This window comes from Diplotaxodon limnothrissa, linkage group LG13, assembly GCF_057381915.1.
Source record: "Diplotaxodon limnothrissa isolate DT_005_m linkage group LG13, D_limnothrissa_male_GT1.1, whole genome shotgun sequence".
NCBI lineage: Eukaryota > Metazoa > Chordata > Actinopteri > Cichliformes > Cichlidae > Diplotaxodon > Diplotaxodon limnothrissa.
The window spans coordinates 15,097,487-15,151,932 of NC_140608.1; the positions used below are offsets into that span (position 1 = coordinate 15,097,487).

The following is a 54,446-nucleotide window of genomic DNA, read 5'->3' on the forward strand; positions in this document are numbered from 1 at the left end:
TATATAGTTAAATAATCAGTTACATTAACGTATTCCTGATTTGTGGCTTTGATTTCAACACTTGACACACTTGAATGATGTCTGTCATTGATACATTTCTGATGTAGTATGGACCAGGATGGACAATTTCCTTGTTTCCTTGTGTCACAGTAAGAATTTCTTTGGACTGATGAAGCTAAACTTTAATTTCAAAAAATGTCGGGGTTTTTTGTTTTTTGAGTCCAATAAGTTAGTCAAGTGACTCGGTATTGTAAATAATATAAATCAGCCAGTTTTCTTGTTCTTAAAAGTGTGACAGAGTAAAATTCATGCGGTCTGCTAGGTCACAAGCTCACAGTATGTCTTTTTTTTTAATTTTCTAGTATCTGTGTTTCGGAGGTAAAGAGGCCAGTAATGACCACAACGACCAACTCTTCAGTTCTTAAAGGTATTGCACATCTTGGTGTTATTGCAATTAGAGCAGGGCGATATGGCCAAAAATATTTATCACGATATATATTTGAAAATTTGCGATAACGATATAACTGACGATATAATTGATGCGCGACAAAATACAACTCCACAACATTACTAGCGCAAAAAGACAACCTTCCATTTATTTTCACTTAAACAAGAAGCTGGTTTTTATGTACATTAAAGCTTTATAAAAATGTAACAGTGCAAATGCAAATTCCTTGCTGAAAGTTTAACCAAAAGGCATTTCCAGTGGAAATGGGCTGACATATCCTGAGCATAACCATGTATAATATCCACTGAAGTTAAAAAGAGGTGCTTTGCAACATTAAACTGCAGTGTGCAGTACGCATTTTTCGGACCATAAGGTGCACGGGATTATAAGGCACATTAAGCGAAACAAAGCAGTCAGATAAATCAAACTTTATTAAACTCATTCTTCTTGCTTCCTCCACTTCTGTACCATTGATTCATTAATGTTGAATTCTCTGGCAGCTGCTCTATTCCCATGTTGTTGCAGTATATTAATGACTAACCTCGTATTGTGGATGGATTATCTCAGTTGTTCTCCTGACTGAAGTTTGGTCCGTTTACAGCATCCTGCCATGCGATTGCATTTGTCTCTAACCATGAGGAACCTTCACGTTAACTTTTATAAGTGTAAAAGTGTTAGTGTTCGTCCTCCAGCTGCACTGTTTATGTTATGCTAACATAGCTGTGTCGCTAGCGATTACGTAGCACATAATTATATACCAGCTAGCCCAACTTCAGTAACCCTACAAACGTCACTGTCATTTATGTTGGAAGTGATAGCAGAGCTGTAAGTTTGATTTTTTTTCAGAAATCTCTCAGTCAGAACTAGAGCTGGGCGATAGAACGATAACGATATGTATCGCGATATAACTTTTACTCGATAGAGAAATTAAGCTATCGCGATAGACCTCGCCGCTCTTGTCCTCTTTAAAAAAAAAAAAAAAAAAAAAAGGTCAGCCAATCTAAATTAAGTAGCGCAGAGCCGAACCAATCACAGCCGCAGCGTCACGTCGCGTGACTTGTTACATACAGCACAAGTGCCAAGCCGCACGTGGGTTTGTTTGGGAAGCAGCCAGCGGGTAATGGAGCCAGCGCGTAATGGAGGAAATGAGTGTGCCGACTAGAAAAATCAACCGAGCGTGACCGAAGAGAAAACAGATGATGGTTCCAACGCCGGAGAGATTGTCGAACGGAAGAGCCATAGAAGTTCCGTAGTGTGAAGGTATTTCGGCTATTTCAAGTCTGACAAAAAATAGAGTAGCGTGCACTGTAAATTGTGCCGAAAGCAAGTCTGGAAATACAATAAACTGGTGCATGCGTCACACTGTGCGCCACGTTATTGTTTCGGTGAAATGAATTTCTACAATACTGTTACTGTTAATTGTACTCTCTGCAGTGTTTAAATGCTTACATATACACACAGTTACTGTCCGTCCACACATACGACTCGGTTCTGCTTCTATGCCCCAGCTTTGTTTACTTTTTCCCACCGAGGCTTCTAGACTTCTGATTGGCCAACATTTCTGCACGGTTAGGAATCTAGCGCCACCTGCTGCTTTGGCATGTTCATAGCAGCGTTTTCCTTCATTTCTGCCTTTATGTGTGGACGGGATTATTTTTTAAAACGAAAACGGAAAATCTCCGTTTTCAAAAATACCCGTGTACGTGTGGACGTAGCCTCAGTCTCTGACTGGAAGCGCTAATTCGTCATTCGGCTTTTGTCAGACTAAAGTAACTGTTAAAACTGTTTGAAAAGCTAAGCTATACAACAAGGAGAGATTGAGAATTTCCTTTTAGTTCTCAGTTTATTTGATATTGACAAAAGTTAGTCAGTTTTGTCTGTTCTTCTGTAAAACAAACTAAGATTTATTTTTAGAATTAATATTTTGTTTCTAAGTGGAATTGACAATTTAGTCTGTTTCGTTTGTTCTGTTTTGAAACTTAAACGCTTTAGCGGCTGCCTTTTGTGTAGTTTGCAATATTTGCCTTTATTTATCTGAAAAAGTCTCATGTTCCTTAAGTACATCTACCCTGTTGAACTTATTATGGGAAATAAATATTTAAATAAAAACAAGCTGCTGATTATTTCACATTTTACTTGTGAGCAACAGCACATTTAAATCTTACAAATATAGTTATTTGGCTTATATCGTGATAGATATCGTTATCGCCTGAAATGAAAAAACATATCGTGATATGAAAAAATCTCATATCGCCCAGCTCTAGTCAGAACATGCTATATCATGTTTAGGTAACTAGCGAAACTAGCGAGCTAACTTCCGCTAGCTTCCTGCTAACTTCTAACTCCTTAAATGTAATAAATTTTGTTTTCATGGATGCCTGGAAGTTAAACTTCATAGTTACACCTGGTAAAGCAGCAATGCAGATCGTTTTATTAAAGATGAAAGAATTTAGACAGTTTTTATTTTTTAACTCTCAGTGATGCTGCAGTGTTCGTTTGAACTGAGTTTAGGACCCAGATTACTCCCAGATTTAAGAGCATCTTAGTCCGACAAATACGACAATAACGACGGCCGCTTGCATGTTCTACAAAAAAATGTGCTTTGTCGTGTATCTGACGGACAAACACCAAACCAGTTCCACATCACTGAAGTTGCACCATTTGTACAAACCAATTCTGGTTCATCTGTTTCACTCAACAATCGGCCATGTGTGTATGAAAACAAAGGCACTGCGCATGCGCGTTTTACTCATATTCTATCGCGATATTTCATTTTCCTATCGTTGCCTAACATTATACCGGTATTACCGTGAACAGTATAATATGGCCCAGCCCTAATTGCAATACATCCAAAATGAGGTTTATGACTTTGGGTTTAAGTGTGCAACTCTGTTCAATGTATCTGCAGATGTTGTTGCCTATGTTGATGTGTGGTCAGCCGACAAAACAGGAAACTACTCAAAACCATTTGTTCAGCAGCTCCTGGAAATGGGAGCTCAGGTGAGACATTATTTTCACTTTAGTGTTTGTTGTGTTTACAGACTGTTTAAATAAAGTTGGGTCCATGCGTTTTTAGACAACAAGGCAATTTTGTAGTATTGCCTCTTTACACCATCAGAGTTAATTTTAAAGTAAACTGTCAAGATATGATTTATGTGCAGACTTTCAGTTTTCAGTCAAGAGGTTTGTAGCTAAGTACACTTTTAATTTCACACACAATTCATCCAACTACATCTACCAGCAGTCCATCAGTAACCACTGATAATGGTTGCTGATGATGTAAGCCACTTGGTACCCACTGGCAGCCATACACGCCCATGCTGTAACATTGCCTCCAAATGGGTTGGTGTGCTTTGGATCATAACCCGTTCCTTAATTTTGGTTTCATTTGTCCAATGATTCCATTTTTCCTGAAATGTGACGGCTCTTTTAGATATTTTTGGGTAAAGCCTTATGCTGACCTTGTTCTCAAGTGTTTCCATTCACCAAGACCTCAAAAAGAAGGTATTTCTTAACCATGAAAATAATTCTGTCATGATCCACATTAGTTGTTTTCTGTGGCTGGTCAGATCTTTCAATGCTCCTGAGCTGGCCAGTGCATTCCTTCCCTTTAAGGATTTACCAGAATATTCATTTTTCCATTTATTTTTTTATTTTTTTATTTTTTATTTTTTTTGGGGGGGGGGGTTGTTTTGCTTTGCCTGCATTATTTGCATGAACATCTGTTTGGGGCTCATGTTTAGATTTCCTGTAAGCAGCTAATTCAACAGTTGGAATCAACTCCAGGTCTTTTACCCTTGTTTTACAGGTATCAAAAACCTTCAATAAGCAAGTTACACATGTAGTCTTCAAAAATGGTCATCCAGCAACGTGGAGAAAAGCCAAAAAAAGTAATGTGCATCTCGTCTCTGTTCTGTGGATAGGAAGGTAAGAATTATACTCAAGAGGTTAGTAGTTTTGAATTTAAGGGTCCATCATGTTTTTGTTTGTTTTGTTTTTGTTTTTTTTGTTATTATTGTGCTGTCATGAAGCCTTTTTAAGGTGTTGTGTGCCTTTTCAAATTTTTTGTGAAATGATCTTCAGATGTTATGATGATGGCGTCCGTGTGGATGAGAAGTTATATCCAGCGTTAAATGATGAAAGCAATCCTGTGCTGAAGAACAAGAAAGTGAGTGAGATGCACCTCGATGATTATGTTTATCTTATTGTAAGCTGTAAATAAGCAGTGTGTTTATTTGGGATCACTAGTGTGAATAAATAAGTGTGAATATTCTCATTTCTATTTATCCTGATGTATAAATACAGAGAAGTCACTAAATTAAGTCTGATTGTTTCAAGGTAACACACTCTTTATTTTAAATATGTGTACCAGCTGTTATTATGCATTTAATCCCCAAAGACAATTGTGAGCCAAGAAAAACCTGCCAGTCAGGGAGTGGAGTGGTTCGGTTATGCTGTTTGTGCTATTTTGCTGATTCCCTTTGAGCAAGAAGTCACTGAAAATTAATGAAAAATAAATAAATTGTTGCTCTTATCACCTGTCTGTGTGTCCTGTTTATGTTGATCGTTCACCTGTGTGTTTACTGTAATCTGTGTGTTAAAATCAGTGATTTTCATCTAAAACTGTTTGCTTCACGTAGCATCGTTGCATGCAGCCAAAAGATTCTCCAGAGAGGACACCTGAAAATGACAGGCGCATGAGGAAGAAATTAGATAAGATGATGAAAGACTTTGCTCCAAAAGAACCAATAGGTAAAAGGCTATAACAGCAGTGGATTATTATTATTATTTTTTTTTGTCTGCCATTTCATACTTTCTTTTCTTCACAGTTACAGACGTGTCACCCATCATTATTGACGAGGAGAATGGAATAGTTTATAGCCCTGCTTTTAAAAGGTCAGAATATATGGCTCAGCGTTTGAAAGACATGAAGGATAAACGAGAAAACCTTTCGCCCACAGGTAAGTGCAGCAGCAGGTGAACAGCCTGATGGACTGACAGACTTAAAACACTTCAGGATCTTTGAAAGGAAGCCAACTCATGAAAATGTCACTGCCTTTCAGCTTCACAAATGGCTGAATCTCCCTCACCCACCAGATTGAAGCCTTCTCTTGGGAGCTCACAGAGTGTCCTCAAATTAATATGTAAGAAAACTGGGTGCTGTTATTGATATATCGATCTACAGGCAATGGTAGTGTGATATTTATCTTTCCTAACACAGAAAGTAAGCTTGTATATTGCTAAGAAAGGAAAGGGGTCTGTAATCGAATTTAGACAGGATGGTTTATTTTCTTTTTTCTTTTTCAGCCAGTTTTTCTTTTTGTTTTCTCAAATACAAGACCAGCATTGTTTCCCTCGTAACAGTAAGAGCTCTCAAGCCAGATTCCTATTTATAATGCCAGACTGTATCCATTAGATGCCCATTTAGTGCATCAGTAGGATTGGAAACATCAATAGTACATGTTTTAGTGAAATGTATTCATTTAAAATTAAACAGGAAATGTCTGAAGGGATTTCAGAAACAACCTGTAAGAGAGAACCTGTTGTATAGTGCTGCAGTTGGCAAACAAAATGGTACATCTTACATTAAATTCACCAATACAGTGTTGAGTTTCTGTGTACAGCGAATAGAATTAAATTTCACTGTTCCCTTAGGGACATCTTTATTGACTGTCTTGGATTGCCAAGAACAGAACACACACAAAGAAAAAGACACTGTAATCAAGAGGGTAATCAAGAGCCTTTGGATAGATTTATGGTGACTGCAGTACAGTGTTGCTTTGTAGTGTCCTCTCCTAAGAAGATATCCTGGTGTTTTTATTTTGTTATATATATATACAGTTCTCTTCACCACCTGTTATTTAGTTTTACCACTCCGGGCAATTACTGTGGGGGTGTAGTGTTCAATCTGGATGTGTGAAAGGCAAACAGCTGCCCGTATATTTTGTATTTACATACCGGTATTTGTATAAGGGCGAGAATTATTAGTAATCAGCCACACTGCAGAGCAAAACAATGGACAGAAGGTGGTTAAAATAAGTATGAAACAATTGATTTATTATTATTATTATTATTATTATTATTATTACTATTACACCTTAACATTTTTGTTTCTGTGTAAAGTGTACTGTTATTCTTTCTCCTACATAGATGACCAGTCAGACGATGATTCCAGTGCTTCTGTTCCTGAACTTGGTTACTCACCTGATAAGGAAGAGGGGAGAACACACACAGATGTCAGAGACCATGAACATCTTGAGCTGTCCCACAGGAAAGACTGCCTCTCACCCAACCATCATGTGGCTGAACAGGTCATAAGTGTGCCTGCCTGCCCTGACCCTGAGCATGAAGAAGGAAATAAACAAAAAAAGTCACGGAGGACCTTGGTTAGAAAAAAAGAAATGGATAAAGACAAATCAATAGATTTTTTACAAAGTCCTTGTCAGGACAGGAAGTCTGACAACAGTAAGAACGATCAGAAAGAAGGAACCCAATCACAGATAAAGTCACCTAAATTAACACCTAATAAATCTGAGAAAAGAAAACAAAAAAACACAAAAGTAAACGTTATAGCAGAGACCAAATCCCATATTTTTCCTGACACTCTGGAATCCTCTAGCTGCCTCTCATCACCTGTACAAGGTGGTGCTGCTTCAGGACAGAAAAAACCCAAACGGGCTCAACAGTCATTTTCAGCATTGGTACGATCTTTCACTTCATCCAGTGAACACAAATGTGGCACCCCCGGTACGGCTGACAGAGGTGATGACATGTTTGAGGACTATTTCTCTTCAGCTAAACATAGCCAGAGAAAACGAAGACATCGGTCACTTAATCTACCGGTGGCAAGCGATATTAAAATACCTTTTAACTTGGATACTCTCCCAACGAATAGAAAACAAAGAAGTGAAATCTTTGGACCGAAGGGTCAAAAAAAGAGGAAACTGGAAGAAAGTGACACTGGTAAACATTTTGATCAGCAGTCTGAAACTAGCATTGAGACCCAAACTCATCAAGGGGAAGAATCTTTGCCTATGTTGGATAGTCCAAGCGTTAATAAAAAGCCAACGGGGAAAAAGCGAAGACAAAGTACCTCAACATTTACAACCATCGATAAAGCTACAAGTGAAACAACAGAAAGAAGAAGTGCATCAACTTCAGGCCAACAAACGATGTTGCCCGAGTTTAAAGCTGTGCCAGAGCTGCAGAAAAACTCTGATTTCAATGTTCCTTCTCAGATTGTGGAAAGTGAGTAGTATGGCTGCCAGAATTTAGAAAGTGTAATAATACAACCCCAGTTCTTTAAAAAAAAAAAAAAAAAAAAAAAAAAGTTCAGATGCTATGTAAGAATTAAATAAAAACGAAAAAATGATTTGCCACTCTCATAAAATGATCTTAGACATTTTGCATTTCATGAAAGATATGAGCTCATTTGGATTTTGAATGCAGCAACACGTTTCAAATAGCATCGAATGGACAAGAGGTTTGAAAAGAAACTGCTAGAGAAATACTACTAAACTGATAAGGTTTGTTGGCAACAGGTCTGTAACTTTTATACAAAACATCTTAGGCAGAGAGTCACCAATCTGCATAAAAAAAACAACTAAAACTTGTGGACCAATTTCAGAATATTGAAGTTTTGGAGACTATGCTATACTATGAATATCTTTTTCTCCAGTTACTGGAGAAATTAGGGCTAAAAATCGATACTGCATGCCTGTGATTTTTAGGCCCTCAGGCAGCCCTGCATTAAAACTGGCATGGTTCTAACAAGGAAATGACTGCATGGGCTCAGGAACACTTCTAGAAATCATTGTCTTTGAACACAGGTTGCCATGCCATCCACAAATGCAGATTAAAGCTCAGTGCTGCAAAAAGGTCTTATCTGAACATGATTCAGGACTCATTTAAAGTGGAAAATTATTCTGTGGTTTGATGAATAAACATTTGAAATTTCTTTGGGAAACATGGATGTCACATCCTCTGGCCTAAAGAGGAACGGGGCAATCTGGCTTGTCAGCACTCACTTTAAAAGACTGCATCTCTGATAGTCTAAGGGTGCATTAATGCTTATGGAATTGGCAGTTTGCACATCTGGAAAGGTGTGTGGATATAGATAAGTTTCAGAGGAAAATCTGTTCCCACACAACAAACATGTTTGTGAGGGAAAGGTTTTTTTATTTCAGCAAGATGATGCCAAACTGCATACTCAATCTATTACAACACAGTGGCTTTACAAAGTCTGGGTGCTGAACTGACTTGTGAAATACAAAATCTGGAAAGAAGATCAAGGACTGTTAAGGAGCTAGAATTCTATGTCAGACAAGTATGGGACAACATTCATCTCTCAAAAGTCCAGCAGCTGGTCTCCTCAGTTCCCAGATGTTTATAGACTCATATTAAACCAAGAGAGGATGCAACACAGTGGAATACATGGACCTAGCTTTTATGAGACATGTTGCTGGTATACAATTCAAAATGAACTTTAAAAGAAAAACAAAAATGTAATGGTAAAATTTCTCAATTTAAAGATTTGAGATGATTTCTCTGTTCTACTGTGAATAAAATGTGGCTTTATGAGACTTGTAGATCATGACATTGTGTTTTTATTTACATTTTACAGTGTCTCAGCTTTTCGGGGGTTTGGGTTAAAAATGAACCCAGGACTAAGGCCTGGTCTGCTCTAATCACTTCATTATGAACTGAACAAATCATATTGATAACATGGCGGGAATCTTCACAGATGTTTATACTGTTGTCTGTAATCCCTGGGTTTGTGTGTGGCTTCACATGGCTTGCAGTATAATTATTTCAGCCAGTCTAAACATTTTTGTAATGCATGGTTCTTACAAGATAACATTAATAAACAAATGAGGCCTTTATGAAAGCTCTCTCATAATAATCTGTAGGTGTGTTTAACTTTTAAAGGCCTAATATCTTATTTATATATAGCACATAGTTAAATTAGATTTAAGTTGCACATAAAAGTGATCTTCCTATGTCACTGTGGGTTTTCTCTGGTTTCATTTTGCGAGTTGCAAGTTAGATTATTGGCTCCGTTTCCATATTTCCCAATGAATGCTGAGGTCTGACTCCTAAGATCCTCAACAGGATAAGTATAAACCTGGAGAAACTAAGTATGGATCAACAGATCATTTAAATTTAAGTGCTTTATTTACTGTCCAGGAACTAAATGAAGTAAGCACGTTGTAATCCTGGGCAGCCTGATCAGTTAAAATTATAGAGAAATCAAAATGCACAGTGTCATGTGGTAGTAAGTAGTGTAAAGTTGCAGCTTTCATTTAATGTTTCTGTGCACAAATGCGCAGACATGAATGCACACACATACAAAACAGCACCTGTTGTGTGATAGCTCGTGTAAAACCACCCCACCACCACACACACACAGTTTTAAATTGTCTTGTTTTCCAATGTAGGTAGAGGAAATGAATGTACAGTTGCAGCTGGTTTTGCAGAGAGCCTAACTGAAGCTGAAGGAAATTACAATAAGCAAGTCAGCTTGACTCTACAGAAAATGGTTAACAAAACAAAGGTAAGAAGACTTCACATCTGTTCTAAATGTGTAATTGAATTCAACTCTTCAGTTTGACAGTTTAGTCTCCATGCCTTAATTGAAAGACATTATTTTTGCACTGAACAATGCGTGTTTACGGTACATTTCCTACTGTGTTGTGGGAAAATTGGAAAGCAATTGCAAAAAACAGGATGTTACAAGTATAATGCCACCAGTGGGAGGTTTACTGAGTCATTAAAGATATTGCTCGTGTATGGGAGTTTGCAGTTTTAATTATAAATCTCTTATTTTCTTATTTATATAGTCGCTTTCTTTGTTGTGCTTTGTTGCCAGCTAAATTGCCTATATTAACCCTTTCAGACACACATTGATATTACTTTTCTTTCTTTAGTTTAGTGGCTGTGGTTACTTCCAGCTTACAGCCAGTGTGGGCTTTGTACAGCCCATTGTTTATCTTCCTTCGTCACATAGATAGATAAAAGGGAACATGGTGTAAGAGAACAAAAAGATTATTTTCCCCATGTTTGTCTGTAATATAGGAAGTTTAGGAAGTAAACCAAACATCGCTTGTGTGTGTAACTTCCTAATAAGTATTTCCTCCGTAAGGTCATACACTTCCATGGCTGTAGGCGTTTGACGCTACTGACGGTACTGTCGGCTCCTTAGGGTTTCCTGTGTTTTGCCTCTGTGATGGTACCATACAACTTCCTTGCTTGTGAAATGCACCTGGGTTGTGTTTTCGTTACACTCGTAACCTCAACAAGCTGTAGATGAAAATGATGTCATATCCCCGGAGGATCTTTTATTAGTTAACTTTATTATAGCTTGATTACAAAGAGGTTGTAATTGTTGTTTTGGTTTTGTAAAGATTGTGATGATGGATTAATCTCCCTATAGTCCTGGGAAATACAGTCATCAGAGATAATTTCTTGTCTTATCTTTAAAAGTGCTTATATAAAAGTTAAAACTCATATTACACAGCTTTAGGTTAAAACTGCAAATTTGTAACATAATTTTAAAGTTCTGGACATGTCATCAGCTTATACTTATTAAATACAACTCAGATATTAATGGGACCTTTGCTCTTCTTTTGTCTTACACTTCCTACCTTTGCGTGTTCTCAGATATCTCACAAAGATGCAGTTCTTTAAAAGATCATATTTTGGCATTGTCAGTTTACTTTGTGATTTTATGTCTAAGGCACTAAAGCTGTGGATGTACACTTACTGGTCTCTTTGTTAGGTACACCTTGCTAATACTGGGTTGGATCTGCTTTTGGTTTTTGCTTTATTTCTTCACCGCACAGAAAAACAGCAAGATGCTAGAAACATTGCTCAGAGATTTTGGTCCATGTTGACATGATAGCATCACATAATTGACCACATTTATCAGCTACACATTCATGTTGTGAATCTTGCGTTTCGCTACATCCCAAAGGTCCTCTATTGGGTTGAGATCAGGTGAAAGTGTTGGCCATTTGAGCACAGTGAACTCATTTTGTTCAGGAAACCAGTTTTAGCTTTGTAACATGGCACATTACACGGAATCACTGACTTCTTATCAATTCACATCCCTACTCAGAGAATTTCCACGTTCTGCGACCCTTCTCTGTAAACCCTCTTCTGGCACCAACAATAGTGCCACTTCATCATCTTTCTTCCCCACTCTGTTGCTCAGTTTAAACAGATGTACCTATCAAAGTTGCTGGTATATCATCCCTATCGTTTTCCTAGTTTATTATAGGTTAAACAACTCTCTAACATGCTCAAGAAATATTATGTAAACCTCACTAATGTTCATGTAAATTATTCTGTGTTGCAGCAAGTAATAACCTGGCTGTTTTATTGTTGTTGGCTCTCAGTGGATCCAGTTGATCTCTCCGTGATTGTCTGAACTGCTTCATTTTAACTTTGTGCTGAATAGTTGCCATCAAGGAGATCTAGTCATACTGAGAAGAATTTCCTTCATTTGTGCTGCAAGTGTTTGTGCTCTGCCGCTTTGCTGGTTCACACCAGCTCTTTGTCAGAGGCTAATTCATTCTCATTGCCCTTTACTTGTGCCAGAACATGACCACTGCATAAGATAGAGTTTCTTTAAGGCTACTTTCAGAGTATCTGCACATACTTTCAGTTGTTTGACTTGGCTTGAAAGAATTTAAAATGAGCTTGTTTCATCAACTTTTTTTCCCCAGTCATTTAATGTCTATAAAATAAATTGCAATATCAAAATAGTGACACAACTACTGACTGCCTTCCCAAGGGGCCTTCTTGGTGATAATGTGTTTTTTGACCAGCATGGTGTCAGCTCGTGGACGGTTTTGGCTCTACTGTTCTCAGCAGACCTTAACCCCTGACTTCCAGCTTGGTGGGGGCTGACATCAGTGTGTGGCAGGAAAGGTCTGGTGGTCCTGTTTGTGGTTAGGTGTTTGTGCTGCTGATATTTTTCTGTATTAGTGCCAGGCATGTGGTTAAATAGACCACATCCACCAGGCTGTACATTTACTGTTGTTACAGTAGTCAGCGTCTCTGAAAGTGTTTTTCATCTTTCCATGGCCTTGATGTTTTTGCATCAATGCTACAAAACATTCAGCTGGTTTGTAAAAAAAGTGCATTGTCACTGAAAGAAAAACTCTTTTACTTGTTCAGTGCTGCATCATTCAACAAAAATCAAATTACAATATTTACACACAAAAGAGATATAATGCGCAGTTTCAGTTTCCTGGTCTCTTTGTGTAGCTGCTGCTTGGCTACTTTAAAGTGAAGATTGTTGTTCACAGATTTCTCTCTTCCTCTCTGATTTGTGTCCCTATTAAACACAAGCCAAGAAACAAATGAATCCAAATATTCATTTTTAATCAAAACGCTGTATCTACTCCACTTATGCTTGATTGCCAAAAATGTGATGGCTGTTCCTGTAACACTAAGGATTATAAGTAGCCAAGAAAAATACAAGAGGTGTGAAACCAATGAACACAGACATTTCAAACATTTACTGGCAGTGTGTGGTTGTCATTTATGTGAACACAGATTTGTTCATTCTTGTAAGCTTTGTGGGTTCATGTTTCTTGCAGGCACTGAGAACACTCGTCATGACAAGCATGCCTACTGAGTAAGTAGGCATGTGCTTCTTTGAATACCACCAGCTTCATATTCTTTAATTTTATTGTGTTAATTAACAAGTTGGTAAAAGAAGGCATCTAATTCTTATTATTCGTCTCTTGTAGGAAGCAGAACACAGTGGTTCAAGTGGTGAAAGCACTCGGTGGTTTTTTAATTGTTGACTGTGTTTGTGAAAGCACAACTCATGTGGTGTCTGGGGAACACAGGCGGACTCTCAATATTTTGCTGGGTATAGCTCGTGGCTGCTGGATCCTCTCATTTGAATGGGTACGTGGACATTTGAAATTATTTCAAAGTTAAGATGCAGGGTGATTCTGTCTTATCTCTAATCTTTTGAGTAGATACTCTGGTCTTTGGAGCAAAGGCAGTGGATTCCAGAGGAGCCGTATGAACTTTCAGATCAATTTCCTGCAGCACAGGTAAGTTCAGAACTACTCAAACAGTACTAGTAAAAGGGTCTTTGACAGATTTACTACCAGCATTGAGTTTACAGGAAAGCTTTTTATTTTTTCCAGTAGGGTAAAAAAAGCTGTATCGTCTTATCTTCACATCGTTATTGGTTTAACTAGTTCAAAATCCTCTTGAGATTAAAGCCTTTTTCAGATATGACTCAACAGTATTAAATAATCTCTTCTCCAATTTATTACTCTCCAAATGCAATAAAAGATATTTTTTATTTTTCCAGGACATATATTTTAGAGATTTTAGTGGCACCTTAAACATAATCTAGAAAGCATTCCACTCATGCTTTAAGTCTCATTACTGCCAGTCATCCATTTACAGTAGGCTTGTTTTTCCTAAAGCATCCTGTGTGAATTGTGGATGTTGCCTCTTCCTGCACTTGCCATTCATGAATCACTGTCCTGTCCTGCCCTGCAAGGAAAGACTTGGGGTCTTAATGTAGACGAATGTCAGCATGTTTCCTCTTAAAATTGCCTGATGGCTTTTGTTGTGACAGATCAAATATTTTATATCCCCATGGCCTTTTATCATTTGGCACACCACATGCTTCCCTTTTTCATTCAATTCTTGTGGCCTCTATTGTGTGGTGTGGTGTTCCTTCAGCTGTGGCCAGTTAATCATAGAAACAGATTTTAATAGTATTGTCTTTTGTTTTTTTTTATTCTGTCAGATAATTTGTGATAAAAATTTGGTTCTCTTTTGTTATTTTTTATTTATTTTATTCCAAAAGCATGTAGCCAGGTGCCATTTTTATACCAATTCAAATCTTTGTAGCTGTGATGGATCTACTCTTAACTATCCCTCTACAGTCTCTGCATTAGGCCAGCAATAAAGTGGTGTAAATCAAATGATCAAGACTACTCTTTACTAGAATAAGAGGAGGTTTGCATCAGTCTAATATCTCTTGAAATATCGTTACAAACTGAATCAGTTTATCTATATATAATGCAGCACGTGAAAACTAGGCTTAAGTCACTTTTTTATATTTCTTACAGTTTGAAAAATTCTAGACAAACATCCAAAAATGGATTTAAATAGTTTTTTGGTTTATTTTTGTATGAAATTTTACGACGGCAAACACTGGAAAATCTACTCTGTTCTCGATTGCGTCATTTCCCTGATGTTTTTATACATTACTTATTACATTACTCAACTGTCGTCTTGCAGTCAAGTTTGTTGCTCTACATCTTTCAATGGCTTTTCTCATTCTAGATTACCATCAGTAGCTAAACATGCATTGGTCCTTTGAGGCTTTAAATCCGAAATGTGCAGCTGAATCTAATAATGGCAACAATAAAATCACAAGTTTGTAGCATGTAGAATTTATTGTGTATTGTGGAAAAGATAAAATGACAGAAAGATTTGAAAGATCTTAAACAACACTTTAGCTGTATGGCAGATCAGCATCCACAAGGCTGTTTATTCTTTGTCACATGACTTATGCTTAACTATTATGTCACCCACTACAATGCAGAATCAACCTCTCTGCCTTGTGGTTGATTTTTAACATTCAATATCAGGTTTATAACAGCTACTCAAGCATTACATGTCCTAGTCTCCTAAAGCCAGTGTTAACTGGTGTCCAATTTTTCTTTGTTGTAGTTTGTTGTAGCTTCAAAAGAACCATTACATAAAAATGCAGATTAAAAAACATTCCCAGTACTGTAGAATTATATTAAAATAATTAATTTCCCTTCATGTGCAATAAAATTAATAACTAGCAATAAGAAATCTCCTTTCTTATATGATAAAGTTTAAAACCAACCTTAAAATCTACTTATAAATTAAACAACAAATGTACATATAATCTCTATAGCAAAACATTGTTATCATAAGAGAAACATTTTGTGGTATTTTTACATTAACATTTACATTTTGAAAAATGTTGACAATGCAAAAAAAAACTTTCACCAGATGTTTATCAGCATTTTGTACCATCGTCTCTATTATACAATGACATTGGCAGCTGTTTTTAAAAAATAGTTCAACTGTTAAAGTGATTCAAAGAAATTAAATGAATCTGATAAGCTAGCTGAATAGAGCCTGACCGATATTTTAATATATTTTAATATAACTCATTTTAATTACTATTCAAATAACTGTAAATACTACAGCTATGTGTATTGCTGTGACTCTCCATATTTCAAAATCTACCACAGAAAGATGCACAAAGGTGTATAAAAATATACGCACAAAGTGTTTTGGATCCCTTGAGAATTTTTATTTTTGGTCTTGTTGTTACCATTTTCTTTAATCTGACTGTTCAAAGGGAACCCGAGAAGTCTGCTGGCCTGATCATCATTGTAGTGGTCTTCAGTGAGTAGCCTGAGCCTTTCCAGTAGTACCATTTGATTCCATTGAAGCGATTGGCGTTTTGGCCCTTTTGGTAATACATCCCATTCAAGTTGGACGGACCACAGGCATCAAACCACCAGCCTACAATAGAAAAACATTATTAATTTAACTGTTGTGTACTTTTTTTAGAGGTGGTAAGTTTGTGTTTAGACACATTACAACTAATCTGCTTGTTTAGATCCATTATACAAAACAACAGATTGTAAGGACAGTTATGTCTAATGTAGGCTTGAGCTGCCTACATTGGGGGTGGGGGGTCATTAATGTACCCTGTAAAGTAGTATTGCTTGAGGAAATTTGTCAGATTTCTCAGAAGCCAGTCCGGAGGAGCAAATGGCCTTGTGAAACTAGCGTAGTGCCCATTTGGGGAAAGTGTAAGCAGGTTATTTTTCTAGCTAAAGTTCATAGATTTCCTCTAAACCTGTGGCAGGCAGGCAGTCATAAAGTTACTGTTTTAAGAAGAGGGCAGCTATATAAGGATATGTGTGTCTGACTGTGCGTGTTTAAAAAGTGACTGTCCGGAAAAGGTAGATGCCAGGTTTCTCAAGAACTGCTCATCCATTTGGGAAACCAGAGAGAAACAAAAAACAAAACAAAAACCCCAGAATTAAGTAAAGAAAGCGGACCCAATGTCTTTATGGAAACCACTTCGGGTTTTTAGAGTGATTACTTTTTGTGGAAGTTAGAACATTTTGGCCGGGCCTCATTTTTAAATTTTAAACCCATTTTAAAGTTAAGGTTTTTTGTGTTTATGGCGCTCCTCACCCACTCATCTGAAAATCCTTGAACTACACACAGCACTTACTCTCATACTCAGCAGCACACATACAGAAGAACTTTCAGACAGATTATTAATGGGGTTTTTTTAACCCTCGGCCTGACAGACGATCCATTTTATGCTATTTAAGTAACCATACGTCCATTATCATTTGTGATAGAGTCAAAATTCAAATGGTTTCAGAATGAAGTGAAGACGTGCTTTTGGGATATTTGGTGTATCAAGGTAGCACAAAGCATTCACAAGGTACTGCTGTCTGAGCACCGGCAGAAAAATAAGCTCCACCTAGGTTTTACCATGTGTGCTTCACATTAGCAAAACTCCTCAACTATTTCTGCACTAGAGAGAAAATTTATATGGTTCCTGAAAGATAAGAAGTATTTTGTAATTTACAAAATACAGCCAAAATTACAAAATAAGACCTGACAGGCTGTAGAATACTTGGCTGATAAAGGGTTAAAAAACTTGTTATTTTTGTGTGTTGTTTTGAAAGACATTATAGTGAGAAGTGCATTTAGCCCCGTTTAGATCCAGATTTATTGCATTCATTAGCATTTTTGTTTATTTCAATTTCATGCTTGTAATGACAGATCCCACTTTTCTCTTTTTGCTGGACCAGTGCCCCTCTGTTACAATTGTGTATAATGTGCTCAAAGGAGTCCCCTGTGAGAGACCCCTCATGGGAAAAAAAGGATAGGGTAAGGGTTTGTGTGTTTTCATGTTCACTTGGCAAACCCCAGTACTGAAGGAGGCAAACTTCTGGCAGCTGAGTTACTTTACGGGGAATGGACGAGGACCTTTAAGCCATCAGTAGAGAGAGGGAAAAGCTCTGTTCCCAGGCTATTAATGTGAGCCATTGTAGAGACTGAATTCCCCGATGAGTTGATCAGTGATTAAGTCTGAGCTAATTGTGCTCTTTGACACGACTACAAAAGGATGGCTGCCCTTAAATTGGCCTTAAAGATTTTTGGGGCAAGTGCCAAGATTTTGTATGGATGGGAATTTGTTCCAGAAAATGTCCATTACTGATTGACACGTTTTTATTTTTTAATTTTCCAAGCTAAGGCATGATATTTACAGTAGTGTGTTCCTACCTCCTGTTGTCAGTTGTGAACATTTGCAAACACATTTGTCATGGTCTGCATCCTTTGTACTGAATTCACTTCCTGGCTGCCCAATGCTGCTTATTTTGCCTGCCGTTCCGCTGTAGCCTTTAAGGTGTATCCTGTAAAATGGAAAAGGGAAAATGAAGGAAGAAGAGGAAGTCTGTAATTTCTGTTCCTCAAAAGGCATTGCTCAACCTCACTTATGTACTTCTTCGGCCTAACAGCAGAAGAACAGAAGCCAGCGCTATTTAATTTTGTTGATACTTGTGTCTAGCAAATATTTAAAAAAAAACTACTTTTATTTTATGACAGTGAAGTTTTTTTGTAATGCTATTTGTCTGTTTTCTTTTTAGTTATCCGGCATCGCTGAGCAAAAAAGATCTCAACACCAAATTAGAGTAGAGTGGAGACCTCAATAAAGCTGTGTTGAAATGGGACATTTCAAGCTCTGATTGTCAAATTAAGCTTCAGGTATAGAAGTCAGCTTTGATTGGAAAGCAAAAACATGTTTGGAGGTTGTCTTATTGTCAGGAAAGAATGTCTGAAAAACTGAGGCTTTTAATGTATTTCCTATTTTTCATGTACTGAAGAGCTTTAGTACGTTTTCTTTGGGCTGATGCCAGTACATCAGGATCAGGAAGTATATAGTGTTATACAGCATGAAACACTATCCAGGGACATTTCTAGAGTGGGTCCAAATAGTAGTTGTTGTTCAGCAGTTAAAATTGTATAAATGATAGTGATGAGTGATGAGGTCAATCAACTCAGTAGTCTTGTGTTTGTCAGTAAGGTAAAGGACGCATACTTGTGATGATCTAAAAGTTTGCATCCAGAGTAGCTGAAAACATTTTAAAATATTACACCCATACTTTTCTAATGCAGATTCAACTTGATGTTCACGTGTTGGAGATTGCACTCTGCTGCATTATGTTGAGAATATAGCTTGTTTTGAGGCTACTAGCTTCTCTATATTTACATATTTAATTTCATTGAGTTTCCAGGCTATGCTTTAATTATGTCATGTTATCTTGGCTCAAAATTAGCAGCAGTTTTTAGTATGTGTTAAGGATAGCAGTCTTCAAAAGTGCTTTCGTAACAGTGTATAACTTGCTGATGGGCTTTTTTGTCCTTAATAACTTGAGCTGCACGAGCAGAAACATTTTGCTGCTCAAAGCATGAAATTTAACAAAATATTAATTACTTGCCACTTGGGGCCTGATAGATTTATTTCAACATACTTGTAATTTTGTGCTTCATTGTCAAGAGAAAATTGGTCGTATTGTGAGAATCCAGAGTTTCCTTCCCAGTCACTCAGCTGGATCCTTAATTTGTAGGACTGTTGATTTGACAGTCTGGAGACAAATTCATTTCCTAACCAGAATTCTCCAGAAGGTTCTCCGAATCCCTGAAAGTACACAAAAGAAAAGTTATAAAACTGTGTGAATGTCCTGCAGTCATTGCTTTTCAGTTTAACAAGGAGTACACCAATGGGAGATCAGAATGTGCTACATTTTTGACTATAACATTAAAAGTTATTTTTCCTCTGAATATAAAATATTTAATCTGTTTACAAAATCCAATTTAAGAAAAAATCACAAATATTCACTTTTACAATAAGAAGTTAATGAAAAAACCATGTCAGTTTTAACTACGCTTGCATTCATAGTGTCAGCCCAGTTGTATCCTACTTGTCGTTGTACAATTTCAGGGGCATTGGCTGTAATAACAGTGGAATTGAATATGATACTTAATGACAAAGAGCGAAAAATATGTATAGCCTCTCTCTAAAATGTGAGGGGGTAAATGCTACTATTATTTTCCTGAACAGAAGATGGGCATTGCTTCTCTGTGTTAGTGATTACGGTTTGTTCCTTCTTTGAATTACCTCAGAGGAGACAATCTCCAGCTCCTTAAAATATAGTCAATGGCCCAAACCAAATCTGACCACTGTTGGGCTGTTTGATTTGGAATGGAGGCCGTAACCTGGGTAATATTATTTTTAAGGGAAGAATTTCTTCCTCGAAGCTTTTACCTTTTTGTACTCTTGCCACGTACGGTGAAAGTCAACACGGCCGTCAAAGCGTTTTTGTATAACAGTCCAGCCACCTCCTTCTGTCTCCATGTCACAGAAAGCCTACAGACACAATGAAAAAAAGAGGAGTGAAAATTTATTCAAATATAATCCTCTGTAAACAGTGCATACTTATTTATATTTTGACCTAGATAAAATAAATGTGTTCTAGGTTTCAGAAGTGCAGTCAGAAGTTTTAAAAAGTATCTAAGGAGATCACAGTTGTAGCTCAAGCATGCGCGTTGCTGATAAAAGTCAATGAACGTTTTAAGCTAACCTCGCTGCCCTTTTTAAAAGACAAAACTGAATTTCTCCTAAAGCAGCATGCTCTGTTTTATTAACTGATAGGTCAGATCATGCCTGTGTGAATGTTCATGTACATTTTGAAGATTTTCAGTATGTGCTGGCACTGATACATGTGTGACGTACGAGTGAGTGATTTTTAATGATCTAAAAAAGTGTGCCTTACCCATTTATGGCTCAGTCACACGAGAGAAAAAATAGGATGGCAACATCCTTGTCACTAGGAAGGCAACTTGTGTCCAAACAGTCATGGTCCAATTGGGACTGACTTCACTCTCCAACAGATTAGCGAAGGTTTGCAAATAATTGCTGCTTAATTTATAAATGTGTATGGATTGCCAACATATTTCAATCAGTCTGCATCAATGAGCACAATTAATCTGCAACAGGGGACTCAACTGGTTGAAATAATTTCTGTTTCCAGTCTACTTGAATTGCTTTTTATTGCTTTTGCTGTGTACGTAGATGGCACCAAATTTAAGAGTTTTGTGGATTTTTCACTGTTAACTGCCATATTGTCACAGATTGCATATAATCATCAACTTGCTGTTCAGTCACAAAGTAATAGCAGACCGTCTTTGTCTTATTTCTGTTTTACCGCAATCTTGAGGCTCCAAAGTTGTTTTAAAGACACATTGATTGCGAGTGTTTGCAGATTTTGCCCTCATCTTCAAAGCAACCTTTTCAAAGGGAACAAGTTTAATGGGCATGGTTGCAGTCATTTTGTTTGTCCCATACCCACCAACCACTGTTTTTTCTAGTATGACTGTAGCATGATAATGTAGCATAAAACCAGCTGAAAACAGTCAGTCAGGCCTACTTTACCTTAACCTCCATTGTACTGTTGGGTAATGTTAGCGTGTAGACACCACTGTTGGTATTTCCTGATTTGTAGACGGCAGCACAGTCCATGAATGTAGTAGGTGTGTCCCGCATCATGACAGTTTTAGGACCTGTAGAAGAAATTAACTTTTTCATTTTAAACAACTCACAGCTGTATAGCATTTAGCTGTCAGGTTGTGCTAAGCTAATATGTTTGGATTATGATAAAAGTTCTGCATGTTTCTTTAGTCTCAAAACGTAAAGTTTAAAAGACTTAAGCTGATGGGAAACAGCTAGCCTAGGTAGTATAAAATCAAACGAAATAGCAACAGCTTGTAGCTTCATCTTAACTGATTTAATGCTATTGGTCTCGACTTTTACTTTTACGTCAAGCTGTCTCAGCCTACATGTAAGGTCTACGGTCGGACCCCTTAGCAAATGTAGGCTGACATAAATGCTACTTAAAAGACCCCCTACTTGATCTTTCATTTTAAAAGAGGTTACAATGGCCTGATGAGGGGCTGCCTCACCTTGAGCGGTGCCAGAAGCGATGTTAGAAATGAGGTTGTTCACAGTGTCCAGTAGCTCCTGCTGCTGATACTGCAGGGCTGTGTTGTTGGTTGAGACTTTGAGCAGTTGCTGCTCCAGCTCACCGATGATAGCCGTCTGCTTCAGTATCAGAGTCTGGAGCTGCTCCTTTTCTTCTTGAAGCGTCTTCATCTCCACCTGCCTCTGCTCCTCCATCTCTTTTACTTTCTTCTCTAGAAAACTGAGGAGAAGCATGCAGGTTCAGCAGGTAGCTTCTTCATTGCCTAAATACTGCTGCTAGTGAATTTGAAAATTTAAAATTTTTCCCATTTTGTTTGCTTTCCTCACCTGTTCTTGTCATTCAGTTTGTTGATGTCGTTTGTTTGGACAATTAGTTGCTTTTCCAATTTGTTGGTTGACAAAGAGTTTTCAAGAAGCTGGCGCTCAATCCGAGTTGTATGATGAATAACCTAAAATTAAAAGAACGAAATGAAGCACAGTGTCTTAGCCATATCTCATTATAGGTCATCCATTGATTCTGTAGACTTGAGACTTGAGATTGTGCTGTAAATGTTTTGTATTGTCTTTATGTCAATTGGTTGCCAATATCCTAAGAATTGGATGGACCCAAATGAAACACTCTTTTACTTTGGATATAATGAAATTAAATATTATTGTGCTTTCAGGTTTAATACAACAGCCAATTTCCTGGAAATAAAAACCTTTAAACATGTAAATAAGTCCTAAATTTAATAAGAGTCAGAGATATCAGTCAAGAGCCAATCTGGACATGAATCTTTGTATTTCGTCACGTTGATCAAGTTAAACTGGGTTTGCGCCTGTGAACAAATAACCATTTTAAAATGGAAAAAAACATGACAGGAAAGAACAGCCAAGTTCCAATACAGCAGACATACCTGAACAAGGGGAAACTGAGAATCCACGTATTTTCACAAACCTACGTATTGAACTGCACATGGGGTTGGGGACCTTGCCACCAATTTCCCAGTTCGGAGGAACTGAACTCAGCAAAAAGCAGCTTGTTTACATGGATCCTAGCTGTGTGTCTCCAATGGAGCTGTTGATGTCTTTGAACAGACGGATGTCTGATTGTGACAAACTGATAGACCCTTTCTCTGGGAATACAAGTGTGCTAATAACAGGAAATGCTGTACAGTTGGCTCACATAAGGTCATTGACGTGTAGCCACAATAATAAACTGACGCCATCATGCCTGTTTTTCTCTCTGCTTAATTTTTTTTAACACTTGCAAACGATAATATTTATTGCAGCGTTTCACTGAGTAGGCTGTTATTTCTGCTTTTGAGGAATAAACAAAATGTGCAGTTTCACCTGTGCCTCCACATTGGTCAGTTTCCTTGTTTGCTCAGCAGTTTGACTTAGCAGGTTTGTCCCGATTTCAATCATTGTAGCGGTGTGGTTGTGTACAGCAGTCTGTTGGATTTGGATCATGTCCTGCTTCATGCTGTCCTGTATGTAGCTCTCAAGCTGCAAAAGAGAACGATGATAATTAGGTTTAGACAGTTTTTGTGAGCTACCGATTCTCTTCATCACCTGGTCATTTTGTTGTATATAATCCTGTGTATTAGGGGTAATACAGAGGTCTACATATTGACATTAGTATGGGACACAGAGATTCTGTTTCTCATTGGTTGTGGACAAGCAAGAAATCAGGAGTTAAATAAAATGTTTCTCATGAGCTAAAGCTACTTTCAGGTACTCGCTTATTCACAAGAGGTCACCACAGCAGGCAGCTCCCTTCCTAACGCAACCCCCAAAGGGATTTGTGTCTCCTTCTGGGATTTAACGGGCGCTAACCTGACGCTTGTTTTGTGAATATGTGAGCCATTACACCTGCCTCCCTAAAACTGTATGGACTCTGATAATATATATTTTTTATAATCTGTAACCCTAATAAATGTAAGTGCTCTGTGTATTTCATTAGTAATGTGGATGATAATGTAAATGTCGGAAATAGGACGATAATACAGTGAAAACATGCACCAAGATTGATTTTTAAGATGGGACCACAGGGATAGAAATTTACAAAGGTTGCCCATCATGAGGCCTTTTCACTGAAAACCTGTCTCGTTTCAGTGTCAAACATTACGTAACCTTGCCCGTGTCAAACTTCTTAATGATTTAGGGATTTGTTCTCGTCTACCTTACTGTATTGCCAGATTTAGACCCAGACTAATCATTAAGTTATTTCCTGCATGGTGTTCCTGAGTGGCAATCAGGTCACACGACTCGTAAACAGGATGGAAGTGCTGAGTGAGAAGTTACATCCTTCATGACAGTGTGCAACTTGTGTGCAACTGGAAACCAGCGTCAGTCGAATATCGATGTTATCTCCTCTTAGTTTGCATAATCACTGTTGTTATTTATTCATCAGTCAGAAATGCAACGGCAGACATTTTATTTGACTACTAATACTTATGCTAAAACAACCAAAGGCTGCAATTAGTGCTGATTTTGTTTGTCTTCCTCTCTTGCTGTCTAGTTTGTTTATGTTCTCGGATTCACGCAGATATGTGGAAGGGTGTCATTTGAATTGTTGGCAGGATGTCCCATTGATAGTCAATGATCTAATCAGTTGTTTACTCTGTGTGCCTCAGAGGCATCAGTGAGGCAATGACTGTGTTCCTCAGTCATGTGACAGACATTTTTTCTCCAGCTGTCATCAGTTGGTGCGGCATGAATAGTACTTTCATTAATGAAATGAGTACACTCTAATAATAAAGCACAACAAACCTACTGATTTGCAACTTTTTCTTTTCTAATGTGCAACTTTATTTAAAGACCCCCAGTATGCTTATTTGACTGCTGTGAAGTCCTCTGCATAGATGGAATTGCTTGTTTTTTCAGATTATTTTCTTTTCGTCTAATCTCTTCCATCCATCCACCAAACCATTGATGGATGGAGGTGATGATGAGATTTATAACCTCAGTGAGGCAGGGCTGTGAGGCATTCATTCAAACATGAAGCAGGCAATATTTCAATTCACCTTAGCTGCTTATTGTTTTTTAGGGTTACATGACATACATTTTTCTCAGTGGAGCTTTTAATGAAGAGTTAAAATAGAGTTTGAGCGCTCTGGAAAGCTGTGCCTGAACACGCTCTCACCTGCTGGATTAGATGAGCCTGAGTATCTTTTGCTGTTCTGATGTTGAACAAATATGTCTCTCTTACTTTATTTGCGATGACGGTGTTCACCTCACTTTTAATACACACAACAAATTTCTGCTTAAAATTACTAAAAAGTCTCCCTACAGCTATTGGGTAGCAAAGTCATTGTCACAGTCAGCACAGTTTCCAAATGACACTTCAGTGTCATCAACTGCTGTGAGTTTTCAGTTATTCATTATGGCAGAATTAAGAAATACATTGGTTTGTTTTGTATATTAGTATATGCCTTAATACTTAATATGACATAGTGCAGCTTTTTCACACCTGAGTTGTGAGTTCTTCTCCCTAAAGTGTTAATTTGAGGCAGACATGTAACAGATGAAGATAAGGGAGTCGTCTTCTGTGCGCAGAGACTGATGTGAAACAGATGAAGTGCGCTGCTCCAAGTAAAACCACATTTTTAGTGCCACATACTTAATTAGCAATCTTCTTTAGTCTGTAAGAAATATCTGGGCGATCAGTACATTAGACGTGGCTTTGGATAAATGTTCGTTTGTATTGTGAACAGGCTGTGATTTCTGAGGCAGCGCTTGAGTCTTTGTGTGAGTATAGCGCCATGTAACGGATCAGGGTTTGTTTTATGTTACGAGACGGGGGTCGTGTCATCAAACTGTGAGATGCTTTTTGTGTTTCTGGCTCGTCTTGTTTCGTTCTGATCATTAATCACACTCAGAAAAGGCCCAGGAAAAGAAACATCTCGCTTCTTTTGCTTGAACATGTAATGGCTCAGTAAACTGAAAGGAAAGTGTGCATCCACTCGTGTGGACACCTGCGCCTGCAAGTCTTTGTCAGTCCGGGTTGAATAAAGGTGTCTCACAGACACTGAGCACATTTTTTTGTGTCAATTTCAAATGTCATTAAATCAAAATAGATTCTCAAAGAGCCTTTCATCCATTCATCCATCCATTTTCCCAACCACTTATCCAACTTAAGGACGTGGGAGAGCTTTCAGAAGAGTCTTTCAGTCTTACAAAAACAAGTTTTGTTTTGTTCTTTCTTTTTTGTTGAATATGTGGTTGTTGGTGCTGTGATTTCTTTTAACTGCTTCTATGTAACTACACAGTGAGAGAGAAAAAACTGTTCTTGTTTTAATTTGGTCAAAACTTTCTCATATCAGAGAGCTAGTGGTGAGTAGTGAGCCATTCACCACGTGAAATGTGCAAGTTTCACATAATCATCTGTTCCACCCATAAAAGTATATTTGATACTTGCACGTAAGTGTAGAGGCAATATGGTGAGAGAATAATTTACTAGTCTTTGCCCACGTTGGGACAAAAGATCGGCATGAAAGTATCTCCACTTTGACACCCCTGTGGTGACTCCTTCAGCTCTTCACCACATTTTGTCCTCTTTCACATCATTGCAGTTTTTGGTACCTACAGAGGCTTTCTGTCATTACTCTTAACTTACTGCGATACAGTTTAACCACTGCGTTTAAATTTCTTTCACTGATGTCAAGGGTGTGACACAATTTTACCTTAAGCAGCCACTGCGTGTTGTTCTCCATGCTGATCTCCAGTTGTTCCAGCCTCTGAATTGACTCGTTGTCCGTAGGTCCGTCCTTCTGGACAGGATAGTTGTAGTTGTTATACTGAGTTTGGCAGTTATCCTGCTCAGGCAGCAGAAACGTATAGCTGCAAGGGCCATTTTGGATTTGATATTGTGTTTTCTCAGCAGCACTGAATCCAGTTCCCAGACCAAGGCACAAGCTTAAAACTAGTAGGTCCACATTCAGCATCTTCATTGTAGATCGAGTTATGTTAAACTTACAAATAAACCCCCTTGGATTTTCAAGGTTTCTTTAATCTTATCTCTATCTGATTAGATATCTTCTTCCAGCAGCATCCAAGTGTAAACAGCTCTCTTGAGTTTCTGCAGGTTCCTTTTATTACCTCTCAGTGGTAGCAGGAGAAGAAGCCATCAGGAATGAGAGGTAGTGTGTCCTAAGGTTGATGGTGCCAGACTGCATGTGCTCGCCTTTCATTAGACCCCTGACCACTTGCTATAGTGCTTTAAACTGTGAGTTTAAACCACACCCCCTTGCCTTTGGCCAGTCAGTGTGAAGAGCACTGAAGTGGAGATTCCTTTCAGTACACGCTCGCTGAGCAACACACAGGAGCAGATGCACAAACTACACATCTTCTACTATATCCTCCACAATACCCACATGTTTTTTTTGCTTTAGTTGAACAACTACTCAGGATGCAGCTGTCCACCTTCAGCACACTCTTTGATAGTAGCAGCGTCCATCCCATTCATTGAAAAATGTTTCCCGGTTTACAGCAAGCGCCCTGAATGGGAGATTCAAAGGAAGAAGTGTCCATTTCAACTTTATTATTAACCATTTCCTGTTTTGTACATATAAGCAGCACCTACATTAAATACACTGTCCTCTTTTTTTTTTTTAATAAAATTGGTTTATTTGATAAGCTCAAAATTTCTTAAAACTCTAAATAGATTTTCATTTCATGTCATTTATTATTTCCCAGTGGTTCAGAGTGGCCGTTTTATGACCTCCAATTAGAAAAACAAGATGGGTTTTTTCATTTGCATCTACTTCAGAGTTTAAATGACATTAGCAGAACCATGATTAACAAGTATAATGAAGCATTAGATGCTTTTACCCTTGAAGACCAAAAAAGTCACAGGAAAGCTCATTGTTTTTTCCTTCTTACAAAAAAGAATCCATTTTTACAAAGCAGGTTTTTCTGTTAGGTTGGGAGTTTTAATCTCAGCAAGTTGTGGGTGTTTTCTGTAGCCTAGCCCATTGTTGTTTACACAAGCCCAAAATAGCCCAACAAAACATGGTCCCACACTCTTACACACAGCAAAGTGCAATTTTTTTTAATTTATTTATTTATTCTCATTTATTTATTTTACAGACTGAATGTTTTTGAAGCCTTCTAAAAGGTGTTGTGATTTTCCAGGATGTTCTGATAGTAATTAGGAGTAATGGAATATTTCCAGAAACTGTGGTGAACAACACGCCTAAAATGCATGCATTAGCGATTTGTTTTTCTGTGGCTTAAATAATGTTTTGCAGCAGAGAGCAAAACATTATTGTGAAAACTAATGGTTACGTTTGATAGAAAATTAGGGAACTGGCTTCCAGCAGCATGTAATGATACAAGCACGTGCATCCATTTATTTTTATAATAACTATTCTGCAACACACAGAGTGCATACTGTGGGGTCTTTTTGTCCAATTGGAGCACTATCTTGACATGACAAAGTTGTTGTAGTCAGTAAAAAAAAATGAAGGGCTCTGTGACATCAGAAAACTAACCACATGTGTGATGTGTAGTCTAATCACATTTTAGTGGCACCTAGAGGGGTCTTCTCGATGTCAAAATGACAAAAAACTGAATCGGACTAAACTTACAACACACGAACATGCACAATTTTAATGTTTTATATAACACACTGGACTCAAAGTGCAGGCTGAAAAAACAAGGTAAACTAGTTCAGTAACTCAGAACCTCCTTTAGCTGCAGCAGCCTCCATCAAATGTTTCCTGCACCACAAGTAGGAGGAATGTTGAACCATCACTCCTACAAGACTGTTTTAGGTCATCATTATTTCTGGGATGATTTGCTTGAACATTTAATTTCACTGAGTTGCTCATTCGACAACATCTCAGTTCAGTTTTCCTAAACACTGCTTCTCATTGTTTTCAACCTCTGGGTCATTTTCTCATTGCACCATCCAGCCTCTACAAAGCAGCAGGTCATGTAGCTCTCCCCTTACATTTTCTTGTGAAAACTTGTGGAGCGATGAATACATTGGTCTTTCAAAATGCTTTTGTAGATGTTTGCCATCGTTGAGCATCACTGTAATGCTTCTCATATGGTTTTGTCAAAGATGTTGCAATTGAGGCATGGTGCATACCAGCCAATATTTCTTGAGAAGAGCAGATTGATAATTGTAGATTTACATGAATAGTACAGCTGTTAAATATTTATTTGTGTCACGGGCTGCGACGGCAGACCGTGGAGTTGTAGAGAAAGTAGGGCCCAAACGCGAGACTCAAGTGAAGGACAGTGGATTTATTTATGGCGAGTGGACAGAAACGACAACTATATACAATTCAAGCACTGTGACTCCTGTGGCGATTCCTCCAAGAATCCCACACAGTGCACGTGTCCATAGCAGTGAAAAGGTGACAACTCCAAAAACCCGATTCCACTCTGTGATTTCCCCTCGTGACGACGTTCCTGACTCCCGACTCCTGGTGACACAAAAACACACACAGCTCAGCAGGCAGCCTTTAGTAGCGAAGCCGATCACAACACACTAATCTACGGAGGTACTTAACAGGTTCGACTTAGTATAATCCCGCGCCGACTGGGGCTCCGCCACCTTCTTAAATAAGGCGCCCCTCATGAAGCCATCAGCTGCAGCTGGTGAGGGCTAATGGGCGGCAGGTGCGGCAGTCCCCAGTGCGGGAACACTTCCAGATCGCAGTCCCCTCAGCGACCCCAAAACATCCGGGAGCACCCAGGGAGAAAGGACAAAAAGGGAGAGAAAACCACCATAACATATGGAAAAACATATACAAGAAATACATGAGCTCTGGGTCATCAGACCCAGACCATGACAATTTGATCCAGTTTGATTTGTTTAGATGACGTTCAGACCACATTTATGAGCACTCGACGTTCACAAACCTTTTCATGGGACAGTACAAATACCAAAACAGAATTGTAGGAAGTAGCCTGATGTAATAGTTATGGTATAAAGGAAATGTTACACATTTTAAGCACATTACCAAAGAGGAAGGACATGCAGTCATTGCAAAAATATTGACTTTTTCAGGTGTTCAGGCTGAATCACCCACGCAGTAGATTGATCTGCATCACTTTCAGTATTTCAGTTTATTTTACCGTCATTGAAAACTAAGGGAAGGGCAGGAACATCAACAGTGATTCAGTTAAACATACATCCAGTCCAGGGACCATTCATTAATTGAATTTATTACTGCTCCATTTATACAGCTTCCTTATGCTGTTAACATATGTAAAGTCTGCTGAGCTGTCGAGAACACAAAGTGTTTGATTATACAAGGATGCTAATTTATTCATCCTGGTTACAGCGCTGCTCATGCTGTCTGTTTGCCTCCACTGCCCTCTCTGGATTCTCACTTTACAAAAAAAAATGTAAAATTTGAATAAATAAAAGGTAATAAAATTGCAGCTCATCCATTGTGTTACAATTTTGTACATTTTTGGCATCAGTACCATTTTGTTGGGGTGAAAAAGGTTCTTGCTTCCACAGCCCAAATGCATGCTTATTAGTTTGAACGTGTTTGAATGTGAGCTATATAAAACAATTCAAGTCCATAGAATAAAGTGTTGTATGAATATATGTGAAAAAGGGGGGATCTGGTTAGTCGTAGCTTACTGTAGAAACTCCTCATCATTGTCTGCTTTGTTTCACTGGAGTCAGAAGCACAAATCAAAAACCTTACCTGATTTAACTTGACCTTATTTCCCCTTCAAGGTTGCCTCCTGCACCTCTAGACAGCACAGCTTCTCTTTATGTCAGACTCAATTCACGGGACTTTATCAACTTCCCAAAAATGAAAGTCAAGGATTATCTTTTAATACACTGGAACAGATCCAACGTGCATCACAAACGCACAAATTCAGGGGGGCAGAACAAAAGTTCTAGGCATTAATATAAAAACAACAACCACACCAATAGAGGATCTCGACGTGTCGGAGAACCAGACCTAGAAAGTGAGATTGGCTAAATTTAAAAAAGATTTTGGACTTTCATGGGTTACGTTTATTGATTACATTTCATATGCGATTGCGCTGTTTATCAATTAACTCAAGCATTTTTTTCCACATTATGTTAAATTAAAAAAAGGTTTTAGCATATATGCTGATACTGATGCAGTGGGCTTTAGCTCGTCTCTACCCTTAAAAATTGGTATTAATGTTCGACATTAATAAGATACAAACAGAATTGTGAGTTATGATAAATCTATCTGCAACTACTTTGAGGGTAGATGGTCTCTGTTTCTCGCTTGTGTCACACTTTTCACTGTTTCTATACAGCTCCGACAACAGCTGGACAGTGTTTGTAGAGAAGTCTGTCACTTCCACGCAACCTCACCAATATTCTAGAGACCAGAGCAATAACAAGGATGTTTTTGCCCACAGTATGGGGAATACACATTTTCCTTCATGACCAATGATCATGGACCAATCTAAGCCTTTGACTGGGGACTTATTTGCTTATTTGCTCCTACATTGTCACCGTGATTGTCATTCGTCATAAATGGCAGGCGAAATAATTGATAGACAAACTTCTTCTTGTATGTGTGCTTCTGTTTTTCCTCCCATATTATAGCTCAGATAAAGTCTTTTAATCTTTAATGAGGGTTAAATTTAATGTGATGCTATTTCCTGAACTCTTTCCTCAACAGTGTCTGATTTTGTGAATAAAGACTTAAAGCCTTGAAGTCTGTTTTTTGCATGTATTTGACTTGGTATAGAGCCGTTTGCCCCTTCAGTTTATCAGCTGAACCCTGCTGCGTACTGTACAGAACTGTCGTGAGAATTTAGAGCATCAGTTACCAAACTTGAAAAGAAAGACCCTCCAAGAAAATCACAGCTTCAGTCAGGCAAAGAGCTTCAAATAAGTCTGAGAACAAGGTGAGCTTAAAAAAATGAAACAAGGCACAGAGGTTGGGATTGTAGTTCAACTTGTTCTTACCTGAGTTTATGTGATTCTAATCCGATTAGAGTTACTTGGATGTATCAGAGTTTGATCAGAATTTATCAATTTTCTACTGCAATAAACTGTATTTGAGTGAGGTTTAGCATTTAGCTGTGGGTTGCAAATGTCTGCTGTTGCTGTCTAAATTGGTCTCATATGCTGCAGTGATTGTGCGTTGGTTTAGGCCGTGAGGGTGTGTGCCTCCCAGCCAAACTGCTGCTTTATCTCCAGCAGCCACCTTCAGGCTATTTTCAGTACTTCAGTGCTGAAACTGGCTTGAAGGAATCAGATTTGTGATTCTGATGAATGCAAATTAGATTTTTGAGGGTCAAAGTGGACACTTTAATTTGCTCCACAGATGAATAACATTTTTGAATTTGACTTGAATTTATTCATCGGCGGCAGCACACATTAGTATCATGTAAAAGCGGTTTCAGGGAAGAGTGCTCTATTTGCCTCTTTTAGTGCCGTGTAGGTTGACAGCACTGATCTTTAAAAGGGAGAGAATTGTTTTCATGTTTATCAGAGAAAGAAAAGCTGTGACTCATATTTATCAAGTTTCCATTTGAAATCTTGGTAGAACTACAAGGGACAAAGGTTTCCTGAAAATCTGAACACAATGAATTCTGGGAAGTGTGCCAAAAAACCTAACAATGTTTGATGGATTAGTGAGCAGTCATCAGGAGATTAAATTGACTCATAATTCCTTGTAAAGTCACACAATATGAGTTCATGATTATTCTGTGTTTGTCTCTGCTTGGCCACCGTGGAGCGATTGTGGTGGTGTTTTTGCTTGTGTCCCCTTTTCATGACTGTGTGGGCATGTACAGTTTATACTGTACTAAACCGACAGCTCACTTCCTCACAGACCTTTTTTCCCCCGCAGATGGCATTTTGACACGTCACAGTCGATAAATCTCAGGACTAAATAATGAAAAGAATTAAGAATAAATTGCTTCTTCCTCAGGGCCCTGAAACTGTGCATGATGGCTCATTCTTAATCTGTCATTAACTGTTGTGAGACTGGAATATAATTAATCCATGGTTAATGGTGCTAGTAGCACCTGCATGTTTACTGCTATCACAGGGCAAAATGATGTGAACATGCTTGTGCTTATTAATCCAGTTTGGTAAAGTCATATAATCCCCATTAGAGCTCATAGACTTCATCCACACCGCTGTTATAACACGAAACAATAGGTAAACACGGGTGTTGCTAATGACGTTAATGAGAGTCCTGTTTTCATTTAGAACTGAGCCCAATAACTAATAAAAGATATATCAAATATCAAATTAGTAGCACCTGATGTTAACCACTATTTCATGTAAGAGAGATTTAACAGGCAGAGTGATGACACATCTTTTAAGTTAACAATGAGTTTTTCTGCAAAGGAATCTCTGTCATTATGTATAGTTGTGATGAATGAGATGTTAAAAGTGGAAAACATTTGATGTGGCAGGTTCAGTGCCTTTAATTTAGCTTTTAGACATTTTGAGTAATGCTCTTTGCTCTGTCCGAAGTTGGATTACAAAAAAACTGTCATTACTATGCTAATTAATTCCTGGAGTCTCTTTATTTGAGTCAGCATCAAGAAACAGACAACAAAGTCTGCCACACATGCAGAGCTGTAACTTTTACACTTCTGTTTTTGTGCAAAACATTTTAATGAACTCTGGATTTGCTGTTAAAGAGCCAGAATAGCTTCTAAGTCTTGTTTCCAGCTTTTGTGCTGAGGTATGCCAATAAGCTGCTGGCACTAACTTCATATACTCACTGGCACGTCATAGGTTACGTCTTACTATTAATGAGTTGGAAGACCTTTTGCCTTCAGAATTGCGTTAATACTTCATGGCACCAATTCAACAAGGTGTTGGAAACATTCCTCAGGGATTTTGGTCCATATTAACTCGATAGCATCACATCACTTGCTGCAGATTTCTCAGCAGCACATCCATGATGCAAATCTCCCACTGCTCCACATCCCAAAGGTGTCCTGTTGGACTGAGATCTGGTGATCTCCCTGTCATGTTCAAGTAAGCAGTTTGAGATGATTTGAACTTTGTGACATGCTGCTATATCCTGCCAGAAGCAGTTATCAGAGGATAGGTACACAGTGATCGTAAAGGGACGGGCATGGTCAGCAACAACGCTTGGGTAGGCTGTGGCCTTTAAATAATACTCACTTCATACTAAGGGGGCCAGAATGGGTAAAGATAATATTCAGTTCAGGACAGGTCATTTCGGAAACAGGCTCAGGGAGGCGCAGCTCTCTACTGCTACTGTTTGGTGGAGAACATGCATTATGGAAATGAGAAGACAAATTTAATGACATGCAGCAGTAGTACATAAATACCTGGGGAGTGGACAGAGGTGAGTAGAGAACTCCTGCAGATCAGATGAGATTAGGCATGCTCACGGTGGTATGGCCGCAAGCATAAAATATTCCCCGCACATCGCAACAGACTGAACTGTTGATTCAAGGCAGATTCCGTGTTTTCATGATATTTATACTGAATTCTGACCCTACCATCTGAATGTAGTCAAATAGATCCAAAACTCATTAAGCAAGTTTTTTTCCCCAATCATCTATTGTCCAATTTAGGTGAGCTTGTGTGTATTGTAGCCTCAGTTTCTTCTTCTTAGCTGATAGAGGTGTCACCTGGTGTAGTCTAATGCTGCCGTAGCTCATCTACTTCAAGTTCTGATATGTTTTGCGTTCAGTTATGCTAAAGCCCAAGTGAAGCAGTCTTGCCATTTGTTCTGGCGTGAACAAAGTATTTTCACAAAGAGAACTGCAACACACTGGATATTTTCTTTTTTTCACAACCTTTTCTATAAAGCCTAAATTTGGTTGCCTGCAAAAAATTCACCGTGCTGTCTTTAAAGTTGCTTTAATCACCTTTATTCCTTATTTGTGACGCTGAGATATAATTTTTTTATCTTGATCTTGAAGAGCTGCTCAGGTGTACGCAACTAAGTGGCTGGTATAAAGGTCTCAAGCTTATTTTCTGAAACAGGAAAACATAGTAAAAACAATGCACCCGTGCAGCATTTGAATGTCCGTTTTCTTCACAGATCTGTCGTCTCCAGAGGCACCTGTCTGCTGGGGAGCACCAGCAGGACCTGTTCCAAGGTCAGCCTGCCATGTTTGTGTCTCAGCACTCGCAGCCGCCCACGCAGAGCCTGGTGGAGCTGATTGAGCTCTGTGGAGGGACAGTCTGCAAAACTGTGCGGCAGGCGGGAATCTGCATAGGGAAATACAGCGGCAGGAGGCCAGAGGGAAGCAGGATCCTGTCCGAGCAGTGGGTGTTGGGTGAGACATATTCTGTTCAGTTCTGTGATTTATCATGTCACTATAATAGCATGTCCCTATTAACTTTGTCTCGTTTTGTGTGGTTTTATTTCAGACAGTATCACACATCTGAAGCAGCTGTCATACGATAACTATGAGCTGGAGTGACTTCCACTGACTTTTCTTATTTTCTCTCTTTTTCCTGTTTTTCGGAGCATGAAGTGTAGTTTTAACAATTGAATGTGTGATGGTGTGCGATTGTATAGTTTACCTCATTTCTTCCATGCAGTATTCATCTTGGTCAGATTTCTTATCTTTTTTTGTGTTCATAGATTTTTTGTTAACCCTTTGGCACTGTTGAATAAGAAATAATCTCAGTTACTGTGAAACCCTAACTTATTTACTGTCCTGGGTTAAAGTAGCAAGCACTACTGTGTAAAAAGGAACAAAATAAGACAATGTGAGTTTAAAAATCCTTAATGAGCCAGTTTGACATTGTAATTAGAAAGTAAATTTTGTGTGATTATAAATTTTTTTGCAATATCTCTTTTGAATAAATACTTTATTTACAAAAAATTGATTTTGGACCTTGTTTCCTGAACTCCTGGATCAAAATGTACGATAAAAATAACTTCTTTTTCTTTGCTTCTTTGTCATCTTATGTATTATTGATTTGTTGTAGTGTAATGAAATGATTACTCCACGAGTGTAACAGCTTGGTCTTGGTCAAAACTCAGCAGTGAACTGAAGAAGTGTGATTGGAGTTTACTCAGCAGGGGCACTGGATGACAGATGACAAGCCTGATGTTTCACAGCTTGGACTCTGACACTTATCATCTTTCCACAGCAGACAGGGAAATAAACACTTTTACATAAATACAGGTGGATAAATGCAACTGTCACAATTTTTTAGAAACACAAACGTAATACAGGGAAGATGTTGCCATTTTAACTGATCACTTTTGGAGCTTCGTACCAAGCTCAGTAAACTAAAGAGCAGCGCCAAAGTCAGCATCATAAATTCTGACTCCATTTACATGTTAGGTTAGCAAATTTTATCATCATCTGCAGATGATGATTTAAAAAACAGAATATTCTAGAAAGGATTGTAAATACTTTTCAAATCCCAGAAAATGATCTGGGCTTTCAGTCTATTCTTAGTAAGCACCACATACCTGGCATACTATACCCACCTACCTAAATAACATTTTCTGTGTTTGTAATTGGCCTCATGTCCTCCTGTGTCTGAGTTTTTAGAATAACTCACTGGCTTTGTTAGGTACGCCTGTTCAGCCGCGTGTTATTACAAATGTAACTGGTCATCCAATCGCATAGCAGCAACCCAGTGTGTTTAGTTGTGTAGATGTGGTCAAGATGACCTGTGGATGTTCAAACCAAACAGAATGGGGAGCAAATGTGATTTGATCTGGGCTGATCTGAGTAATTGAAACTGCCTCTCTACTGGAGTTTCTCACACAACCCTCTGTGGGGTTTACAGAGCTTAGTCTGAAAAAGAAAATATTCACTTTAGTTCCCTAGCTAAAACACCTTGTTGAAACCAGAGTTGGCAAGTAAATGGCAAGACTGCTTCTAACTGATGGCAACAGTAACTCATTACAGCCAAGGTGTGCAGAAAAGCATCTCTGAAAGCACAAGACATTGAACCTTGAAGTAGAAGCAGCAGAAGACTGCATCCAGTGCCAGTCCTCTAAGCTAAGAATGGAAAACTGAGGCTACAATTCACATGGGCTCTACAAAATTGGACAATGGAAGATTGGAAAAACTTTGCCTAGTCTGATGAGTCACATTTTCAGCTGGTGGATCAGAATTCGGTGTAAACAACATGAAACCATGGATCTATCCTGCCATGTATCAACAGTTCAGGGTACAGAGTGTAATGGTGTGAGTGATATGTTTTTGGAAAACTTTTGGCCCTTGGTACCAATTGAGCATTATTTAAATCCGTCTCTTTATGACCACAGTGTTCCCATCTTCTGATGGCTCCTTCCAGCAGAATAATGTGTAGTGCTTTTGCATTTTTGGTGTATAGATAGAAAGAGAAACCCACTATGCCAGGCACTGGAGATATCACCTGCATAAATCTGCCAATATTTACATCATCCGCCTCAGTGTTCCTATTAATGAATGTGCATTTTCCCTTTAAAATAAAATAAACAGAAAGCTCTGTTATATTTCCAACTATAAATATTACTATTACTATCTTTACTTTAAAAAAATAAGTACTAATGGCGTTAATATATTCACATATCATATTAAGCAATCTCCACGTGTGTCCTGAGACAACTTTTGACGCCACATGTTCTCAAACAAGAAAACGAAAATGAGGGGTTTTGCTGGAAAGAAAACCAAAAAACGCGGCATACGCCTTTAATGTTACAGCATATGGTTCTCGTGGTGCACTGTCGCTGATTGGCTGGCCCCTATTACGTCACGTGGCCAGTCGGTTTTACCCGGCGTCATTGCGTAGGGAGGCGTGTGTGACATTTGCGGTGCAAGAAGCTAGTTTGAGAACAGCTAACCGGGTAAAGATGAGGACCTAGAGAAGAAAGTAGGAAATATTTTTTCCGTTTAGCACCAGGGTCGAGTTTTGGCTTTGACTTGGTCATGGTTCCCCGATTAGAGAAGATATTTATGTCAAATGTAGCGTTTGGTAAAACTTCCTGTGTTGGCGAGCACGTTGAGTAGTTAAGCTAATGCCTTTTTTTCTGAACTTGTAGTAAACGTGCAGAGTTCAGGCTGAGGACGTGTTCCGGTTTGCTGTCCTGAGATGTCCGTACTAATATTTGATAACTGCAGCTTAAGTTTATGCATTGCTGTATGGCTTTAAGCGCTTGAGCCGACTTGACAAACTGCGTTTTTTTTTTTTTTGCACACAAGGTTAAAATTAGCTTTAGCCAACTAGCTCCTCATTCCCTTCTTGCTGCAGCTTTCTCACTTTTCCTCCGCTGACTAGTCGGGACAGGTGTGCTGAAATTGGGACAGGTGTGTTGTGGGATACCCAGGGTGCACTGCTACTTAATCACGGCGTGCGCTGACAGTCCACTTCAGGGATTTTCTGTCACTTCAGTGGAGCCAGAGGTGCAATCATGCTGCTCTCTTTGGTTGTGCACACATACTCGCTGCGGTACTGGTTTCCTGCTACGATTATGCTGGGGACAGCCCCGGCTTATCTGCTGTCATGGGGGGCTTGGCGCTTGCTGTCAACTATCTTACCATCGAGTTTGTACCACAACATAGACGACCGGTTGTACTGCGTCTACCAGAGTATGGTCCTATTCTTCTTTGAAAACTACACAGGAGTTGAGGTGGGTGATCCTCCACTTTGTGTGTGGGTTATTTTACCTACTAATATCTAGTCTACGAATAGAAAAACAGACTGTCTTAAGATACAGCTGCCTCTGGGTGCATATGTCTGCAGGTTTTCAACTTACAGCGGATTAAAGTCTGTGGAGAATGTTGCACTTTTTCAGGTCTCTGTATCTGTTAGAACTGTTGGGGTAAATATATAACATTGTAAGAGTGTGTGTACACATTCAGCCCAGTTAACCAGATGGACCAGACACATTGCAAGAAAGTCTGCATTCTTTGGCACTGCTGTTGCCACACCTAGAACAATAGGCGGTTTTCGTACGTTAAGGTGTGTTTACTGAAGGCACGTACAGTGGTGTAGCTGGCTGACCTTTGCCTTTGAAAATGATTAATCTCATAAATTCATTGCAGTATCCTCAAATGAAGGCTTCTTAAATGTGCTGTAGTGTTTGAGTAAATTCTTTAGGATTAATTGCAAAGACTCAAGTTTTAACATTTAATGAAACAATATAAATGTTAATTTTACAGTGATGTAAAATTACCTTTTTGCTGACACGTATACTGCCTTCAACCTGCTTTCTTTTCTTTTTCTGTAGATTGTTATTTATGGAGATATACCAAAGAACAAGGAGAATGTGGTTTACCTGTCAAATCATCAATGCACAGGTACTTAATTTGAATATCAAGCTTTATAAAATGTAGTCCAATGTAAAGCACTATTCAAATATCTAACCTTTTCTTTTGTTGTAGCTGACTGGATCATTGCTGACATGCTTGCCATCAGGCAGAGCGCTCTGGGTCATGTCAGATATGTCCTTAAAGATGGACTCAAGTGGCTGCCGCTATATGGATGGTATTTCTCTGAGGTAATGTATCTGTGTGAGTATGAGGAGGTCATTTTTAAGATTAAGAAGAGACCAGCTGCTTAATCTGGGGTGGCTGTAGTTCAGGAAGTAGACGGGAAGGTTGGTGGTTCCAGTCCCTGGCAAGATACTGCTAACCCCAAGTTGCTCTCTGATGCATCCATTGGAGTATGAATGTGTGTGAATGTTATATAAAAAGCACTTGAGTAGAAAAAAAGTGCTTGTTTTAATGGGGCAAGGTGTGTACTGCGTTTTGAGAGTTCAGAGTATAAAAGCATTTACCAGCTTGGCACTGTGACTGATATTTACTGCATTATTATACAACATGAGTGCTCATGGGTTACACCAGTGCTGCAACGTTGGCATTCCATTTGAACTTAACCTGTAAAGTTTCGTCACTTCATCTTGGATCATTAAGACATCATGGTAGTTAACCTGACATATTTTGCCACAGTAACACATACACAGATGGATATAAGGGCTGGTTTGGGGCAAGGGAAAAAAACAAAATGATTCTACCATGCTCGCCAGGTGTATGTATGTATGCATCAACATGTTTAAGTTGCATTTCTTCTCTGTAAGAGTGGAAGGGAGTTGTCTCTGAATGCGCTGCATTGTTTGCAGCCTCAGCTTGGAATTTACAGATCTCAGAATAAAAAAGGCTAACCCCAGTGTGGCCGGGTGATTACCACAAACACTCTTCTAACATGTGAGAACGCTGTCTAAAACAGGAAGAGTCTTTGACACAAGAATTTTTTGTTTTTGTTTGTGTGTGGTGACTGGTTTGTAGCAAAGCTTTCGTCTCATCTCTAAAGTCTCAATTTGTTGTTGATGAAAGCACACCTAAGCCAAGAGACCACACTTAGCATTGGGGTCACACCATCTGTAATAAACATAATAAACCAAACCCATCTCTAAACGCAGCCTTCATTTTGCACAATTGTGTTCCATAGCATTAAAAAAAATCTCTGCTATAAATATATGTAGTGCTTTTCTACTCAGTAGAGCACTTTAAGTCTCACTCACCCAATCACTTCTATTCATACACGCACTTTTTACCAAATGTTTTTTGTTTGTTTGTTTTGTAATACATCAACACTGTGATGTATGCATCAGGGACAACTCAGGGTTAACATCTTGCCCAAGGATACTCTGACACCGAGTAGAGCCGAGAAACGATCCACCAACCTTCTGATTAGTAGACCTGAACCACAGCTTCTCTATTAATTAACTACTCTATTAATCTCATTTGGATTTTTTTTTTTCTCTTCTACCTAGCACGGGGGAATCTATGTGAAACGAAGCTCAAAGTTCAATGAAAAGGCGATGAGGAAGAAGCTCCTTGCTCAGACTCAGCGTGGAGCACCGGTAACTACACATCTTCAAGTATTTCCTGAATGTAAATCTTTTTTTGTCTCTTAAGTTGAAACAAAAGAGGCTTCAAGATTTAAATTGCACGTAATTATATTCTTAAAACGGAAAATCCAAAATGTTTTGTTCAAAGGTCATTTGAAGCCATTACCATTTCAACACATTAATTTTTTTTTTACCTCCTGGAATATTTATGAAAACAAGATAGTAATTGAAATTAAAGTTATAAATATTTCAGGATTTGTTTTGTTCTGTATCAGTAAAATGTTTTATTTTCTGCCGTGGGAAACAGGCAGCAGTTTTTACTCCATCTAAATGGATAACTGGATGTTTTTATGTGTTGAGATTCATTTGTTTTGTGTGTTTGCTGCGGTGCAAGGACTTGCTTTTAATCGCTTTTTTGGATTTGACTGTGGGGGATTAGTGTTGCCTGTGCGTATGTGTGTGTTGTAGCACAAGCCGTCATGGTTTCCAAAAGGCTCACTGTGAAAACTGTGTAACACAGTTCACTGCTGATAGTTCCTGTTCATGTAATCAATTGTTAATGGAACAAAAATTTGGAAACTGAGACAAGAAACGTACGATCATATTAATAAAGACACAGATTTTCACAAATGGTTCAGTTTGGCTGGAATCGGTAAATCCCACTTGGCTGCGGATGCCAGTAATTCACATTGGTTCAAACTGCTGCATAGTTTCATTTGGTGCAAATGTTGTCATAAAGGCATCTGCACAGGTTGGGCAACAGTAGATGAATCCGATACAGCCGGGGCCTGGGAAGCAGGGTTTGTTTTCAGGTTAGCTGGAATCTAAACTGGTATGAATCAAGATAACCTGATAAAATGTTTTCATTTTCTTTTAAGCCTAAACAATGTTGGGTTTACAGATTCCTTCTCAACAAATAGTACATTTGTTAGAAAACTGTCTTTGATTTCATGTGCTTTTTCTCCTCATAGATGTACCTCGTCATCTTCCCTGAAGGAACTCGGTATAATCCAGACCTCAAGAATGTTATCGCTGACAGTCAGGCTTTTGCTGCGAAAGAAGGTAGAGTCATAACAGCAGCCACTCACTGCTGTACTTGTGCATACTGATTCAGTTCAGCCCACTCAGTCAGTAAAACAGCTGACTTAAATTTAGTTCTGAGACCTTCTTTGACCACTAAAACATAACCTGCAAATAAAACTTTCTTGAGCGTTAACAAATGAGAAAAACTGTATAAAACTAGAAGCAGACCTGGATTCAGTAGGATTAAGGACTCAGAAAGCCATATAAATGCTCATGAATATAAAAGATTATATGGAACAGTAAACATATCAGGTAAAAACCTCACTAAATAAAAAATATTGTAATACTGGTGCTGCGCTGAGAAGTAGCCACGTTCCACCAGCTTTGTTATTTTGGCACCACCATGAAGTGCAATGAACTGAAACAGTTCAGGGGCTTGTGCTGCTTTCTGCTCACAAACAGCCTCGATTCTGCAGAGATTAGGACTATCTCGGCCTCGGCACTGAATATCACCTTCCCCCATTAATCCAAATAAATCGCTCTGGAGCGCTGACATGTGCGCATGACATTATCTGTTATTAGTGTGGCATTAGTGAGCAGAGGACGGTGGCACACCAACCTAGGATCCACCAAGCTTTGCTGTGAATATCTCAAACAGCCACATTCACATTTGTTTTTCTTCATTTTGCGGGGGATTCTAGCCGTCACCTGTTTTACAGTAGAGCAGTGGAGCTGGCAGGAAATGAGAAGAGATGGGGAGATGGCGCACAACAAAGGTTCCCATGCACACTCGTGCATGAGGAGCCGTCTGCGTGGCTCATAAATCACTAAGACACCGGGACTGTAATATGTAAAACACTGGTTGCATGTGCTGATAAGAAACAAATTTATGACGGTTTTTACATATTTTTCACAGGGCTCACTGTCCTGAAGCACACTCTAACACCCAGAATGAAAGCAGCTCACGTAGCCATCGATACTATGAAGGGCCACCTGGATGCTGTGTATGACGTCACTGTGGCCTACGAGGGAACGCTGGACAGCTCCGGGCAGAGGAGATCTGCACCAGCGATGCCAGGTATGCAGGCATGTTGTTTTAGACACGAGTCGTGGGGGTTCTGTTGTTGGTGTTACAGCTGATTACGTGCACCTTTATTTCTGTAGACGGCAGCTGTTGTTGCACGAGATATGCTTTGGTTTGCCCGTAACAGCGACCTCAGTTTGCTTTCTTCTTAATCAGTGCATCCTTAAACACACACACACGGAGTATTATTAGTCCTTCAACATTGTAAACGACGCCACCGGTAATTAATCACACAGCAAACATCACCTATTAACAGTCACACCTTCCTGTAAACAACATGACTCGGTGTTTTGGAGCCTTTGATTATTCCGTGTTCCCAGTTGTTCAACAAGCGCTCTTTGAATGAATTAAAAAAACAAAAAAACATCCCGTTTCAGGAATAAACATCTGTGTGTTTCTAGAAAACAGAACAGAGAATAGAAAAGCATTCCTGTCCTCACGCACTTCCTGGCCTCATGTGGCGAAGGTGACGCTGGTGATTTCACAAGGAACTGGAAGGGACTCAAGGCTGCCAAAGCAAATGTTTCTTATCGGGGTGACTAAATTAGCATTCAGCATATTTCTGTAGTCCTTTAATAGCTGCAAATTGAGAGAAGACAAATTAGTGATTTACTGCACAATAGAAATTATAATATTTGCTGCTCCAATTCCTGCTTTACTTAACAAAAACAACAAAAAACACATTCTTAATATTAAATGTAATGCATTTCAAATCAGAATGGCTTGTTGATTTGATTGCAGTCATTTCAGTGCCTCTGTGGGAGGCCTTTTGTTTTGATAGCTGTAAATAAGGGGTGGTTTTTGCATCGCTACAACAACATTAGCATGTGGTCCAGGACTTTTCCTTCGTAGTCACAAAAACATGGTTTAAAAAATGGTAGCAGCCAAAATGTGGAGACTTAAAAATAACTTTATTAACTTATTGGTTACTTGGATTTGTTCATTGACTGTGAAGGAGGGGGGATAATGCTATTGCAAATAAAGTTTTATATCCCTTTTTTATTGAGTGTATTAAAAACAACAACACAAATCTTTAAACTGATTAAATTATAACTTAAGAACAAATGCTTGATTGTTACCGGTGATTACAAATTACGTTCTTATCTTCTGGAGTACTACTTGTATACGATTACACATATTTGCAATTTTTCTTTTGTACTTCACCGCAGCTTTTAAATCAGTTGATGTGATTGAAGTGCACATGTTCAGCTTTAAATGAAAGAGAATAAGAGAGAAAAATAATAAAATCCATGAAGTGTTTCTGAATTGTAGCAATTTTTATACGAAGTTCCCAATTTTTCATTGTCAAAATTAGTTTGACAATAGACTGACAAGCAGTTTCATGGCCAGATGAAGACCCGTCCCTTTTTTATGATAAATGAAGGAGACGTGACATCTGAAGGTCAGTTGGTATGTTGACTTAGTATTTTACAGCTTCTCACTGTGATTGTAAATAAGGGACCAAAGATGTATTGGTGCATGTGAGGGAGGCTGTTGTTAAGCTGTCAGGTTATCAGAGAGAAGTTTTAAGTGTCCAAATCAACAATCCGCCTGCTGCCTTTGCTAAAAAGAAGACTGGCCATTTCAGCAACATCAAAAGGCCTAAAAGACCACAGAAGACAGCTAAAGTGCACAGTGATGTTGAGAAAGACAACTTCACAACATCTAACCACACACAAAGTATACTCTCTCAAGGAGGCAGGAGTGTGATTGTCAAACACCTTGAATGCACGTGCAGAGGGGAGCGAACTCAGGAATGAGAAGGACAGATTACACTTTGCCAGAAAGCCTCTAAAAGCATCTGCACTGTTCTGCGATCATATTGGACCAAAGAAATAAACATGAACTTGTATCAATGAGAAAAGTATGGAGAGGGAAAGGTACAGCCCAGACCACCTGTCAAACATGGTGGCAGCAGTGTTGTGACATGGGAATCTGTGGTGCAGTCGGCTCATGCTGAAAGGTGCATGTTAAGAAGGTAAAATTGTAAAGACTATCCTTGTTTAAAATATTATGGTCCAACTTGTAACTGCACCGCTCATGGTAGCAATCGGTTTCTTTCAACTCGCGAGATCAAAGATTCCCTCTCTGTTTTTAATAAAGATATTTGGATCATAGCGAGTTGTTTGTCACTTTACAGCAGAGTTGTTTTCCCTTCCAGGTGGTTGTTTTTTAAAGGTTGTTTTGCAGCATTGTTCTGCTCAAACACACATGACATGCAGTCATTGAGACTGAGCTTTGATTTATGAAACGCTTTAAGAGTCTTTTAGCCTCTCGGTGCCAAACACGAGTGTCTGCAGCCAAGAAACCCAAAAACAGGATTTAACCCCCCGCAAGCACGAGGAGGAAATGCACCAACACTGCTTTGCACCTTAAGAATGACTCCGGCGTTTTTATTGTGCGTTACAGTAAAAATATTTTCGTGCCTTCAGCCGTCAACGAGTTGTCGACGCTCGTTAAACTGGCACACATTGTGTGCGAAGGTCAATTTAAATCCGGGCAGCCGCTGATGGAGGTGCTCTCTCCAGCAGTCTTTCGCTGCCGACTTCGATCAAGTTTCCTCTTTTGGCCTCAGTGCCACATTTCCTGATGATATTGCATGTTGTGGAAACAGGAACTTGAAGGTCTCTGGGGATAGACGAGCAGCCTTGAGCGTTCACACTTGGTTACGCTTTTATATATGACCTCCTCAGACGTGTGACTTTCTGTTTCTTTGCTTAAGTGCAGACTGACAGTTGGATTTTAACATATTGTATGAAGAAAAGTTGAAACTGAAACATTAAATCTATAATATTTGGAAAGATGTTTTGTCTTTTGTGTCATATGATGTAACACCAGTGACTGTTTTGGAATTGCCTTTAAGTGATTTCCTTCCTTTACTGGTCTTTACTGGGCAATTGCATCACAGCAGCTCCAGTCCATCACTGTCACCTCGTGTTGGTTTTTAAGTGCTTACTGTACGTGTCGTTGCACTGACAGGCTTTTCCTGTTTTTGATTGGTCTTTTTATGGATTTATTTTTCTCTTTGACAGAATTCCTCTGCAAAGAATGCCGCCGCATCCACATACACTTCGACCGTGTGGACATAAAAGAAATTCCCTCGGAGCCGGCGTTTTTCCGCAGATGGCTGCACGATCGCTTCGAAATCAAGGACCGGTGAGTGTGTGCGTACCTGTGTGTGAGAGCATGTACACGCACTTGTGTGTGGAGTAATTAATCATGTTGAAATTGCATGTCATCTAGTCAATATGTGAGCTGCGAGGTGTTTTTGCAAAACGACTTCTTTTGTGTGCCACCGCTCTGTTACAGAGAGATAAACCTTAACTTTGTGTTTCTGTAGTTAGAATAAATTAACACAGTACCAACTTAATATTCAACCAGTAAAATATAACAAAGGGTTTTGTTTCACAGGTTTCCAGCTGGAAAACATAATTATTTACTCTACATATCTCTTCTTTTTTTGTATACGATGCTAACTAATTAATTACTAATAAAACAATACCAGGTAGTCATTATGAAGTTAATAATTAATAAATCATTTATTTTAATAAGCTTTCTCATTTAGATAAAGATCGTTTGTTAATCAAGACCTGTGAACAAAATACATAAACGACAAATCGACCCGTAACAAAAACAGTTACACATGTTGGCAAACTGAGAAAAGCGTGTCTAAGGGTTGTTGTGACGGTGAAAGAACACAATGTGGTTTTGACTTTATGTAGTTGTGGACAACAAACTGTATATAAGAATTGCTTCTTGGCACACAGTTTAGTAAGTAAAAAAAAAAAAGAAAAAAAGGCTGCTTCAGGCACACGTGTACAATTGGGTCAAATGTGGTCGCCGATTTGCTCGTTAATTAAATTGTCTTTACACTGACAGCTCGTCGCGGATAGCTTATTCGTTTTTTGTGAGAAACACAGAAAAGTAAGGTTTTCTTTTGTGGCTTCTCTGGTGTGATTATGTGACATTACCTCTGAAGAAACCATTTGAATAATGGTTTTGTGACATTTCCATGTGGGCACAGACAGAGAAGGGTCTAGATCAGTGGTGTCAAATTCAATTTACGTCATGGTCTAAGTACACTTAAGTTTAAGTGGTCCAGATCAGCTCATTTCAGCTTCATAACCTGTAAAAAGAAATAAATGTCCCCTTTTTCTCTGCTTCAAAAAAAAAGTTGACCTGCACATTTTAATCCATGAGGTGTTTTAAGAAAGTCTTTTTTTTCTCTCTCTCTCTCTACGTGATGAAGAAATCAAGGTCAAAGGTGTAAAACTGCATATAAAAGTACTGGTAGCTCACTACCTGTATTGTAAATTCCACTGTAATAAACTTTAATTTTATTTACTGTTATACTAATGACAAGAAAACATTTGTTTTGGTATTCCTTTGTTGTAGTATAACAGACCATGTGTGATTTCTTAGTCTGTAAGAAAGATGTGAAAGTGACAAAAATAGTCTCAAATGTTTTTCTCTCCTCATCCTGATTTCATGAGACTTTTTTTTTCTTTCTTTTCAAAGGCTGCTGACCAATTTCTACGAGTCGCAGGATTCCGACAAATTATGCAAGTTCCCCGGTGAGGGCAAACCTTCTCCGCTGAATCTCTCGAAAACCCTGCCCTCCTTGGTCATCCTTGGGGGACTGACACTGCCAATGCTGCTGACAGAAAAGGGCAGGAAGCTGTACGTGAGAACCTGGGTGTGTGGGACGCTTCTGGGCTGGCTGTGGGTAAACATTTTTCCCTAACAAATCGAGGCCAGTCTGCCACGATGAGACGCACAAAAGACTCGAGACGGTGCCATTTTCCTGTATCGCGACACAATGTATGCTCCAGATGCAGAGCAGTATGTGATAAAAGGCTCAGAGATATTTTTGTTTGACTGTTTGACCGGAGACACTGAGAAATGTTAGCCTTTTGTGCTACTTGCTCCCTCCTCAACCTGAAATGACAAAACCTTTGTTAAAGTATTATATTCCCCAAAAGTTATTGAAATAGCTTCATACCTCTATTAAAATAACCCCTCCTTCCTTTCATCGGATTTAGCCAAATTAGTATCCTTGCATGCTGTTTTCTTCTTCTTTGGTCTTTGGCCAGTTTAGTTCTAATTATTTCTGAGAGCAAAGTGTGCCAAGCACTCTAAAAACACATGCAACGATCACGGTCGGCTGCTGTACTAAAGAGCACAGCCTGCTGCTGATTGATCATTTAAGTGCACTGATTTATTGGTATTGGTTGTAATGTTTGTCTTGTTTCATGCCAAGTCTCATATCAGGAAGAAATGCACTTTTCCCCCTCGTGTAAGGTGATGTTTGTTTTTGTTTTTTACATTGGTCGAACAACATGCAGTCCTCTACACGGGCCCATACGGGTGACACCAGCTACATTGTTTATTTTAAATATTCATCTTTTGTTTCCTCACTGTGAATGTAGCCGTAAGAACAAGTATATTTGTGGATCTGTGAAAGACTAGCCCCTCCCCCTTTTCTCTTTTCAGCTCAGCCTTTTTTGTCAAGAAACACTGTTGGAGCTCGCAGTGGAGGACTGTCAGTGAACTTGTTCCACTAATGTAAATCATTACTTCCACCTTTAAAATCGTCAGTCATTGCCAAAACCTGTTGCGTTTTGTTTTTCCACATCGTCCCACTGAGAGCGTCTCTGCGTGTTTTAAGTTGAGCAATACGTTGTCGACGACGGCAAAGAGACTTTACGTGTTTGTTCCTCTGAGTTAATAAAAAAATCTGATTTTTTCATAATTATTCATAACTTTTCTATATGCATTTGTTACGACCGTGTTAAGGTTCACGTCTGTCTACCTAACAAAAAGCTGACAAAGCCATGTTAACAGTATATCGCAGGTTTCCTGTGCACTCAAAGCCATTTGTATTTTAAACATCATTGTATCGTGAAATGCACTGTATGTCTGTTGTCGTTGTTTACCATGAAAGCGTTGCATTTTCCACACGTCACTTTACGTATTTACGACCTCCTGTAGCCTGATGTGTTTTATTTCCTTGTGTGGATGGTATAGTAATTTACATCTTGCTCTAATACCTCACTTGAATAATCCTTCCTTGTTTTTAAATGACGTTTGTCAGCCATTTTCTAGTCATTTTTATCCAGACGAGCTCTGACTGTAACTCATCAGGAAACTCTGTGTAGACAGTGTATTAAATGCCAACTGTTTTTGGAAATGCGTGCCTTCTCTTTGGAGGAGTCGGTCCTCGGCCGTCTCACAGAGCGCCACGGTGGCTCTATTTTCTTTCCGCCAGGTGACTGCACAGACGCTCTCTGCTGGAGCTGCTGCTCACTGCAGCATGCGGCAACACTGTCTACAGTTCATAGTGGCTTATTTTCCTCTAAGAATGCATTGATTTACACTTGAGGACTATTATTAAATGGTGAAACCTTTAATGCGTGTAAGTTATGGAAGTTGGGGGTGAGAATGAAATAAAGTGGTTTTCCTGGGCAAGTTGTCTCTTCTCTGTTGCTCTTACTGCTTTGATTATAAGTTTGATATCACATATATGTAGAAGATGCATACTGTTCTGCCTCTGTATTATGTATATACATTATGCTTTATTACTTCTCATGGTCAGGAACAATACTCGGGTGGGCTGTGGTGTTTAAACTGCCTTTCAAAGTTTTGTAGACAGCCTCTTCAGTCTTAGGACCTTTCACGGCCCTCCATACAAATGATTCTTCCCACCTGCACGAGTGACTGAAGTTAAGTTTGGCACTTAGCTTGGAGATTAAAAGCCTGGGAATGCATTAATATCAATAACACAAACGGCAGGCATTTCTGAAATTAGTGAGATAAGCACCAGCTCAACAATGAGATGCAGTCGGTCTGCTGTGGGGTTTAACCTGTTGTGTTTATTCAGAGTAACGACATCATGCAGAAACAAACCTGATGATGTTTAGTTTTTAATGATTGGTGATGGATGGTCAACAGAGGGCTGAGATAAAGGAGGAGGTGGGCAGAGAAAGGGAACAATGGAGACGATGATGAGTGAGGCGGGGAGGGGAGGGGGCCCTGGCTCTAATTTTTTTTTTCGCAAATCAGTTGGTCAACATGAACTAAGGCAATGCCTGGTTTTACAGTGTCTTTTAAAACATGTCCTAAGTTTTCTGCACCAGTTTTTTCTAAATTCTGTTTTTTAATTTCTCATGAAATATTCTGATTTCCCATGATCCCTTCAGCCTTGTTATTGGCTCTCCTCTGTTCCCCCATTTAAATCCTGCAAACACCCCTATAGAGGGGGGAGGCAGAAAGGCAAGTCTTTACCTTCCCCATCACTTGGCACAGTCACGCTTCAGATCCAGTTCCTGAAGCCGAGCTCCTTCTCCTCTTCTCTGGCTTCTGAACTCTTTTCTCCTCCTTTTCTCTCTGTTCGTGTTGGTCCTTATTTTCTCTTTTGTCACCTTTTCTTATTCTAACTCTTTCTTTTTTGTTTTTTTACTCTCTTACTTTTTTCCTGTCTGCTCAGCCTGTTCCCTCCCTTTGACTTTCCTTTTCCCCGTTTCTTTGCACTTTGTTTTCTTTGTTCTGCAGCTCTGCCTGCTGTGCTTGAAAAAACACAAGTCATTCCTTTTTCTTTTAATTTTACTTTTATACTGCTAATTCTTCTTATCATCCAACCTTTTCTCATCCTTTCATCAAGTTTTTGTTAAATTTCTTACTTCATCTCCTGCATTTCTTTAATCCCCAGTAACTTTTCCAATTTCTTCTCACCCTTCAGTTTTGTCTTCTCGTCCTCCTTTTTCATTTCTTTGTTCTTGTCTAGCTTCACCCCAAGTTTCTTTCCACCAGTCCTCTAGTTCTTCTTCATGACAAAGTCCTCGCCTTCAGTCACAAGTTTTCTGATGTGCCTGTTTGGTTCTGATGCATCATCTGGGACATGCTGCTGAAGATCCAAGAGAGCAGACTCTTCACATCACCATCTGTGACATGGGTAAGTTCTTTGGGCTACGGCGCTTTGAAACTATGATACTACAGAGAAGTAAAGTAAAGCTTTACAGTAGGAGTGTGCAGTTTACTGTAGATTTTATTTTATGTGTGCAACACCCAACACACCAGAGTAACCAATTATCTTTGATAAAACCCTGAAAAACTACAACAAACAGCGCAAAATTTCCACACAGCTAAAACCTGATAACAATCTGTTGGTTTTTTTATAAGATATTATCTCCTCTGTGATCTCATTATTCACGTGTGTTATGGTGTTACTGCAAAAAGATGTTTAAAACATCCAGCAGGCTGTAATGTGGTGTGAAATAAGACATGTTTTGGTTAAGCACTTGCTTCTTAGTAGTTTTAGCAGATAGCCTGACATGAATCCAGCTCTTGCTATTGGTTCCCTGTATGCTTCCTGAGTGCGTCAGGGTCTGGCTGCATGTCAGAGCATGTTGACTCCTCATGGGCCATTTTGCAAATTTAGATACTCAGCTGGGGCCTTCCAGCTGTTTCACAGTCACACTCTAAAGGTGATCACTGTGCCATTAGAGCCCCTCGACTCTAGAATGATCTACCTGAGGAGATTTTATTGGTGTCGTATGTGATGTCATCTCTTTTTTTTTTGTCTTTTTTGGTTCTGTTTATTGTTTCAGCTCTCTTGCTTTTGTGATTTTATTAGTGTTGTTTATTTGTCATAACCTTGAATCTTTATTTCTGTTTCATCACATTAACTGTATCTGTTTTCTTTGGGCTGATGTTTGAATTTACTTTCTGAAAAGTCTGCTTTTTGTACTTTAAGTCTGTTTTTTAAATGTTGTGTGTACAAATAAAGCGTATTAATATTATCAAGATTTGTACTTAAGAAGAAGTTGTTTGATTTTACTTTAAAATGCCGTAAAAGCTTTGACTGTATCCTTGCTCACCTCGTGCCCTTCCTACCCGCCCTTGCAACATATTTACATACACTGCAGATCTAATCGAATTTTGCACTGAAAGCCAAACTTTAGAATTTTCTGTTTTTGTGTTTTTATTAGAGACATTGCATTCACTAAATTTCACATTAAATCAGTATAAATACAACCCCAGTTCCAAAAAGTTCAATTTTGATTTGATGTCAGCCACACGTCTCAAAGAATTTTGCATGGGGGAACAAAAAGTTTGGAAAAGTGATACTACAAAGAAACAATTATGTTAATTGGCAACAGATCATAAACATGAAGGGTATAAAAAGGGCCCCTTATAGAGTTTCACCATTCAGCAAGAAAAACAAAGAAATACTTTGAATATCTATTTTTTAACATAAATTGGGAAGACCTGGCTCGAATATCTCATCATCTATATTACATAATATCATATAGAGATTCTGGGAATCTAGAGAAATCTCTGCACAGGGGACAAGGTACAAGGCCCAATGGTGGCACTGTATAAAAACCTAGAACGAATCTGTCGTGGAAATCACTGCATGGGCTCAAGAGCACTGTCAGAAACCATTATCAATGAACACAACTCTGTGCCAAAGCTCATTCAAAATGAACCCATTCAAAGTGGAAATATGATGAAACAAAATGTGAAACCATTTTTGGAGAAAATGAACGCTGCATCTTCTGGGCTAAAGCAGGGAGAGACCATCTTTTGCTTTTTGATGTGCATGGAGTTCTGACAGATCTGAGGAGAACAGCATGGAATAATTTACAGAAAGACCTAAAATTAAGCACACCTGACTCTGTAGCTCAATGCAGTGAAGGAGACATGTGGGGCTCTTCTTTGGGAGATATATTTTATATCATATTGCAGATCTTGAATTTTATGTTTCTTTTTTGTGCTTAAATGTTAGATTAAAAGACTGAGGTGTAGAAAAAAAATCTTTTGTATGAATGTGTGTGAATAGGTGAATGAGGCATGTTGTATAAAGCACATTGAGTGCTCAAGTAAAGTTAACAAAGAAAAAGAAAAAAAGCACTATACAAGCACCAGTCCACTTACCATTTGTAATATGCTTTGTGTCTCCAGTTTTAAGAAATAGAGTCCTGAAGGGCTACTTTTAGAAGTGTGAAAAGCCATAGTAGTTCAGAGAAGTCACTTGCCACTAGAAACTCAGAAATGGGTCAGAGATAGGGAAAGTTGTCAAAATATTAGCTCGAGGTTACCGCTAGGGGTCGCTTCTGGTTTTTGTTTGGAAGTACTCAAGACAGCAGCCATGTTGGTCCGGGAGAGCCGCACCTCCTGAAGTCAGGATTTTTAACTTTCCAGCGGTTTCATTTGCTCTGCCTGTAGGTTGAACCTGTATGGACAGCTGGACATAAGTAAGTTGTTCAGGATAATTAATGTAATAAGGTATTTATTTTAAATGATAGGGTTGAGTGCGCTTATATATCAAATTGTTAATGTTTATGTAAAAATTTAATTTGACACTAAGTCTTCAAAGATGAACAGGAAAGGTAAATACTGACAAGTTCCCCCTTTAAAATTAGTCTTTACCAAAGAATCTAAAAATAAGTAAATGAATAAAATGGAAAACAGACAAACATGTGTATAGTCATGTTTTTGTACTTTCAAAGTCTTCTTATTAACAAGCAGACAGGAAGAGATAGGGGACGTTTTTTTTTATTATTATTATCCTGGAGTGACCAGAATGGGCAGGATTAGATTTGCAGTGGAGGGATAGTAGATTTACCGGAGAAAGGATGGTGGAAGGATGAAGTCAGGAGTCAGGCCAGTCAGGAGGAAAAGAAGAGGACCACAGAGAGGGTTGATGGAAGATGGTTGGTGTGACAGAGGTGGATGCTAGGGTTAGAGGGAGATGATCCGCTTCTACTTTCCGTCCACGAGTTTTCTACCTGAGCAACAACATTTTTAACAAATCATTTTTTCTCTTTCACCAATAAAAATTACCTGGACCTAAAAATTAACCGAAATTAGAATCTGGCTTCGTATTGGTACAGAAAACAGCTTGGGTAACGTGTGAAACGTTATGAATAGATAACGTTAAAATAAATAAACACAATAACATTCGGGAGCTGTGCATAGAAATACGATATATAACTGTGGCCACAACCCCTGAGAAAGATGGCGGCGGGAGAGACGCGCTTCACAACCCCTGATGACGCGGGATTTACGCATTTCTACGTATCTCCACGGCCAGTCAACGAGGAAGCGCAATTTCGGACCAAAGGTTGTGGCTGCTGCTGCTGCTCACTTGTCTGGACTCCAGGTATGTAATATGCAGCAACACGATTCATACAACAGTAACAATTCATGTGAGCTTCACCAATACGTAGTCGTTTTAACAACAGTTTAAAGAAAGTAGCCAGCATAGGCGTTCATGTGCACGTCTTTAGCTTTGTGCTGCGATTGTTTCTGTAGTTGAATCATCCCAGAGGCTCACAGCAACATCCGGAGATCTTATTGTGGGTAGATATGATTAGATTACACATATGTCGAAACCCAAGAATTATGAAGAATAGTTTGGGAGCAGTGCAGTATCTGCATTGGTGAGCAGTGCTGTGCCTGCAAAATTGCGTATTTATCCAAAACCAAGTGGATGCAGTAGATAGCAATACCGATATTTTTAACTTATGTCATGACTAATGAGGTGAATCATCATCAATTTACAAATCAAAAAACAAAAAATAATAACACACATCAGTGGCTATACACTGAACTTAGAGGATAGAAACAAAGTATCGATCCTGTCATGTTAGTATCGATCCGATATCGATACTGTCGATAATTAAATTTATCCACCCACCTCTTTTGGGGAGTACGTGCTTGGTAAAGATTAAAGCTGAATAAGTGTCCTGAGTTGTGTCTTTTAACCACCTGACACCCTGCACTGCTTTTTGGTTTTCAGCTTTACGATGGCGTTGGACTGGATTGGCTTCAGCTATGCTGCAGCCATTGCTTTTGGAGGATTTATGGGATACAAGAGAAAAGGTTGAGGAGCATAATTTCCTTCGGGATTAATAAAGTATTTCTGATTCAGATTCTGACCACAGCTGTGCATAAAGCTCAACTAAATATTAAAGTGTTGGAAATGAAATCAAACCTGATTGATTTTTGCGTTTCCCCGCAGGCAGCGTG

The 54,446-nt window shown here is 38.8% G+C and overlaps 4 protein-coding genes across 5 annotated transcripts in view; 3 read left to right on the top strand and 1 right to left on the bottom strand.

Annotated features, from left to right (window-relative positions):
• The first annotated feature begins 373 nt into the window (after window positions 1–373).
• Window positions 374–34,925, top strand: mcph1 (microcephalin 1). 2 transcript variants are annotated; one of them, XM_085369436.1, is made up of 15 exons: window positions 374–427; window positions 3,357–3,448; window positions 4,257–4,375; window positions 4,532–4,616; window positions 5,089–5,200; window positions 5,278–5,409; window positions 5,512–5,592; window positions 6,599–7,537; window positions 7,610–7,696; window positions 9,886–10,001; window positions 13,054–13,091; window positions 13,207–13,369; window positions 13,444–13,521; window positions 34,541–34,778; window positions 34,873–34,925. In XM_085369436.1, the coding sequence occupies exons 1-15, from the start codon at window positions 394–396 to the stop codon at window positions 34,923–34,925; spliced, it is 2,367 nt and encodes a 788-aa protein (XP_085225562.1). In that variant the 5' UTR covers window positions 374–393. The 2 variants fall into 2 exon arrangements, with proteins under 2 accessions (XP_085225562.1, XP_085225561.1); XM_085369435.1 differs by having other exon boundaries at window positions 6,599–7,696.
• On the bottom strand, window positions 15,759–26,572 carry angpt2a (angiopoietin 2a). The gene is made up of 9 exons (XM_085369344.1): window positions 26,216–26,572; window positions 22,881–23,036; window positions 21,876–21,997; window positions 21,530–21,768; window positions 21,003–21,130; window positions 19,836–19,937; window positions 19,042–19,208; window positions 17,792–17,922; window positions 15,759–16,000 (listed from the first exon to the last, which is right to left on the bottom strand). Exons 1-9 carry the CDS (start codon window positions 26,480–26,482, stop codon window positions 15,828–15,830), a joined length of 1,485 nt encoding a protein of 494 aa, XP_085225470.1. The 5' UTR covers window positions 26,483–26,572; the 3' UTR covers window positions 15,759–15,827.
• A 2,353-nt stretch (window positions 34,926–37,278) lies between the features above and the next one.
• agpat5 (1-acylglycerol-3-phosphate O-acyltransferase 5 (lysophosphatidic acid acyltransferase, epsilon)) lies at window positions 37,279–48,773 on the top strand. The gene is made up of 8 exons (XM_085369345.1): window positions 37,279–38,083; window positions 38,684–38,753; window positions 38,838–38,953; window positions 40,229–40,318; window positions 41,278–41,368; window positions 42,246–42,407; window positions 45,446–45,569; window positions 46,932–48,773. Exons 1-8 carry the CDS (start codon window positions 37,865–37,867, stop codon window positions 47,155–47,157), a joined length of 1,098 nt encoding a protein of 365 aa, XP_085225471.1. The 5' UTR covers window positions 37,279–37,864; the 3' UTR covers window positions 47,158–48,773.
• Window positions 48,774–53,510: 4,737 nt separating this feature from the next.
• tmem14a (transmembrane protein 14A) overlaps window positions 53,511–54,446 on the top strand; it is a 1,675-nt gene continuing 739 nt past the window's right edge. The window contains exons 1-3 of the mRNA XM_085369346.1: window positions 53,511–53,577; window positions 54,217–54,299; window positions 54,439–54,446. The exon at window positions 54,439–54,446 is cut by the window's right edge and continues 94 nt beyond it. Of these exons, the coding sequence (XP_085225472.1) occupies window positions 54,224–54,299; window positions 54,439–54,446 (84 nt within the window). The 5' untranslated portion in view covers window positions 53,511–53,577; window positions 54,217–54,223. The remainder of the gene's footprint in view (window positions 53,578–54,216; window positions 54,300–54,438) is intronic.

Bases quoted from the DNA above. Each gene is read 5' to 3' on its own strand.
- mcph1 (XM_085369435.1), top strand. From the start codon at position 394: ATGACCACAACGACCAACTCTTCAGTTCTTAAAG. The intron at 4,376-4,531 runs GTAAGAATTATA...AATGATCTTCAG, and splicing joins TCTGTTCTGTGGATAGGAAG to ATGTTATGATGATGGCGTCC. The intron at 13,522-34,540 runs GTAAGTTCAGAA...TTTTCTTCACAG, and splicing joins ATCAATTTCCTGCAGCACAG to ATCTGTCGTCTCCAGAGGCA.
- angpt2a (XM_085369344.1), bottom strand. From the start codon at position 26,482: ATGAAGATGCTGAATGTGGACCTACTAGTTTTAAGCTTGTGCCTTGGT. The intron at 21,998-22,880 runs GTGAAACTGCAC...TTTTAATTTTAG, and splicing joins TGACCAATGTGGAGGCACAG to GTTATTCATCATACAACTCG. The intron at 16,001-17,791 runs GTAGGAACACAC...TTTCTATTGTAG, and splicing joins TTCACAACTGACAACAGGAG to GCTGGTGGTTTGATGCCTGT.
- agpat5 (XM_085369345.1), top strand. From the start codon at position 37,865: ATGCTGCTCTCTTTGGTTGTGCACACATACTCGCTGCGGTACTGGTTT. The intron at 38,084-38,683 runs GTGGGTGATCCT...CTTTTTCTGTAG, and splicing joins AAAACTACACAGGAGTTGAG to ATTGTTATTTATGGAGATAT. The intron at 45,570-46,931 runs GTGAGTGTGTGC...TTCTTTTCAAAG, and splicing joins CGCTTCGAAATCAAGGACCG to GCTGCTGACCAATTTCTACG.